Here is a 72,089-nt window from a genome sequence, read left to right as displayed (position 1 = left end):
ATGGACAAGGTAAGCCAGTTGTTACGTTCACTGTACTTGGTACACAAGAGACAGGGTGGATGAACTCCGAGTACAGGAACGTGATGCTGCAGTTTGGGATGAGTTCAGCAGCAACCCCTATGGAAACCCTGACTCCGTTGTCTCCTCCTAGTGGCCGGTTTATGCCTGCGAGACTATGGATTGTTGGGCCCATGGCAGCCGCATTTGACTGGCGGATTAGGTCTAGCCCCACTCCGATGCCCCCCAGTTTTAGTAGGTGACAAGGCATAGACCGAGACAGAGAGAGCAAGGGGAACCCCTAACTAAGACATAAACACAAAGAAAGGGGAAACTACTGAACACTACAACTAAAGTATGTGCGGCGCGGCCGCCAAGAAAAACCGTAACAAAAGCTACGCCGCCCAAACGCCAAACAAGACACAGTCGTATTTCGGCAAGGACAGCAATGGCGGAAACCTCCGCAGAAAACAGCAAAGCAAGAAAGTGGGAATAATACGGTCAAGGCCGTAAGGTGCGGCAGAGCCGCTACTCACGACACTGGTAAAGGTGCACGCAGATAAACAGGAACCCCAAGGCTGCAGATACTGGATCACAGGACTGGAAAGCTGGACAGATTCCAAAGAACAGGCTCCGGACACCAGGAATCTGGACTCAGGATCACAGGATCACAGGACAGGAACACTCCAGGGGCAGGAAGCAGCTCCATAAGAAGCTATCACCGGCCTTGGTCTGGCTCCATTAAAAAGCCCCACAGACCAATCAGGCAGCCCAGCCCCCGGGTCTTGATTGTGCCAGCTGCCACTTGGCGCGCGGTGCACAGCGTACCGGCTGCTTAGCAACCACCGGGACGGCTGTGCAGGGCGGCCGCCTGGCATCCCTGGTTGCCATACAACCAGCCGGGGAGCCAGAGGCGGAAGTGATTTGCCGGTCCCGTTGCCTAGCAATGGCCGGGAGCTGGCGCGTCCCACCACTGACAGTACCCCCCCTTGAGGAGGGGTCAAGAGACCCCTACACCTGGGTTTATGAGGAAATTCCCGAACTTGGGGGCATGCAAATCCTTGTCCTGGACCCAAGATCTTTCCTCTGGGCCATACCCCTTCCAATGGACCAGAAAGCAGAGCTGACCCTGGGAAAACTTGGTATACAAAACCTTCTCTACTAGGAACTCCTGTTGGTCCTGAACATCCACAGGAGGTCTATCCCGGATAATTTTATGAGGAAATTTCCTGGAAAGAACACATGGCTTGAACAGAGAACAATGAAAGGTGTTTGAAATTTTAAGTGACTTCAGCAACTGCAGCCGAAAAGCAACCGGATTGACCTTCTTGATAATAAGAAATGGCCCGATGAATCTAGATCCCAATTTAGCCGAAAGTTGTCGGAGTTTGATGTTACGGGTTGACAACCACACCTTGTCTCCCACCTTAAAGGTGCATGGATGTCGGAACCTATCTGAATTTTTTTTATCTCGGAAGGCAGCTTTCTTAAGAGCAAGGTGTACCTTCTTCCAAATAGTTCTGAGGTGGGAAGTTAAAGCAAAGGAAATAGATGGACAATTGGGAGTAAAGTAACTGGCTCTAGGATGAAAGCCCAGGACCGAAAAGAATGGATCACTTTGGTGGATGAATGACAGGCGTTATTTTAAGCAAACTCGGCTAGGGGAAGATAATCTGACCAATCATTCTGAAGCTTGGCAATGTAAAGATGCAGGTATTGCTTCAACGATTGATTCACATGCTCGGTCTGCCCGTTGGACTGTAAATGGTATCCTGAGGTTAAACTGAGTTTCAGGTTTAATGAGGCGCAAAAGAGCTTCCAGAAATGGGCAATAAACTGCGGTCCCAGGTCCGAGACAATATCCACGGGTAATCCATGGAGCCGGAAAACATGGCGGAGGAACAAGACTGCCAAAACTTGAGCAGACGGTAATCAGGGTAAAGCATTGAAGTGGGCCATCTTGCTAAAACGATCTACGACTACCCAGATGACCTTAAAACCAGAGGAGAGTGGAAGATCCACCACAAAATCTATGGAAATGTGTGACCATGGCCTGACTGGAATAGCTAGAGGCATGAGCTGCCCAATGGGCAGAGACCGGGACACCTTGTGCCTAGCACAATCTTGACAGGAGAGAATAAACTCCCTAACATCCTTGGAAAGAGTAGGCCACCACACCGAGTGGGAGAGTAACTCCAAGGTTTTAGCAACACCAGGATGGCCAGCAACCTTATTGTCGTGAAATTCGGCGAGGACACTGCCTCTCAAGAACTTAGGAACAAAGAGACGACCAACAGATGTATTACTGGGAGCCTGCTGCTGAACCTGAACTAGCTGTGTGTGCAAATCCTGTGTGAGGCCGGCCCGGATAGATGATGCTGGAATAATGGGAGTAGCAGAAGAGTGGTTATTGTGAGCAGGAAGAAAACAGCGTGACAGGGCATCGGCCTTGGTGTTCTTAGAACCGGCCTGTAGGTGATGATAAACTTGAACCACGTAAAGAACAGCGCCCAGCGAGCCTGCCAAGAATTATGCCGTTTAGCTGACTCAATATACTGTAAATTCTTGTGGTCAGTAAATACCGTGATGGTATGTTTTGCTCCCTCAAGCCAGTGCCTCCACTCCTCAAAAGCCCACTTAACCGCCATCAATTCTCTATTACCAACATCATAGTTGGATTCTGCAGAGGAGAGTTTTTTGGACATGAAAGCACAAGGGTGTAGCACCAGTGACTTGGGGTCTTCTTGAGACAGAATGGCTCCCACTCCAACCTCAGAGGCGTCCACCTCGATGATTAAAGGAAAATCAGGGTTGGAAAGTCTAAGGACGGGAGCCGAGACAAAGGCCTGTTTCAGAGCCTGGAAGGCTTGCTCGGCTTGAGGTGACCACTTCGAAGGATCAGCGCCCTTCTTAGTGAATGCCACAATAGGAGCAACCAACTCGGAAAAAGCATGAATGAAACGTCTATAGTAATTGGCAAAACCTAAAAACCTCTGAATTGCCTTCAAATTAGTTGGTTGGGCCCAATTCAGGACTGCCTGGAGTTTTTTAGGTTCCATAAAAAACCCAACAGGAGAAATAATGTATCCTAAAAAGGATACTTCCGTAATATGAAAATCACATTTCTCCAACTTGGCATACAGATGATTCTCCCGCAATTTCTGAAGTACTTGCCGAACATGGAGATAATGCTGTTCCGGGAACTCCGAATATATTAGGATGTCATCTAAATAAACAACTACGAATTTCCCCAGAAAGCCAAGGAGGACATCGTTTATGAGATCCTGAAACAGCGCGGGAGCATTAGACAGGCCGAATGTCTTTACGAGATACTTGTAGTGTCCAGACTTAGTGCTAAAAGCAGTCTTCTACTCATCCCCGGATCTTATCCGGATGAGGTTGTATGCTCCTCTGAGATCAATTATGAAAAAAATGGCTACGGTGCAGAGTTGATCGAAGAGTACAGAAATTAACGGCAACGGATAAGTGTTTTTTATAGAAATCTTATTCAGGGCCCGGTAATCTATGCACGGCCTTAGAGACCCATCTTTTTTTCAACAAAAAAAAAACCTGCACTCAAAGGGGATTTCGAGGGCCTAATAAACCCCTTTTTTTTATACTTTCCTGCACATAGTCATCCATGGCCTTAGTCTCTGGTCCAGAAAGTGCATAGAGTCTCCCTTTTGGTAAAGTAGCACCAGGAATGAGGTCAATGGTGCAGTCATAAGAGCGATGGGGTGGAAGGACATCCGCATTACCCTTAGAAAACACATCTGCGTAGTACAGGTATACATAGTAACATAGTAACTAAGGTTAAAAAAAGACAATTGTCCATCGAGTTCAACCTATTTGTGGTCTCCTATGCAGTCTTATTATAGGACTAGTTATTTTTATGCTAGGACTAGTTATATTAACTATAATGCGTGCCTATGCACCATAACCCTGAATATCTTTATCCAATAGGAATTTATCTAACCCATTCTTAAAGGTGTTGACTGAGTCCGCCATTACTACTCTCTCAGGCAGGGAATTCCAAACACGTATTGTCCTTACTATGAAAAAACCTTTTCGCCTCAATGTACGGAAACTCCTCTCCTCTAACCTAAGCGAGTGACCACGTGTCCTCTGTGCTGATCTTATATAAAACAGGTCTCTTCCAAGCTCTGTGTATTGACCCCTTATATATTTGTAGATGTTGATCATGTCCCCTCTTAGTCTCCTCTTTTCCAATGTAAACATGCCTAGCCTTGCAAGCCTTTCCTTGTATTCCAGCGTCTCCATGCCCTTGATTAGTTTGGTTGCCCGCCTCTGAACCTTTTCTAGCTCCAGCATATCCTTTTTGTAATATGGTGCCCAAAATTGCACACAGTATTCAAGATGTGGCCTCACTAGTGATTTATATAATGGGAGTATAATACTCTCGTCCCTTGCATCAATTCCCCATTTTATGCATGCTAATATCTTATTAGCCTTCTTTGCTGCACTCCTACTTTGGGTACTGCTGCTTAATTGGTAGCTATGTGAACCCCTAAGTACAGTATCCCCTAACATTACCCCATTTAGTATGTAGGTGTTATTTTTGGTCTTGCCCCCACAGTGCATTACCTTACAATTGTCTGTGTTGAATCTCATTCTCCATTTTGCTGCCCATGCTTCCAGTTTAGTTAAGTCATTCTGAAGAGACTCAGCATCCTCCTCCGTATTTATAACCTTACACAATTTGGTATCGTCTGCGAAAATTGACACCATGCTCTCTAGACCTACTGTTAGGTCATTGATGAAAATGTTGAACAAAAGTGGTCCGAGTACAGACTTGTAGCACACCACTTAGTACTTTAATCCAATTTGAAAATGATCCTTTGACCACACACAGCTGCTCCCTATTATCTAACCAATTACTGACCCAAGTGCATATTGTGCTCCCTAGCCCTATTTCTTGTAGCTTATAGATAAGATGCATGTGTGGTACAATGTCGAAAGCTTTGGCAAAGTCTAAAAGATTACATCCACCTCCTTACCCTGATCAAGGTTCGTACCTACTGTTTCATAAAAGCCAAGTAAGTTGGTCTGACATGATCTGTCCTTCACAAATCCATATTGGTTCCTTTTAATTACCTTATTTGCTTCAAGGAACTTTTGAATACTGTCCCTTAGAATACCTTCCAATACTTTCCCCACTATAGATGTAAGACTAACTGGTCTATAATTACCTGGTTCAGCTTTGCTCCCCTTTTTGAATATCGCGCACTACCTCAGCTATAAGCCAGTCTTTGGGAACCATGCCCGATTTAACCGAATCCATGAAGAGCAAAAATAGAGGTCTTGCTAGTTCAGTATGCAGCTCCATAAGAACCCTTGGGTGAATTCCATCGGGACCAGGTGACTTATTAATCTTTAACTTTTTTAATCAGTCACAGACTACCTCCTCACATAAATAAGCATTTAGCAGTGGGACATTATCTTTGTTGAGATTTTGTGTTAGACCCAGCATTTGGTCCTCTCTGGTAAATACCGTTGAAAAAAACTTGTTTAGTTTGTTTGCAATGTCATTATCATTTTTTATTAAGACTCCCCTCTTGTCCTTTAAAGGGCCCATACTCTCCTTCTTTAGTCTCTTGCTGTTGATGTACTTAAAAAAAAAATTGGGATTCGCTTTGCTTTCCTATGCTATAAGTTTTTCAGTTTCTACTTTAGCCGCTCTTATTCCTTTTTTGCATATATTGTTACAGTCCTTATAGTGCTGAAATGACTCCGCATCCACCTCAGAATTGTATTTTTTAAATGCTCGTCTTTTTTTGCCCATTAATTCCTTTATATTTTTGTTAAACCACATTGGTTTGGGATTTTTAATCCTTTTTTTGCCGCTGGTGGGAATAAATTTACGAGTATTATTAATTAGCAGTGATTTTAATACATCCCATTTCTTTGTAGTATTTTTTCCTTAAACAGAATTTCCCATTCAATGTCCCTTAACGCTTCCTTCATCATGTCAAAGTTGGCTTTTCTAAAGTTTAGAGTCCTAGTTGAGCCAGTATAGGACTGCTTATGAAAATTGATATTTAATTGTGACCATATTGTGGTCGCTGTTACCTATGGGCTCTCCTACTTCAATATTTGATACAAATTCTCCATTGTTCGTTAATACCAGGTCTAAGATTGCATTGTACCTAGTTGGTTCCTCGTTTAATTGAACTAAGTAATTATCATTTAGCGTGTTTAAAAACATATTGCCCCTAGCAGTATCACATGAATTGATTTTCCAGTTTATCTCGGGATAGTTAAAGTCTCCCATCACTACTATGTCTCCTACTCCTGCTGCTCTTTCAATTTGATTCAGTAACAAGTTCTCATCAGACACATTAATACCAGGAGGCCTGTAGCATAATCCCAATAATAACTTCTTTATTCCTTTACCCTCGCATGCAATTTCAACCCATAATGTCTCAATAGTATTTACAGTCCCTTCTTGAATATCATCCCATATAAAAGGTTTTAGAAATGGCTTTACGTAAAGACATACCCCTCCACCCCGTCTATTTAGTCTGTCTCTCCTGTACAGCGTGTAACCCTCTAGATTGACTGTCCAATCGTGAGATTCGTCCCACCACGTTTCAGTAATGCCTATAATATCATATTCCTTGCTTGCAGCGAGGATTTCTAGTTCCCCCTTTTTACCTGTAAGGCTTCTAGCATTTACATACATACAATTGAGATATGTATTTCCCCTTATGGTAGGGACATCATAATTCTTATGCAGCAAAGATGACCCGTAATTGTCATTGGTTACTGTTATTCTAAAACCCTTTTTAGTTCCCATGTTACTACCCTTGCCATCTGCTCTAGTCCTCCCCCCTACTCCTCCCCCATTTTGTTCACTATCACCACCCCTGCTATTCTTACTGAATGACTCGTAATTTCTTGCTAAACCCTTTTCAGATGGAATACAGATGGAATACGTTCCGAAACCATGACCACGACCCGTACCGGACGAGATATACACCTCTTTGAGCAGTTGAAACCCCACCGTGAAATTTCCCCAGATTGCCAATCTATGGTAGGATTATGGAGGGCAAGCCTGGAGTGACCTAAGACTAGAGGCACGGCCGGACAATGAGTGAGAAGGAATTCAATCCTCTCGAATGTAACGCACCCACGGTCAACTGTAATGGTGGGGTCTGATGGGTAATTACCCCGTTAGAGAGAGGACCACCATCCAGACCACGCATAGTAATCGGTCTATCAAGCTGGAGCTGCGGAACTCCCAGAGCTTGAGCCCAAGTAAACTCCATAAAGTTCCCAGCAGCTCTGCTATCAATAAATGCTGAAACAAAAGAGCTCTGACCACCTGAAGATATTTCGGAAGGAACTAACAAGGAATCATGTGAGGAGGCTAATTGAAGACCAAAGTGAACCTCCCCACTATTCACTTGGTCAGAGCGTTTCCCTGCTTATTTGGGCAGCTACGTGCAACATGTCCCTTTCCACTACAGTATAAGCAGAGCCCTAAATTCAGCCTTCTGGTTCTCTCCTCAGGGGACAGTCGAGTCAGACCCACTTGCATGGGCTCCTCGACTTCCTCAGGGAGAGCATACACACATGGAGTAGGCCTAAAACTAGCCCCTCTTTCAGTCCTCCGCTCTCGGAGACGGCGATCGATCTTAATAGCAAGCTCCATGAGCTTATCCAAAGTCTCTGGAGCTGGGTACTGAATGAGACTATCCTTGATTACTTCTGATAAGCCAAGGCGAAACTGACTGCGCAGAGCAGGATCATTCCAACCACAGTCATCTGACCAATGGCAAAGCTCAGTACAATATGCCTCAGCGGGATTTTTACCCTGTTTTAATGCACGTAAATGACTCTCTGCAGATGCTTCCCTATCAGGATTGTCATACAACAGGCATAACGACTTAAAAAAAGCATCTACAATGAGTAAGGCTGCGTCATCGGGTTTTAGCCCAAAGGCCCAAGTTTGTGGGTCCCCCTGAAGTAACGACATAACTATGCCCACCCGCTGGGATTCTGTACCTGAGGACCGGGGCCTTAAGTGAAAGTAAAGTTTACAGCTCTCCCCAAAAGTTAAAAAAAATCTTTTCGGTTACCTGAAAAGCGGTCCGGGAGATTCATCTTAGGTTCAGGGGTCACACTCGGGGAAGCTCGTAAAAGGTCCTTCTGAGACCTCACCCGAAGGATAAAGTCCTTCACCATCTGAGTGAGATTCTGAATCTGACTGGCCAATACCTGGCTGGGATTCTGTCCTTGCACTGACGGATTCATGAGGACAGAATTTCAAGGCCACCCTGATTGTTTGTTTTTGGGCCGGTGATAAAGTTACGTTCACTGTACTTGGTACACAAGAGACAGGGTGGATGAATTCCGAATACAGGAACGTGATGCTGTAGTTTGAGTTGAGTTCAGCAGCAACCCCTATGGAAACCCTGACTCCGTTGTCTCCCCCTAGTGGTCGGTCTACGCCTGCAAGACTATGGTTTCTTGGGCCCACAGCAGCTGCGTTTGATGGGCGGATTAGGTCTGCCCGACTCCGATGCCCCCCGGTCTTAGTAGGTGACAAGGCGTAAACCGAGACAGAGAGAGAACAAGGGGAACCCCTAAACTAAGACAGAAACACAAAGAAAGGGGAAACTACTGAACTCTACAACTAAAGTATGTGTGGCGCGGTCGCCAAGAAAAACCGTAACAAAAGCTACACCGCCCAAACGCCAAACACGACACCATCGTATTTAGGCGAAGACAGCAATGGCGGAAACCTACACAGAAAACACCAAAGCAAGAAAGTGGGAATAATACGGTCAAGGCCGTAAGGTGCGGCAGAGCCGCTACTCACGACACCGGTAAAGGTGCACGCAGATGAACAGGAACCCTAAGGCTGCAGATACTGGGTCACAGGACTGGAAAGCTGGACAGATTCCAAAGAACAGGCTCCGGACACCAGGACTCTGGACTCAGGATTACAGGATAGGAACACTCAAGGGGCAGGAAGCAGCTCCACAAGAAGCTATCACCGGCGGGGCTGCCTTGGTCTGGATCCATTAAAAAGCCCCACAGACCAATCAGGCAGCCCAGCCCCCATGTCTTGATTGCGCCAGCTGCCCATGGGCTCGTGGCACACAGCATCCTGGCTGCTTAGCAACCGCCAGGACCGCTGTGTAGGGTGGCCGCCTGGTGTCCCTGTTTGCCATGCATCAAGCTGGGCAGCCAGAGGCGGAAGTGACGCGCCAGCCCCGTTGCCTAGCAACAGCCGGGAGCCAGCGCGTCCTGACGCTGACACCAGTGGCCCCCAGGGCGTTTCTCCCAAGCCTAGCTGAGGAGGCACATGGTCTGACTCACCTAGGGTAAGGAAGGAATGTGCAAATTGGTAAGAGCTTACTGGCATGCACCAGGGTTCTCTTCCCAGGCATGCAGGAAAGCAATTACCTATCTTACTTGCATGAGGAAGAACATTTGGTAAGGCAGCACTGACAGAGCCATCCCATACTCCTCCTGCAGACGGACCTATTCAGGTAATACAAATCAACTTCGTGCATTTAACACCCTGTAGGAATTTAAAATATGTATTGGTGTGCACTGATGTTTTCTCACACTGGGTAGAGGCATTTCCTGCCACCACACATACTGCTGTGTTTACCGCAAAGGCAATTGTGCAGACATTTGTGTGTAGATATGGTATCCTTAGGAGTAGGAGCAAAGTGATAGCTTGAAACTAGACTACTGTGGTCATAACCACTGCCACTAGTGTTATGTAGCATCGGAACCACTCCCAGATCCCCACTTAACAAATCACCCTCTTTGAAAAAAATTTGTTTGTTTTTTTTTGTTTTTTTTGGAAGACAACCTCATGTCATGATCGATCCACACCATGATCAGAAATACACCAATGAGGTGACAGTACAGTACCTTATCGAGATGAGCCAGCATTTGAGAACTTAACAAAAGAACTTGAAACTGTTGATTCCTGATATGCCAACTACTAACTGTCTTGATTGTGAACCAAGAGACTGTGTGATTATTCTTACACTCAGATTGCCTAATAGACGGTGGGAAGGACCGTACCACGTTTTGTTGACAGCATGATTCCAGTGAAAGTAGCCGAGAGAGAGACTTGGGTCCACGATTTCCATCGCAGGAAAGTCGTTAGTCCGCAAGGAACTTGTAAAGGGAGTGAAATCGCCGAAATATCACCCGAGAATCTGTTCCGTGAAGACTGAGAGGCGGCACTGTTGAACACTACCTGAGCGTACTAAAGGATTGCAAAAAGACCAGTCGTAGTAATGGCTTTGCTATAAGCAAGATTTGTTTTGTTCTATCTTATTTCCCGTTGATAAACCTTTTTTTTTCAGGACATTCTATTTTTGTGAGGTTTCATGAGGAGTCGAGTGTGGGACTGGAACTGGTTCTGGAGAAAGGAGTGATGTCTTTATAGGATCCTATGATCAGCCTGTCACTTTGTTTAAAGCCAGAGAAAATCAAAGGCCTAGTAGTTACGGAGTTCGGAGGTAACGTGTTAGGCTATTGTCTGAGGAATACTGTATTTTGTAGTTACTGCGACCCCATAATTGAAGATGAGTGCATCCAGAGATGTCAGTCTAGCAATAAGAAAGCATTTGACAGACATCCCTTGAGTGATTACCACTCACTAGTGGGTAAGGTCTTAAACCAAACGGAATGTTGGATGTGCTCACAGGTACCCCTTAGACAAAATAATGCTGGATTAGTGCCATGTTCTTTAGAGTTAGCTGAGGTACTTGAATGACACAGAAGGGGGGAGGGGGAACGGTGGACAAGGAATATAATATAACTAAACCCCCTAGTCTTAAGATCCACCAGTACCATAGATAAATCCCTGGTATGTTTAAATCTCACCAATTTCAGGAAACCAGGAAATTGGTAGGTAATCAGGCAATGGCTTATTCACACATAGCAGATAAAGAGCTCATTAATATATGTGGAAGAAAGGTTTATGAGTGGCTCTCCCCGAACGCCAAAGGTTTATGTTATCTACAGTAGGAAGGACACTACCTGAAATAATAACCCTTGTTCAATGATGAAACAGACCTAGCATACGATCCAGGAATGGAAACAATGTTCAGGGAGTGATAGGAATATTTACCATGAAAATTTTATATGTCTCTTTCACGATTTGTTTGTGTTTTCTCCCTCTACCCAGCAAAACCTCTATCGAATCCGAACATCAGTGTGCAAAGACATAGGTACATGTATGTACGCAAAGTTCGTTCAAATCAGACATCATAGGCCATAGCACTGTCGCAGCATACTCTATAGGTTGAATGTCGTCCCACACCCAACCTGTGGTCCCGTGACCACCGAGTGCTTATAGAGGATGTCCCATCCTCCTCCCTGTCTTCCCCAACTATGGTCAATGTCTGATTTGCGAAATGAATACATACGAGTGTCTAGGTCACCGATTATTGTTTGAAATATAATTATGGGGGTAATTCCAAGGTGATCGCAGCAGGATTTTTGTTATTTGGGCAAAACCATGTGCACTGCAGGGGAGGCAGATATAACATGTGCAGAAAGAGTTAGATTTGGGTGGGTTATTTTATTTCTGTGCAGGGTAAATACTGGCTGCTTTATTTTTACACTGCAAATTAGATTGCAGATTGAACACACCCCACCCAAATCTAACTCTCTCTACACATGTTATATCTGCCTCCCCTGCAGTGCACATGGTTTTACCCAATTGCTAACAAAAATCCTGCTGCGATCAACTTGGACTTACCCCTATGTGTAGTGTGACAGTTATGACAGTTATTGTCTACTGTCAAAAGGTGGACTGTCGAAGTCAAAAATATTACATACAGACAACATACAATCTCCAGAAAGGTCTCTGTTCATGCGCATACACGCAGCGTGCACAGGATACATGGTAGCATACGCATCCACACAGACAAGCCACAAAGATATATTCAACACATATTTCATACAACACATAAATTACACATAGACAAAACATGACAAGCACCAGACATTATAATGTATTTATATAATAGAGTGTAACATCAGATATATATGTATTATTGGAACGGAACAAGTTAAATATATCATGCTTGTTCCGGAGCTCAGGAGAATGTGTGTATTAATTTGATAGCTATGGGTAGATTGTAGCACATTGCAACGATTAGTTATGACCAAATGTATGAATACAAAGGAATTCCTGAAGACTTGAAACTGGATTCACAGTCATGGCCCTGGGGGCAGACACATGTGTTTGCAACATAGGACAAAAGCACTCACACTGACCTATGATCCATCAAGCTCTTGAGAGGTCTAGCCTCTGGAACAATGGAAGAAGATGAAACCCACTGTTGTATACACCCATTATTTTACTGTATATACATAGGGACCCAGTAGCAGGCAGCTCTCTGATACATTCTCATTCACTCTCTGATACATTCTCATACACTCACACACACACACACACACACACACACACACACACACCCTTATCAGAAGTCTACCTACCTGCCTGATGACTGGCTGCCTGGGACCAGTGAGACTAAGCGTATGTATATTGGCTGTAACTGATTCTTTTGTAACTGTAACTGCTTCTTGTGTAATTGTAACTCTGTAACCATATATATACATGTTATACTTAATGATATACTGTACATATGTTATTTTGTATGCATACCCCTTTTAATATCAATATATATATCTCTGAGAGTTGGACCTCAGCTTACAATGTGTGCGACTGCTTGCTTTCTCTTAAGGGATATAGAGCGGTGACGTTCAGCACACTTTTATCGTTTATGGTAATAAGATGCGCCTTGCGTCCGCAGTATATGTTAACGCTGGCATTGAAATGTTTGTTAGAAATAATTGGAAATTCACACAGCACCTCATGCAAAGAAGTAAAAGAGGTGCAATGAGGTAGCTGTATGACTAAGCTAAGTGACACAAGTGTGCGGCACAAACACCTGGCCCATTTAGGAGTGGCACTGCAGTCCCACTGCACTAATGGCGGATACAGGACGCACGTCTAACACCAACATAGCTGTCAAGACCTCAGTTATCCGCTTTGCAACAGGATGACTGCTGTCGTATTTCATCTCCCTCGCAAAGGACTGTTGGACAGTCATTTGCTTAGTTGAAGTAGTACAAGTGGTCTTCTGACTTCCCCTCTGGGATGACGATCGACTCCCAGCAACAACAACTGCAGCAGCAGCAGTAGGAGGAAGTGGTTCTTGATCTTTCTCTATTTTATCCTACAATGAGGTAGCTGTATGACCAAGCTAAGCGACACAAGTGTGCGGCACAAACAATTGGCCCATCTAGGAGTGGCACTGCAGTCCCACTGCACTAATGGCGGATACAGGATGCATGCCTATTACCAACATAGCTGTCAAGGCCTCAGTTATCTGCTTTGCAATAGGATGACCGCTATCATATTTCATCTTCCTCGCAAAGGACTGTTGGACAGTCATTTGCTTAGTTGAAGTAGTATAAGTGGTCTTCCCACTTCCCCTCCACTCCCAGCAGCAACAACAGCAGCAGCAGCGGCAGTAGGAGGAAGTGGTTCTTGATCTTTCCCTATTTTATCCTCCAAATTTTTTCTGGAGTTATATAACAAAATGCAGCACAGGAGAGCATACCTCTACACCACACAGGGCAAACCCTGTAAAAATTATTTGGATTAAATATTAATAACCCTTTTACTTGGAGTCAATAATAGACAGCACAGGACAGCACCACTGAACTTATATGGCAGCATCACTGGACTGGACTTATACGGCAGTACCACTGGACTGGACTTATACGGCAGTATCACTGGACTTATACGGCAGTATCATTGCAATTATATTGCAGTAACACTGGACTTATACGGCAGTACCACTGGACTTATACGGCCGTACCATTGGACTTATATGGTAGTACCACTGGACTTATATGGCAGTACCACTGGACTAAACTTATATGGCAGTACCACTGGACTTATACGGCAGTATTACTGCAAATATATGGCAGTACCACTGGACTTATTTGGCAGCACCACTGGACTAATATGGCAGTACCATTGGACTTATATGGCAGTACCACTGGACTTATACGGTAGTATCACTGGACTGGACTTATACGGCAGTACCACTGGATTTATATGGCTGTACCACTGGACTTATACGGCAGTATCACTGGACTTATACGGCAGTACCACTGGACATATACGGCAGTACCACTGGACATATACGGCAGTACCACTGGACTTATACGGTAGTACCACTGGACTTATATGGCAGTACCACTGGACTGGATTTATATGGCAGTACCACTGGACATATACGGCAGTACCACTGGACTTATATGGCAGTACCCCTGGACTGGATTTATACGGCAGTACCACTGGATTTATATGGCAGTACCACTGGACATATATAGCAGTATCACTGGACATATATGGCAGAACCACTGGACTTATACGTTAGTACCACTGGACTTATACGGCAGTATCACTGGAATTGTATGGCAGTACCACTGGATTTATACGGCAGTACCACTGGACATATTTGGCAGTATCACTGGACTTATACAGCAATACAGGGACACCACCACTGGACTGATGCAGGACAACACAGCACCACAGCAATGGACTGGACTTATATAGCAGCACTGGACATATGGCAGCAGAGGACACCACCACTGTGATTGGACTGATGCAGCACAAGACACCACCACTGGACTGATGCAGCACAAGATAGCACTGGAATGACACACATAAGACAGAGCAGGTTGCCACACCACTTTCCTGCACAGAAAGACACTGAGGAGACACCACCACTGTGACTGTACTGACGCAGCACAAGACACCACCACTGGACTGATGCAGCACAACACAGCTCCCCTGGACTGGACTTATACAGCAGCGCTGGACATATGGCAGCAGAGGACACCACCACTGTGACTGGACTGATGCAGGACAAGACACCACCACTGGACTGATGCAGCACAACACAGCACCACTGGACTGGACTTATACAGCAGCACTGGACATACGGCAGCAGAGGACACCACCACTGTGATTGGACTGATGCAGCACAAGACACCACCACTGGACTGATGCAGCACAAGATAGCACTGGAATGACACACATAAGACAGAGCAGGTTGCCACACCACTTTCCTGCACAGACAGTCACTGAGGAGACACGTCCTCTCGCTACACTCTCCAGGACTGGAGTGAAAATGGCGGCAATGCACGGCTCCTTATATGGAATCCAAAACACGCGAGAATCCGACAGCAGGATGATGACGTTTTGCCTCGTTCTGGTTTCCGAGTCAGGCGGGAAAACCCGAGCCGGGCTCAGGACGTGATGTTTGGTAGGGTTCGGTTCTCTGAGATCTAGTGATATGATGTGAATTTCGGCTTATACCGTATGGCATATGTGAATTTCGGCTAATACTGTGTGATGTGATGTGAATTTCGGCTCATACCATGTGGCATATGTGAATTTCTGCTCAAACTGTGTGGCATATGTGAATTTCTGCTCATACTGTGTGATATAATGTAAATTTCGGCTCATACTGTGTGATATAATGTAAATTTCGGCTTATACTGTGTGGCGTAATGTGAATTTCGGCTCATACTGTGTTGCATATGTGAATTTCGGCTCATACTGTGTGATATAATGTAAATTTCGGTTCATACTGTGTGGTATATGTGAATTTTGGCTTATACTGTGTGATATAATGTGAATTTCGGCTCATACTGTGTGATATGATGTGAATTTCGGCTCATACTGTGTGGCATACGTGAATTTCGGCTCATACTGTGTGATATGATATGAATTTCGGCTCATACTGTGTGGTATATGTGAATTTCGGCTCATACTGTGTGATATGATGTGAATTTCGGCTCATACTGTGTGATATAATGTGAATTTCGGCTCATACTGTGTAGCATATGTGAATTTTGGCTTATACTACTGTATGTCGGGTGATGCGAATTTTGGCTGATTCCATGTGGCATAATGTGAAAGTTACACCAGTACTAGTTGGTATAAGGGGTCCTACTATTGTGGTGAATAATTTGTATAAGGGACATGCCCCCTTTTGAGTGGCCACAGCCCTTTTTCCGGGTTGTGCGCATATTACAGCCTTTACTTTTCCATACCCCCACTCAAAATTTGCACTTCGACCACTATAAATATATATACAGTATATAATATACATATATACTATACACACACACAAACACAGTTACACCCCCATTCCCTTTATCAAATAGGAAGGGGGGCGCCAGTCCCTTACTTTGCCAGGGGTGCTCAGACCCCTAGATACACCCCTGCACAGGGGTGTGACTAATTGGAGGGTAGTGCTTGAGGAGGAGGCTTAAATGGAGTGTTTGGGGTTGGGGTCAGTGTGAGTGGTGCTGGAACAGCTGGCCATTCACCAGGAAGGTGATCAGTATACACAGTGTATGATAAACCCAGAATGGTAGTTGTCAATACTCAATTCTCACCCACATGGCATGATTAAAGGAGGGGCAACAGGGGCGGTCGCCCCTGGTCCCCCACAAAGGGCTATTTGAAGGAGTGCACCCCCAGTGGCTCAGCTGTTTAGTAACAGCTGCCACCGAGGAGCTCCAGTTTCGTGTAAATGCAGTCTGACAGATTTAACTAATTCGTCTGAACTACAGTTTTTGTCTCACCGTTTTCCAGTGTTTGGGAGCAAATGGTCATTTGCTCATATCCATTACCCAATTTTCATTCTATTCCATACTCCCTACAATGCACCTAGCCCTCGGTTTCTGCCACCCTGATGCTTATTTTAATGTCACGTTGGCTGATGTTGAAATGTTTATATACCATGAACATTGTCTTGTTCTGTAATGTCAGCTACATATCAGAATTATGTGCACCCGGCCAATGTGCAAGCCGGCATGCCGACATATTGGGTTGGATGTAATGACGCCCGAGTTGAGCGGCTGTGCAGGATACCGGCCGAACTTGTAAGTTTTTTTAAAAGGTCAATAACTTACAAATCATGCCTTGTAAGTGATTGCCCCTTTAAAAAAATGTCCGGCCGGCATCCTGCACAGCCGCCAAACTCGGGCATCATTGCATCTGGCCCATCGTATCCGTGGTACACATCAGAACGATGTTATGAAGGATGGAACAATCACTGTTGCATCCTTCAATCAGGGTTGGACTGGCCCACAGAGGTACAAGAGAAACCCCCGATGGGCCCCACTGAATGGGGGCCCATCCAGGTTCCAGACTGTGCATGTGAATTCTACATTATACATATGTTACATTATACTGCATTGGATTATGGTGTATTTGCTACAGAGCATTGTTATTAGTCTGGTACATTATAATGCATGTGCTAGCAGTGTTTACTATATATATTTATCAAGGGGCCCAGCCCATGCACTCTCTAATAGTTAGGCAAACCAATGTTATGGCTGGCCACACCCCCTCTGGGGACTGACCACACCCCTAAACATGGGCCCATACCACTGCATCACCCTGGTGGGCCCTTCATACCCCAGTCCGACACTGCCTTCAATTAACTGCACCGGATAACATGAGATATCTCATTGATGGCTGTGCAGCATGGCTGACCAAAAGATATCGCATGCAACCCTCGGGAATGTGCAATTGGATATACAGCTATACAGTTACACAATGCCTGAAATGCACGATACGTCGTCCCGTTATCAGCCAGATGTGTACCCACCTTAAATCAATGTAGCTCCACCAACTTTATACACCGCTCCACCCCCCAAGGGGTGCCCCGCCTATTTTGGCCAGTGCCGGGCTTCACAAATTCTCATTTCAGCCCTGTGTCAGGTTCTGGGATATTTGTGTATCCGACACTGTCTCAGAACCAGCTGGAGTTAGGTAACTGTACAAATAATATCGGACTGGGAGAGAACTGAAGTGCTGACTGGAACAGGAATGATGACACTGATGATGTTGGAGTATATTGGACTTCCACCAATGGTCTGGACTATCAGACTTGCGCCGATGCTCTGAAATATCGGACTTGGGTTTTGCACCGATAGGCTGGAATATCGGATTTGCATGGATGGTCTGGAATATCAGACTTGCTTCGATGGTCTGGAATATACACTGGGTAAATGCTGACACCAAGTTTAACACTGGAGTAGACTAGGACATGGGAAGTGTCCTCAGGATCACACTAGGATTATACATAGAATTTTGAAAGCGCTTTACAGATGCAGCATGTATTGACTTCACTGACAACTAAGCACAATGAGCAGAGAGACCAGCTGCTGAACACAGATGACTAATCAGGAGTTTTCAGCAGTGAGTAACACATACCGCAGCTAGTATGCTGTACAACAGGAGTGATGGCAGAAGTAAGACACAAAACATGAGAAATTTAGTCAGGATTTTGACACCCTGGTGCTGAGCTCTGTGGGCAACCCTGCACTGCAATATACCCTGCACATACATGACCAGCTGGCCTCCTGTATGCTCCGCTCCATCTGTGCTACTTGTCTGTGCAACTGTGAGTTTGGCTGTACTAAAATGGTGTACCACAGTAAACCCAACTTCCTGGTTAAGTCTACCAGACTAGTTTGTCCACAAGACATCTTTCCGCTGGTGTCTACTACTTACTAACTTTGGACCTTATTCAGTAAGGATTGTAAAATTTGCGATTCACAATCCGGATAACTATCGAACGACTGCTCATGCACAGCATTTGCACTGCGCACACGTGAGCAAAAATAGCGACAGAAATTGCGTACAGAACGTGATCGTAATGCAGCCGCTGTTTGACTGACAGGAAGCCAGTGTTTCTGGGCGGAAACCTGATGTTTTCTGGGTGTGTCTGAAAAAACGCAGGCATGCCCAGGCATTTTTAAGGAGGGCCTCTGACGTCAGCGATGACCACTTCCAACCTCTTGTATCGTAAGAATTGGGGCCAACCTTGCCTGGCACAGATAGGAAAAATCTTCGATGTTACGGGAATTGCTTATGGTTTTGCGATCAGTCCACATATTGTGATGCATTCGCAATTTCTGCAATGGGCGTTTTTTTGCTATTTCTGGGCGGCAACTATTTGAACACCGCAACTGCTTTTTAGCAGACATCGCGATCCTTACTGAATGAGGTCCATTGTACACACAAAATAGTGCACACAGATCAACAAAAATAATCTCTATATATGGTATACAGTATGTGCCTGCACAATGTTGTGTTTCTAGATGCACAAACAATCACAGTAATCTAGTCTATGTTCCTGCAAATGTTATGAACTCTCAGTTATCACTGTCACTCTTCTCCAGAGACCACATTGGTAGCAACATAACCAGAAATCTTATATCTTATCGCAAATGATCATGCACATGTAAGCAAACAGGCCCCAGGTATTCCTTCATCCATATTTATAGTCTGTCCCAGGGAGATGAAGCCACATGCTTCAGAAGAATACAGATTCATAATCGCAGATTAGCAACTAATTTAGTTTATTAAAACTATACAGCGAGCTTTATTCCTGTCTTGAACATGATTTACATATTTTTAAATTAGAATTTCAATAAACACCAATTGATGTATTCATCAAATAAAATATGATATTAAATAAATTATAGTTATTACAGTAAACAAAATGTTGCTGTTTTGCTTTTTCAGATTCCTGATTATAGTGGGCTACACAGTACTACAGGTCTAGTCTCCCATATCTAAAATGCTTGGTACTAGAAGTTTCCGTATTTTGGAATAATTGCATACCATAATGTGATATCTTGGGATGGGACCCAAGTCTAAACACAAAATGCATTTATGTGTCATATACACCTTATATACATAGCCTGAAGGTTATTTTATACAATATCTTCAATAATTGTGCGCATTAAACAAATTGTTTACACTATCTCAGTCATGATCAAATTCTGTATTTTGGAATCTTTTATACCAATCTTGGGTGTTCAGTCGCACTCTGATATACGCACGCCTTAGGTCTCGCACATATATCAGAGAGCGACCGCACACCCAAGAGTGTTATAGCTATTACTTATTAAATGGCATAGTATAATGATAGAAAACTCGCTAACATGATTGGACACATTAGGTCACATGACCATGCATTATTTCCCAATGACCGCACAGTTTTCAGTTTTCAGTGTAATCGCACACCTGCGCTACTTCCAACTGTAACCCTATCAGCTGTAACCACCAGCATCACTCACAGAGACACTACTCACAGATAAGCAGCACATAACTGCCTCACTGACAGCAGCACATCCCTACCTCACTGACAGCAGCCCATCCCTGCCTCACTGACAGCAGCACATGACTGCCTCACTTACAGGCATACACATTTCTGACGGAGAAATTTCAACTAATTTAAAATGTTTATTCGCTAAAAATTATTTAAATGAAACAGCCTACTCTAAACAATCCCCCCTCCCTCATTCTGTATCTGTTTCTCCTTTTAACTCAAAGGCCATTTTCTGAGATACACACTCTTGGGGTGCAGCTATATACAGTATGCTTGCCAGCCAGAATGAGATTGCACACTCACAGAGACACTACTCACAGATAAGCAGTTCATCACTTCCTCACTGACAGCAGCACATCCCTGCCTCACTGACAGCAGCCCATCCCTGCCTCACTAACAGCAGCACATCCCTGCCTCACTGACAGCAGCCCATCCCTGCCTCACTAACAGCAGCCCATCCCTGCCTCACTGACAGCAGCCCACCCCTGCCTCACTGACAGCAGCACATCACTGTCTCACTGACAGCAGCCCATCCCTGCCTCACTGACAGCAGCCCACCCCTGCCTCACTGACAGCAGTCCATCCCTGCCTCACTGACAGCAGTACATCCCTGCCTCACTGACAGCAGCCCATCCCTGCCTCACTGACAGCAGCACATCCCTGTCTCATTGACAGCAGGCCATCCCTGCCTCACTGACAGCAGCACATGTCCCAGAGAAAATTGCACTATACACATTCACATATAATGATACAGGTGCTCGATTCAAAAATAATTACAAAAAAGATCATCCAAAGCCAAGCAACCAGCAAGGGCTCAAGGTTCAGACCAAATCTGTACACAAGCAAAAAGATGTAGCGCTAGTAGGTCATTAATGAGAAAGGTCGGTCATAATATCCACATGATTTAATATTAATAAGAGCAGAGTTCATAGAACATTATAGTGCACAATTGATAAAAATCAGAATAATAAAACCAATTAAAAATGAAAAGAGAGTGCTACTCCCATTTATAGGTATGGAGATCAAAAGAATGCAAAGTTTATTAGACCTGTTCCTTTTGAAGCAGTCCCTGGGGATCCCAAAGGGGCCAAAGCAAATCACAACCGTGAGTGTATACCACCAGTGTCTTTAGAAGGCGTTTAAGCGGATCAGCGTCCGCAAAGAGCAGTCCCTTTACTGTGGTATTGGTCCAATTTTTCCACGGTGTGAAAGGTCCCTCGTGAAATGGATCCAATTGAGATGCAAACAGTCAAGGACTTGGTCCAGGTCTTGATCCTCCAAGTTTTCAAGTAATGGGAGTAGACACACAGCAGTAGGTCTCACCGACGCATTTCGTTGAGCTCACGCAACTTTTTCAAGGTGCTACTGGTCCTGCTGAAGGGGGTTTATATACCCCTTTCAATATGGCTGCTCATTAGCATGTGTAATAGATTAAGACCTTCCCATCTCATTAAATGACCACAAAATGACAGACATAATATTAAATAATAATCCTTCTTCCTATATGTAGTAAAATACACAGTGAATGTTCTAAAACTTATAATTTGTATCAGAAACATATTTTAAAGTTCGGTCACATGACCATTATTTCTCATACATATATAGGGGCTATAGGAAAAAAACGGAATGAACTCCAGCCAGAATTCATCATGATTATTAAAAGGAGGAACAACAAGCACATCCACATTTTATCAACTTCCAAGTTCTCATATATGTAAATGTGTCCCCAATCCCTATCAGTATGGAGAGAATACAGCTGAGTACCTGTATGTAGTAGGTAATACCGCGACGTGTCCGGATGCGCACGATTGGTGACGCGGCAAAGTACACAAAGCATCACCATGTTGCCCCCGGACACGTATTAACATGCTTCCAAATTGTGTGCTCAGTCGCGCATCGGGGGTGACGTGGCCTCAGAGATAACAGCACCGTGTCATCACCCCGCGTGTGTGTCACGCACACACGCGGCTCAAGGCACCCAAACTGTTGTCATGACGACGCGCCTGACTGCGCATTGCCTGGGCAACAGTAGCAACACTGGCTCATAGTTATTAGTAATAGGAATGATAATTACCAGAAAAGAATGATGTTAATCGTACTTAGAATATCGTTGGTAGTAAAGAAAGGTCCCTGAGAGTAATTTAATGGGTATCCATCAATCAAATATGTTAATAATACACTCGTAAAAGTATTTAGCAACCACTTACTATATTCTATCCAAAGAGAGAGGGGGGTCAAAGTTCGACACAATCATGGCTAGAATCTTAAACCTATATAGCTAATTCAAGTTGTATAACTATAACAAGGTATGGAGGACCAATGAGGGAAGGGGGGGGGATGGGGGAAAAGGGGGGGGGGGAAGAAAAGGTGGAAGGAACATGCAGAGAGAGGTATTTTGCAGATGGAGATGAATAAACTATCAGAAAATGGATTACAATACTGAGTTGAGTTCCACAGCTTCATTTAGTCCTAATGGATATATAGTATTCAGTTTAAACATCCAGTATAGTTCTTGTTTATTTACACAGGTTTTTATATCGATCTCCTCCTCTCTTTGTCACCTCAGTATGCTCAATTGCCACCAGACAAAGTGAGCTGGGATCTCCATTTTGATTATCTCTAAAATGTCTAGAAACACTGTGTGTCTGGATTTTGTTTATAATATTACGACGATGTTCTAAAAAACGGACTTTGATACTCCTGGTGGTACGTCCCACATACCTTTGATTGCAACCACATGACAAGAGATATATAATATAATTTGTGTCACAATTTATAAAGCTAGTAAGGGCATATTTCTCCCCTTCTCCAATACGGAGATGTGTTGTTTTCCTGGGTATATATTTATACCTAGTGGCCCCACAAAGATGAAAACCTTTCAGTCACATAGGTAGCCACGTTTCTCTTAAATTCTCTCCCTCCTCTTGTATGGGTATATTCTTCATAAAACTGGGCGCAAGAATGTTTTTAAGAGAGCGTTGTTTTTTTTATATGAATTTCGGTCTATTGGGTATCTGGCCTCTGAGAAGAGTATCTTGATTTAGGATCCCAAAGTTTCTACAGACTATTTTCTTAATCTGCATACTTTCGCTATTAAAATAAGAATGTACTCACCGGTAATTCTATTTCTCGTAGTCCGTAGTGGATGCTGGGTACTCCGTAAGGACCATGGGGTATAGACGGGCTCCGCAGGAGACTGGTCACTCTTAAAAGAAAGATTAGGTACTATATCTGGTGCGCACTGGCTCCTCCCTCTATGCCCCTCCTCCAGACCTCAGTTAGGGAAACTGTGCCCGGAAGAGCTGACATTACTAGGAAAGGATTTGGAATCCAGGGTAAGACTCATACCAGCCACACCACTCACACCATACAACTCGTGATAACTATACCCAGTTAACAGTATGAACAATAACTGAGCCTCTCTCAACAGATGGCTCATACAATAACCCTTTAGTTAAGCAATAACTATATACATGTATTGCAGAGAGTCCGCACTTGGGACGGGCTCCCAGCATCCACTACGGACTACGAGAAATAGAATTACCGGTGAGTAAATTCTTATTTTCTCTGACGTCCTAGTGGATGCTGGGTACTCCGTAAGGACCATGGGGATTATACCAAAGCTCCCAAACGGGCGGGAGAGTGCGGATGACTCTGCAGCACCGAATGAGCAAACTCAAGGTCCTCCTCAGCCAGGGTATCAAACTTGTAGAATTTTGCAAAAGTGTTTGAACCGACCAAGTAGCAGCTCGGCAAAGTTGTAAAGCCGAGACCCCTCGGGCAGCCGCTCAAGAAAAGCCCACCTTCCTCGTGGAATGGGCTTTTACTGATTTAGGATGCGGCAGTCCAGCCGCAGAATGTGCAAGCTGAATCGTGCTAAAGATCCAGCGAGCAATAGTCTGCTTTGAAGCAGGAGCACCCAGCTTGTTGGGTGCATGCAGGATAAATAGCGAGTCAGTTTTTCTGACTCTAGCCGTCCTGGAAACAAAGTTTCAGGGCCCGGACTACGTCCAGCAACTTGGAATCCTCCAAGTCCCTAGTAGCCGCAGGCACCACAATAGGTAGGTTCAAATGAAACGATGATACCACCTTAGGGAGAAATTGGGGACGAGTCCTCCATTCTGCCCTTTCCATATGGAAGATCAGATATGGGCTTTTGCATGACAAAGCCGCCAATTCTGACACACGCCTAGTCCAAGCCAAGGCCAAAAGCATGACCACTTTCCACGTGAGATATTTTAGCTCCACGGTCTTAAGTGGCTCAAACCAGTGGGATTTTAGGAATCCAACACACGTTAAGATCCCAAGGTGCCACTGGAGGCACAAAAGGGCTGAATATGCAGCACCCCTGTAACAACGTCCGAACTTCAGGCAGTGAAGCCAGTTCTTTTTGAGAGAAAAAGGGATAGGGCCGAAATCTTGGCCTTTATGGATCCTAATTTTAGGCCCATAGTCACTCCTGACTGTAGGAAGTGCAGGAATCGACCCCCCTGGAATTCCTCTGTAGGGCCTTCCCGGCCACACACCAAGCAACCTATTTTCACCATATACAGTGAAAAAGTCTTGCTGTCACGTCTTTCCTAGCCTTTATCAGCGTAGGAATAACTGCATCCGGAATGCCCTTTTCCGCTAGGATCCGGCGTTCAACCGCCATGCCGTCCAACGCAGCCGCGGTAAGTCTTGGATCAGACAGGGTCCCTGTCGCAACATGTCCTGACTGAGATGCAGAGGCCATGGGTCCTCTGAGAGCATTTCTTGCAGTTTCGGGTTCCGAGTCCTTCTTGGCCAATCCGGAGCAAAGAATATTGTTCACACTCCTCCGTTTATTACAATTCTCAGCCCTTGGGTCTGAGAGGAAGAGGAGGGAATATATAGACCGACTGGAACACCCACGGTGTTACTAGTGCGACCACAGCTATCGCCTGAGAGTCCCTTGACCCAGCGTAAAACCTTTTTTATCTTTTTATTGAGGTGGGACGCCATGTAGTCCACCTGAGGCAGTTTCCATCAATTTGCAAAACTGCGTGAAGACTTCCTGATGAAGTCACCACTTTCCCGGGTGGAGGTCGTGTCCACTCCCGGAATGAACACTGCTGACAGTGCGCTTACTTGATTCTCCGCCCAGCGAAGAATTCTGGTGGCTTCTACCCTCGCCACCCTGCTCCTTGTGCCGCCCTGGCGGTTTACATGAGCCCCTGCGGTCAGACTGGATCAGAACCGGTTGGTCGCGAAGCAGGAACTCCGCTTGACTTAGGGCGTTGTATATGGCCCTTAGTTCCAGGATATTGATGTGAAGGCAAGTCTGTTGGCTTGACCACAAACCTTGGAATTTTCTTCCCTGTGTAACTGCCCCCCACCCTCGGAGGCTTGCATCCGTGGTCACCAGGACCCAGTCCTGAATGCCGAATCTGCGGCCCTCGAGAAGGTGAGCACTCCGCAGCCACCACAGGAGAGACACCCTGGCCCTGGGGGATAGGGTGATTAACCGATGCATCTGAAGATGTGATCCGGACCACTTGTCCAGTAAATTCCATTGTCCTTGCATGGAACCAGCCGAAGGGGATGGCCTCGTATGATGCCATCATCCTTCCCAGGACTCGAGTGCAGTGATGCACTGACACCTGTTTTGGTTTTCAATAGATTCCTGACCAGTGTCATGAGCTCCTGAGCTCTCTCTATCGGGAGATAAACCCTCTTCTGGTCTGTGTCTAGGATCATGCCTAGGCGAGGCAGATGAGCCTGTAGGAACCAACTGCGACTTCGGAATATATAGAATCCAGTCGTGTTGCCATTTCACTTCCAGAGAAGGTGATACGTTGTCCAGCAACTGCTCTCTTGCTCTCGCTTTTATGAGGAGATCATCCAAGTATGTGATAATAGTGACACCTTGCTTCCGCAGGAGCCCCATCATATCCGCCATTACCTTGGTGAAATTGGTAATGACAATCCCGTACCGCAATTCTGAGGTACGCCTGATGAGGTGGATAAATGGGGACACGAAGGTATGCATTCCTTATGTCCCGATTCATTTCAGGCTTGCAATGACCGCTCTTAACGATTTCATCTTGAACCTGAACCTTTTCAGGTATATGTTCAGGGATTTTAATTCAATATGGGTCTAACCGAACCGTCTGGTTTCGGGATTATAATATGGTCGAATAATAACACCCTCTTGTTGAAGGAGGGGACCCTTGACCACCACCTGTTGAAGATACAATTTACGAATTGCAGTTAACACTGGCTCCCTCTCTTGGGGGGAAGCCCGCCGGGTCCTTGGTGAGGGGGCATCTTCTCACAGTCCAGCCTGTATCCCTGCGATACAATTTCTATTGCCCAGGGATCTAACAGGGAGTGAACCCACTTGTGGCTGAACTTACGAAGGCGTGTCCCCACCGGGCCTAGCTCCGCCTGTGGAGCCCCAGCGACATGCGGTGGATTTTTGTAGAGGCCGGGGAGGACTTCTGTTCCTGGGGACTGTCACGATCCGGGTATCTGGACGCCATTTCTTACCCATCAGATGCCTCCTAAGGCTGGCTCAGCGCTCCAGGACCGGATCCCATCTGTTATCCTAATGTTCACATTCCTGCATCCTCTCCTGTCTCTCTGAGACGCTGTCACAGTAACGCCTTATTACATCTGGCATGGCGTCTCCCGCGGCCTCCGCCGCCGTCCCTGAGCTTCTGCATGCAGAGTGTCAGAGTGGCGATTACGTCAGCCGCGGCCTCCGCTGTGTCCGCGTGGTTGGATGTGCACTTGTCAGCCTGGCGTCTCCTGTCTCCAGTGGCCGGCGCCGCCATTACTGTTTTCATTACCACATGGATTACAAACCAAACTTCCCTCCAAGTGTCTGCATGGGCGCAGCCATCTTGGATTCTGTCAGCTGATCATTTCCTCCAATCTGTTGTCAGTATTGTTAATCTGCATAATTGCCTAGCCAATCCCTTCCTTGCTGCAGGTATAAATACACTGTGCCTGAGCAAGGAAGGCGTCAGTGCTTTGGTTGTCAAACCTAGTTCCTGTTTGTCTCTCTCCTGTGATTGTCTTCCAGGTTCCAGCTCCTGTCTCAAGACTTCCACCATAGAGACCCGCACCAGCATTCCACCTGCGGTGTAGCCTGACTCTCCAATCCATTGTGGATTCATCTGTTTCCAGCTACAACATTACCTGCTTCCAGCTCAGCTTCCAGCAGAGTACAGCTTCCCTTAAAGGGCCGGTGTCCTTTCTACACTTTACCACTCTCCACCGGTATTATTATTTCTCCGCTCTCAAGTTCTACATTTCAGTTCATATTTCATCGCTCCCAAGTTCATTTATTATTTAACTGGTTCCAGCCAGTATCCACTCCGTGCTAACAACAGTCTGGTTCCAGCCAGTATCCACAGCAGCTGTTTTACCTTCAGCAACCCAGCTTTTCCTGGAACACCAGCTGGCACAATCCTGGGTTATCTCCATTGCTACAGTCGGGCCTGGTAAGGACTTTCCATCTAGAAGATCATAAGAACTATCTCACACTACCAGTGCCCTGTGGCTCCTGCCATCCTGTAGTACCCAGGAACTGTATTTATTATTTGCTGACTTTTACGTTTTCTTTTACTGCTGCTGTGTTGCGGAGTTGTCATAATAAACATCATTGACTTTTATCTAAGTTGTCGTGGTCACGCCTTCGGGCAGTTATTATTCATGTTACTTACATGTCCAGGGGTCTGATACAACCTCCCAGGTTCCGGTACATCTCAGCCCCTACAACTGAGGCTGCCTCCCGTCAGCTCAGGCCCTCAGTTGTGACAGTAAGCACTGACCTAATGAATCCAGCCGGAGACCAGGATCAAGCGGCCAGGCCGATGCAAGAACTGGCAGCCCGACTAGAACATCAGGAGGCTGCACAGGGCCACATCATCCGCTGTCTCCAGGATCTCTCTACTCGGCTGGATGGGATTCAGACAACTCTCCGTGGATCAGGCGCATCTGGTGCGTCAACCACAGTGACTCCAGCTATAACCCCACCCACCTTACCCATTTCTGCTCCACGTCTTCATCTTCCAACGCCAGCAAAATTTGACGGATCTCCAAGATTCTGCAGGGGATTTCTCAACCAGTGTGAGATTCAGTTTGAGCTACAACCTGGCAATTTTCCCAGTGACCGTACAAAAATTGCCTACATCATCTCTCTTCTCAGTGGCTCCGCCCTTGACTGGGCATCACCGTTATGGGAGAGGTCCGACACCCTGCTATCTTCTTACACTGCATTCGTGTCAACATTCAGGCGCATCTTCGACGAGCCAGGCCGGGTAACCTCAGCTTCATCCGAGATTCTCAGTTTACGCCAGGGGTCACGTACTGTAGGACAATATCTGATACAGTTCCAGATCCTGGCATCCGAACTGGCATGGAACGACAAGGCCCTGTATGCTGCATTCTGGCATGGCTTATCTGAGCTTATTAAAGATGAGTTAGCTACCAGAGACTTACCTTCTAAGTTAGATGAGCTAATCTCACTCTGCACGAAAGTTGATTTACGTTTCAGAGAGAGAGCAACTGAGCGTGGAAGATCATCTGCTCCAAAATCTTCTGCTCCTCCTCCTCGTCAACTGTCACCATCTAAAGATGAGCCCATGCAAATTGGCCGTTCCCGTTTAACTCCTGCTGAGCGCCGAAGACGTCTCTCTGAGTCTCTTTGTCTTTACTGTGCAGCTCCGTCTCACACCATCAATGCCTGTCCCGAACGTCCGGGAAAACTCCAAACCCTAGCTCGCCCAGGGGAGGGCCGGCTAGGAGTAATGATCTCCTCTCCATCTCCTCATGATTGTAATCTCCCAGTCTCGCTTCAAGTTGCTCAACGTTATCGGAACGTCATTGCTCTCCTTGATTCCGGAGCAGCTGGGAACTTTATTACTGAAGCCTATGTTAAACGGTGGTCCCTACCCACCGAGAGACTTCCTTCCTCCTTTTCCTTAACTGCCGTGGATGGCAGTAAAATTTTTGATACTGTTATTGCTCTAAGGACTCTACCAGTTCGTCTGAGAGTGGGAGTTCTTCATTCCGAACTTATTTCACTTTTAGTGATTCCAAGAGCCACACATCCTGTGGTCCTGGGCCTTCCATGGCTCCGTCTTCACAATCCTACAATTGATTGGACGACTACGCAAATCCTGGCATGGGGTTCCTCCTGTGCAGAGACATGTTTGTTTAAAGTATTGCCTGTCTGTTCTTCCTCCCCCAGGTCGTCTGATGTTCCACCTCCTCCATATCAAGATTTCACGGATGTGTTCAGTAAAGCTTCTGCTGATATCCTTCCTCCTCATAGAGAATGGGACTGCCCGATTGATCTCGTTCCAGGGAAGGTTCCACCTCGAGGCCGAACTTATCCGTTGTCTCTGCCTGAGACGCATTCTATGGAGGAATACATTAAAGAGAACCTAGCAAAGGGGTTCATTCGACCTTCTTCTTCCCCAGCCGGCGCAGGCTTCTTTTTTGTAAAAAAGAAAGATGGTGGTCTGCGGCCGTGCATCGACTACAGAGGATTGAACGACATTACCATCAAGAACCGTTATCCTTTACCCCTGATTACTGAGCTCTTTGACAGAGTTAGCGGAGCTACCATCTTTACAAAGCTGGACTTGCGAGGTGCATACAATCTCATCCGGATCCGTGAGGGTGACGAGTGGAAGACCGCCTTTAACACCCGTGACGGACATTATGAGTACCTCGTCATGCCCTTCGGATTGAGCAATGCTCCAGCTGTCTTCCAGCATTTTGTCAATGAGATTTTCAGAGACATTCTATACCGTCATGTCGTGGTCTATCTAGACGATATCCTCATTTTTGCCAACGATTTAGAGGAACATCGTTTTTGGGTTAAAGAGGTTCTGTCCCGTCTCCGTGTCAATCATCTCTATTGCAAATTAGAAAAATGCGTCTTTGAAGTCAAGTCCATTCCGTTTCTAGGGTACATTGTGTCCGGTTCCGGACTAGAGATGGATCCTGAGAAACTACAAGCAATTCAGAATTGGCCGGTACCCTTAACCCTCAAAGGGGTCCAGAGGTTCTTAGGGTTCGCCAATTATTACCGAAAGTTTATACGAGACTTTTCCACCATTGTGGCGCCTATTACTGCTTTCACCAAGAAGGGTGCTAACCCGTCCAAGTGGTCTGAAGAAGCCATGCAAGCTTTTCATCTTTTAAAACAGAGGTTCATCTCTGCGCCTGTCCTGAAACAGCCTGACATCGACTCTCCTTTCATCCTAGAGGTGGATGCCTCCTCCGTTGGAGTAGGAGCGGTGTTATCTCAGAGGGCTAAAGATGGCCATTTACATCCTTGCAGTTTCTTCTCCCGGAAGTTCTCCCCAGCTGAGCGCAACTATGCCATTGGCGACCAGGAGTTGCTAGCCATCAAGCTCGCTCTAGAAGAGTGGAGGTATCTGTTGGAGGGAGCTTCTCATTTAATCACCATACTTACAGACCACAAGAACCTTTTATACCTGAAGGGCGCACAATGTCTCAACCCTCGTCAGGCCAGATGGGCGCTTTTCTTTTCCAGGTTCGACTTTAAACTCCAGTTCTGTCCGGACTCTCAGAATCGCAAGGCCGATGCCCTTTCCCGCTCATGGGAGCAAGAAAATGAGTCAGAGTCTTCAGACAAGCATCCTATTATAAATCCGTTGGCATTCTCCACGGTAGGGATGGACTCTACGCCCCCATCAGGGAAAAGTTTTGTGAAGCCGATGCTAAGGAAGAAGCTCATGCATTGGGCCCATGCTTCCCGTTTTGCCGGACATACAGGTATCCAAAAAACCCTGGAGTTTATCTCTAGGTCCTATTGGTGGCCAACTCTGAAAAAGGACGTCTTGGAGTTTATTGCATCTTGCCCAAAGTGTGCCCAACATAAAGTATCCCGCCAGTCGCCTGCGGGGCAACTGGTTCCACTATCCGTTCCCCGTCGACCATGGACCCACTTGTCGATGGATTTCATTACAGACTTACCCATGTGCAACAAGTTCAATACCATCTGGGTGGTAGTTGACCGGTTCACCAAGATGGCACACTTCATTCCTCTCACCGGTCTTCCGTCAGCTTCCAAGTTGGCTCAAGTATTCATACAAGAGATCTTCCGACTCCACGGTCTTCCTGAAGAAATTATCTCAGATCGAGGAGTTCAATTCACAGCCAAATTCTGGCGAAGTTTATGTCAAGTCCTCCAAGTCAAGCTAAAGTTTTCCACGGCTTACCATCCTCAGACCAATGGTCAAACCGAGAGGGTGAATCAGGACTTGGAGGCCTTCCTCCGCATCTATGTGTCCTCCTCTCAAGATGACTGGGTTCAATTACTTCCCTGGGCCGAGTTCTGTCATAACAACCAGTATCATTCTTCATCTGCTTCAACACCATTCTTCACTAACTTTGGATTCCACCCTAAAGTTCCTGAGTTACAACCGCTTCCAGCAACTTCTGTTCCCGCAGTGGATATCACCTTGCATCAGTTTGCCAATATCTGGAAGAGCGTACGATCAGCTCTGCTCAAGGCATCGTTCAGGTACAAGAAGTTTGCGGATAAGAAGCGTCGAGCAGTTCCTGCTCTCAAGGTGGGTGATCGGGTATGGTTATCCACGAAGAATTTGAGGTTAAGAGTTCCCAGTATGAAGTTTGCACCTCGCTATATCGGTCCTTTCAAGATTGAACAAGTCATCAATCCTGTTGCTTACAGACTCCAGTTGCCTCCCTTCTTAAAAATACCCAGGACATTCCATGTTTCCCTGTTGAAACCGCTGATCTTGAATCGGTTTCATTCCTCACTTCCTCCAACTCCGAAAGTCCAAACTCAACGAGGCGTTGAGTATGAAGTGGCCAAGATCCTGGACTCACGTCACCGTTACGGTCAACTACAATATCTTATTGACTGGAAGGGTTATGGTCCTGAGGAACGTTCATGGACCAATGCTTCTGATGTCCATGCTCCTGCCTTGGTCCGGAGATTCCATTCCAAGTTTCCTCAAAAGCCAAAGAAGTGTCCTGGGGCCACTCCTAAAGGGGGGGGTGCTGTCACGATCCGGGTATCTGGACGCCATTTCTTACCCATCAGATGCCTCCTAAGGCTGGCTCAGCGCTCCAGGACCGGATCCCATCTGTTATCCTAATGTTCACATTCCTGCATCCTCTCCTGTCTCTCTGAGACGCTGTCACAGTAACGCCTTATTACATCTTTCATGGCGTCTCCCGCGGCCTCCGCCGCCGTCCCTGAGCTTCTGCATGCAGAGTGTCAGAGTGGCGATTACGTCAGCCGCGGCCTCCGCTGTGTCCGCGTGGTTGGATGTGCACTTGTCAGCCTGGCGTCTCCTGTCTCCAGTGGCCGGCGCCGCCATTACTGTTTTCATTACCACATGGATTACAAACCAAACTTCCCTCCAAGTGTCTGCATGGGCGCAGCCATCTTGGATTCTGTCAGCTGATCATTTCCTCCAATCTGTTGTCAGTATTGTTAATCTGCATAATTGCCTAGCCAATCCCTTCCTTGCTGCAGGTATAAATACACTGTGCCTGAGCAAGGAAGGCGTCAGTGCTTTGGTTGTCAAACCTAGTTCCTGTTTGTCTCTCTCCTGTGATTGTCTTCCAGGTTCCAGCTCCTGTCTCAAGACTTCCACCATAGAGACCCGCACCAGCATTCCACCTGCGGTGTAGCCTGACTCTCCAATCCATTGTGGATTCATCTGTTTCCAGCTACAACATTACCTGCTTCCAGCTCAGCTTCCAGCAGAGTACAGCTTCCCTTAAAGGGCCGGTGTCCTTTCTACACTTTACCACTCTCCACCGGTATTATTATTTCTCCGCTCTCAAGTTCTACATTTCAGTTCATATTTCATCGCTCCCAAGTTCATTTATTATTTAACTGGTTCCAGCCAGTATCCACTCCGTGCTAACAACAGTCTGGTTCCAGCCAGTATCCACAGCAGCTGTTTTACCTTCAGCAACCCAGCTTTTCCTGGAACACCAGCTGGCACAATCCTGGGTTATCTCCATTGCTACAGTCGGGCCTGGTAAGGACTTTCCATCTAGAAGATCATAAGAACTATCTCACACTACCAGTGCCCTGTGGCTCCTGCCATCCTGTAGTACCCAGGAACTGTATTTATTATTTGCTGACTTTTACGTTTTCTTTTACTGCTGCTGTGTTGCGGAGTTGTCATAATAAACATCATTGACTTTTATCTAAGTTGTCGTGGTCACGCCTTCGGGCAGTTATTATTCATGTTACTTACATGTCCAGGGGTCTGATACAACCTCCCAGGTTCCGGTACATCTCAGCCCCTACAACTGAGGCTGCCTCCCGTCAGCTCAGGCCCTCAGTTGTGACAGTAAGCACTGACCTAATGAATCCAGCCGGAGACCAGGATCAAGCGGCCAGGCCGATGCAAGAACTGGCAGCCCGACTAGAACATCAGGAGGCTGCACAGGGCCACATCATCCACTGTATCCAGGATCTCTCTACTCGGCTGGATGGGATTCAGACAACTCTCCGTGGATCAGGCGCATCTGGTGCGTCAACCACAGTGACTCCAGCTATAACCCCACCCACCTTACCCATTTCTGCTCCACGTCTTCATCTTCCAACGCCAGCAAAATTTGACGGATCTCCAAGATTCTGCAGGGGATTTCTCAACCAGTGTGAGATTCAGTTTGAGCTACAACCTGGCAATTTTCCCAGTGACCGTACAAAAATTGCCTACATCATCTCTCTTCTCAGTGGCTCCGCCCTTGACTGGGCATCACCGTTATGGGAGAGGTCCGACACCCTGCTATCTTCTTACACTGCATTCGTGTCAACATTCAGGCGCATCTTCGACGAGCCAGGCCGGGTAACCTCAGCTTCATCCGAGATTCTCAGTTTACGCCAGGGGTCACGTACTGTAGGACAATATCTGATACAGTTCCAGATCCTGGCATCCGAACTGGCATGGAATGACAAGGCCCTGTATGCTGCATTCTGGCATGGCTTATCTGAGCTTATTAAAGATGAGTTAGCTACCAGAGACTTACCTTCTAAGTTAGATGAGCTAATCTCACTCTGCACGAAAGTTGATTTACGTTTCAGAGAGAGAGCAACTGAGCGTGGAAGATCATCTGCTCCAAAATCTTCTGCTCCTCCTCCTCGTCAACTGTCACCATCTAAAGATGAGCCCATGCAAATTGTCCGTTCCCGTTTAACTCCTGCTGAGCGCCGAAGACGTCTCTCTGAGTCTCTTTGTCTTTACTGTGCAGCTCCGTCTCACACCATCAATGCCTGTCCCGAACGTCCGGGAAAACTCCAAACCCTAGCTCGCCCAGGGGAGGGCCGGCTAGGAGTAATGATCTCCTCTCCATCTCCTCATGATTGTAATCTCCCAGTCTCGCTTCAAGTTGCTCAACGTTATCGGAACGTCATTGCTCTCCATGATTCCGGAGCAGCTGGGAACTTTATTACTGAAGCCTATGTTAAACGGTGGTCCCTACCCACCGAGAGACTTCCTTCCTCCTTTTCCTTAACTGCCGTGGATGGCAGTAAAATTTTTGATACTGTTATTGCTCTAAGGACTCTACCAGTTCGTCTGAGAGTGGGAGTTCTTCATTCCGAACTTATTTCACTTTTAGTGATTCCAAGAGCCACACATCCTGTGGTCCTGGGCCTTCCATGGCTCCGTCTTCACAATCCTACAATTGATTGGACGACTACGCAAATCCTGGCATGGGGTTCCTCCTGTGCAGAGACATGTTTGTTTAAAGTATTGCCTGTCTGTTCTTCCTCCCCCAGGTCGTCTGATGTTCATTTATTATTTAACTGGTTCCAGCCAGTATCCACTCCGTGCTAACAACAGTCTGGTTCCAGCCAGTATCCACAGCAGCTGTTTTACCTTCAGCAACCCAGCTTTTCCTGGAACACCAGCTGGCACAATCCTGGGTTATCTCCATTGCTACAGTCGGGCCTGGTAAGGACTTTCCATCTAGAAGATCATAAGAACTATCTCACACTACCAGTGCCCTGTGGCTCCTGCCATCCTGTAGTACCCAGGAACTGTATTTATTATTTGCTGACTTTTACGTTTTCTTTTACTGCTGCTGTGTTGCGGAGTTGTCATAATAAACATCATTGACTTTTATCTAAGTTGTCGTGGTCACGCCTTCGGGCAGTTATTATTCATGTTACTTACATGTCCAGGGGTCTGATACAACCTCCCAGGTTCCGGTACATCTCAGCCCCTACAACTGAGGCTGCCTCCCGTCAGCTCAGGCCCTCAGTTGTGACAGGGACTAGCTGTGTTGTACAGCTTCTTTCCTCTGCCCCCGGCTCTGACAAGAAAGGACGCACCTCCGACTTTCTTGTTTCTTTATTCGAAAAGCTGCATTTAATAATGTCGTGCTTTCCTAGGCTGTGCAGGAATATAAGGCAAAATATCAGAATTACCAGCTATAGCTGTGGAGACCAGGCCCGAGAACCTTTCTCCACACAATCCTCAGCCTTCCATATGCCTCTTAAGTCGGCATCATCTGTCCAATGTATATTCTACAGGACACGTCAAGCAGAAATCGACATAGCTTTTGTCTCTAGGACCCAGTATACTCATGTCCCTTTGGGCATGCTTTATAATTATATATCTATCACTTAAGACAGCATCTTAAAATATTTATATGCATACTAGGGTCTCAATCTCTGCTGATAAGGTACCTGTCCACGCTGCCACAGCACTATAAACCCATGCCGACACAATCGCCGGTCTGGGTAGTATACTAGAATGTGCACACTATCTGCAGGATCCCTGAGAATAGCTAGTGCAAACAGGACACCCAAGGAGAAGATTCTCAACACATCCTGGCCCTAGTGGGGAAAGGATCCAGCCTGAGAATTCTCTTGTGGGAAGCTGCCGTCTCTTGTCTGGAGATTCCCGCTCTTTTTCCTCATGAGAGGAGGGAAATTTACCTCAGCATTCTTCCCCTTAACATGTGTACTCTCGTGTCAGGGACAGATGAGTCATCAGTGATATGCAAATCATCTTTTATTCCAATAATCATATATTGAATATCTTTTAGCCCTCTTGGCTGTAACTTTGCATTATCGTAGTCGACAGTGGAGTTAAACTCCGTGTCGATACTTTGTTATTTTGGATAGTGAGCATAGAGAGACTCTGAAGGACTCTGTGACATAGGGACAGACCAGGGTAGATTTCCTTTCTGTTCCCTAACCTTTTGTGCAATAATTTTACCTCAGCACTTACACATATCCAAACAGGTGTCGGCGTTGTTGACGGAGACACCCTCCCACACACTTATCCGCTCTATCACAACCTTAGAGAAGCCTTTTACCTCAGACATGTCGACACACGCGTACCGACACACCACACACACAGGGGATGCTCTATTTGAAGACCGTTCCCCCACCAGGCCCTTTGGAGAGACAGAGAGAGAGTATGCCAGCACACACCACAGCGCTATATAATACAGGGATGTACACTATAGTGAGTGATTTTTCCCCTATAGCAGCTTATATACACAGTTTTGCGCCTAAATTTATGTGCCCCCCCTCTATTTTTTACCCTTTGTGTACCAGGATACTGCAGGGGAGAGCCTGGGGAGCTTCCTTCCAGCTGAGCTGTGAAGAGAAAATGGCGCCGGTGTGCTGAGGAAGAAGGCCCGGCCCCCTCAGCGGCGGGCTTCTGTCCTTTTATGTACTTTAATGGCGGGGGTTAATTCACATATACAGTTTATCAGACTGTATTATGTGCTTTTCGCCAAGTAAGGTAATCTAATTGCTGCCCAGGGCGCCCCCCCAGCGCCCTGCACCCATCAGTGACCGGAGTGTGTGGTGTGCTAAGGGAGCAATGGCGCACAGCTGCAGTGCTGTGCGCTACCTTAATGAAGACCGGAGTCTTCAGCCGCCGATTTTCAACTTCTTTTCGTTCTTCTGGCTCTGCAAGGGGGACGGCGGCGCAGCTCCGGGACCGGATGACCGAGGACTGGGCCTGTGTTCGATCCCTCTGGAGCTAATGGTGTCCAGTAGCCTTAGAAGCCCAAGCTAGCTGCAAGCAGGTAGGTTCGCTTCTCTCCCCTCAGTCCCACGTAGCAGTGAGTCTGTTGCCAGCAAATCTCACTGAAAATAAAAAACCTAACAAATACTTTCTTTTCTAGGAAGCTCAGGAGAGCCCCTAGGGTGCATCCAGCTCTGGCCGGGCACAGATACTAACTAACTGAGGTCTGGAGGAGGGGCATAGAGGGAGGAGCCAGTGCACACCACCAGATATAGTACCTAATCTTTCTTTTAAGAGTGCCCAGTCTCCTGCGGAGCCCGTCTATACCCCATGGTCCTTACGGAGTACCCAGCATCCACTAGGACGTCAGAGAAAAGTGGATATAAAGGCTATATCTTCCTGTTGATTAAAGGGAGTGCTAATATCGCGTCTATTTTTCTTCTCTAATCCAAGCAATTATTTCCTATCAAGGTGTAAAACCTCTTTAATAGTTCTTCTTAATGGTGACTGTGGGTATCCCCCATTTATGAACGCTTCCATCATGGATTCAGCTTGTTCTAGAAATTTTATATTGTCTGTGCAATTGCAAGTGGGCGCTCTGATAGTGCAGATATGAATTTGTGGCAACCTCCTTATTATAATTAGAAGTGTATATTTTCCTGTCCCTTGCTTCAAGAGTTATATCCAGGAAGTTCATTGTGAAAGGGTGATAGGAGTGAGTAAATTGTAAATTAAAGTGATTGGAATTAAGACTAGAAACAAAGTGTTGTGCTGATGATAGATCCCCATCCCAAATAATAAACAAGTCATCAATAAATCGGCCATAGAGGACCAGGTTCGTGCCAAAGCCACTGCCCCACACATGGGTGTCCTCAAACACATCCATGTATAGATTGGCGTAGCTAGGCGCAAACCTAGTCCCCATGGCCGTGCCCATAATCTGTAAATAAAGTGTCCAAAAACAAAAAATAGTTGTGCTGAAGTATAAAAGAAATGGCATCCAACAAGAATACCCCGTGTCTCTCCGCAAGGTCACCATCAGCCCGCACTGTTACTTAATAATTGTGAAAAATGTAATGCCATGTTAGCAAAAAAAGTAAGTATATGACGATAGGCACAAAAGTACACGCGAACAGCAACTTTATACTTAATATCTTGACAGCTGTTTCGTAAGCCTTCCTAAGGGGATAAAGTGTCCAAGTGCAAGGGGGCAAATCGGTATCCGGTCTCTAGGTCGACAAGACTTAGATTGACAGTGTCTAGGTCAACCACTATTGGTCGACAGTAACTAGGTCGACAGGGTCTCAAGGCCAACATGTGCTAGGCCAAAAGGTCGACGTGAGTTTTTCACAATTTATCTCTTTTTTGGAACTTTTTCATACTTTACTATCCACGTGGACTATGATTGGGAACGGTAAACTGTGCCAAGCGCAGCGGTAGCGGAGTGAGGCACCTTGCCCAAAGCATAGTGGGTGTAGCGAGCCATGCAAGGGGACACGGTGCACTAATTGGGGTTCCAGGTCACTGTATGGCGAAAACGACACCACTTTTTTTTTAAACTCGTGTCGACCTTTTGACCTGTCGACCTAGACAATGTCGACCTAGAGACCCTGTTGACCTAGAATCCCTGTCGACCTAGTTACTGTCGACCAATAGTGGTCGACCTAGACGCTGTCAACCTATGTGTGGTCGACCTTGCATACCACACCAGCGCAATTCAGCCCTCTCTAAGCAGCATTCTGTAAAGTGCTGGGTGTTAGAGTACTCACCTATCCATCATCATTTTATTAGTGTGCTAAGCCGCCCAGTCTCCCGCCGCCAAGCCATGTGTGGACACCGATGATGTAACTCCGTGTGCACCGGGATCAGCGCAGGGAAAGTGCAGTTTCTTACAGAATGTCCTTGTGGAACTACAATATTAGATTGCTCAGTTCATTTGCAGGCTGCTATTCACGGAAGAAAAAATGTCACTCTACTTGCACTTTGCTTGTTATCAGCTGTCGTCTTCTCCAATGTATCTGAATCCAACAGTGAAAATATTTATTTGGGAATAATAGAAGGGCTTTTTTACACGTCATAAATGCGAGGTGTGTCCTTCGGGTGCCTTGAGAACCACATTTGAGAACCTCTGCTCTAGTAACAAAAAAGAGGCCCACATTATGTGATTTTAGCTTTTTTTTTTTTTTAATTTTTAAAAACAAATGCAAATCCAAATCCAAAACCAGTCACGTGGGTTTGGCAAATCCAAATTTAAAACCGAATGAAGAATCAGAGCCAAATCCAGCAAAAATGGTCTCTCATTTTGATATGTGTATTACACATGTTTTTTTCTTACACTGTATTTTACTATTGTGTGTGGTTTTATTATGTGACTTCATTTAATTGTGATGTAACAGGTTTGCAGCCAAATAGTTCACACATGGATATTAATAAGTAATATTGTAATTGGCCATTACTTGTATTGCAACCTATTAAAAAGCGTAGGTGCATGGCTTGGCATGGTGACGTTACTGGTCTCTAAGACTCTGTGGAGGAACTTGAATCTTTTCTGGATAAATTCATTATATGTGTTAACCTGTGGTAGAACAACCACCATTGTTGGTACTTATACTATTTATCAGTGCCTGATGTGATTGCTAAAATAAACGTGTTATACTTTTAATGCACTATGTGGCGCCCTCTTCATTTAGTTTTTTAGATATATACAGCAGGGCCGTTTCAAGACAATTTGGCTCCCAGTGTGAACACTAAAAAATATAATACATATAAAAAAAACAAAAGGGGACGTGGCTTCACTGTAATGGGTGTGGCTTTGCTGCAATGGGTGTGACCTGGTAAGAAAAGGCTACTTTTCACTGACATAGTGTCCCTTATACCATATTATGCCCCACATAGCAATGCCCCTTGCACCCTATTAAGCCACCACAATAATGCCCCAACACCATACACCTTATTATGCCTCACATGCTCCTGTCACCATATTATGCCCCCACTGTAATGCCCCTGACACCAAATGATATCCCCACATGCCCCAGCCATCATATTATGCCCCCACTGTAAAACCACAGCATCTGCTCATTGTCAAGGGGTTCTGCTCATTGTCAGGGGATCCCCCGACTCCTACTGCTCTCTGCAGTCCCAGTTTGGACCGCTGTTTGCGCCTGCCCACAGTTCAAAGTATTGAAAATGACCTTCTCAAAATGGCCACCACCTCCTCTAGCATCCTTAAAAACTGTTTTCTATGAGGCACTGCCCATTTTGGGAGGAAAATTTTTAATGATGGAATACTGTAACAGGCAGTTGCCGTGGCCATGGCGCCCCATTTACCTATGTCTGTAGTATAGTTCTGTATATTAGGAGATCCAGGAGGATATGTACCCCTCACTATCCTGCTCAGGATGGGGAAATATTCTCCTTATAGCAGTGCTCGAAGTGGACTGGTATACAACGGTATGGCATACCGGCACTTCTTCGGGCACTGACCCCCGCCAGGCCGCCGCATCGAGCTGACCACAGCACTACTATTTCAAATCTGCCATGGACCTGCATCCAATCATGAGCAGCTGCGCGGACGCACCTGATTGGCTGCCGGTCCACGGCAGATTTGAAATAGTAGTAGTAGTGCCACGGTCATCATAGCAGCCAGTGCCGCACCAAAGGCTGCCGACCACAGCCTCCTCCTCCATTGCACTGGCGCCGCCCTCAGCCTCCTCTGCTGCCCTCAATCCTTCTCTGCACCTCCGCACATCTATGAAGCCCACAGCCTCCTCCGCCCGCACAGCCTCCTCATGCACTGCAGACCACAGCCTCCTCATGCACCACAGATGCTGAATAGGTAATCTTACACTGCTTCCTTTCTCTCTCCTGTATGCCCTTGCTGTCCCTCTCTGTCACTCTCCCTGTCCCTATGTCCCTGCTGTCACTTTCCCTGTCCTTCTGTCACTCTCTCTGTCCCTATGTTCCTGCTGTCACTTTCCCTGTCTCTGTCACTCTCCCTTTCCCTATGTCTCTGCTGTCACTTTCCCTATTTCTCTGTCACTGTCCCTATGTCCCTGCTGTCACTTTCCCTTTCATTCTCCCTGTCCCTATGTCCCTACTGTCACTCTCCCTGAATTTTGTTTCATTCCATGTGGCATAATGTGAATTTCGTCTCATTCTGTGTTATAATGTGAATTTTGGCTCATTCCGTGTGCTTTAATGTGAATTTCGGCTCATACCGTGTGCTATAATGTGAATTTCAGCTCATACCATGTGCTATAATGTGAATTTCGGCTCATTCCTTGTGCTATAATGTGAATTTCGGCTCATTCTGTGTGCTATAATGTGAATTTCGGCTCGTACCGTGTGCTATAATATGAATTTCGGCTCATACCGTGTGCTATAATATAATTTTCGGCTCATTCCATGTGCTATAATGTGAATTTCGGCTCATACCATGTGTAATAATGTGATACTGCCGTATAACTCCAGTGGTACTGGCGTATAAATCCAGTGATACTGCCGTATAAATCCAGTCCAGTGGTACTGCTGTATAATTCCAGTGATACTGCTGTATAATTCCAGTGATACTGCCATATATTTCCAGTGATACTGCCGTATAATTCCAGTGGTACTGGCATAGAAGTCCAGTGGTACTGCCGTATAAATCCAGTCCAGTGGTACTGTTGTATAAGTACAGTGGTACTGCCGTATAAATCCAGTGATACTGCCGTATAAATCCAGTCCAGTGGTACTGCCGTATAATTCCAGTGATACTGCCGTATAATTCCAGTGATAATGACGTATAATTCCAGTGATACTGCCGTATAATTTCAGTGATACTGCTGTATAATTCCAGTGATACTGCCTTATAATTCCAGTGATACTGCCGTATAATTCCAGTGATACTGCCGTATAATTTCAGTGTTACTGCCATATAATTCCAGTGGTACTAGCGTATAAATCCAGTCCAGTGGTACTGCCGTATAAGTCCAGTGATACTGCCGTATAAGTCCAGTCCAGGGGTACTACCGTATAAGTCCAGTGCAGTGGTGCTGTCTTGTGCTACATCAGTCCAGTGGTGGTGTCTTGTGCTGCCATAAATCCAGTGGTGGTGTCCTGTGCTGTATATTATTTACTCCAAATAAAAGGGTTATATACATTAATTATATTATTATCCGAATAATTTTTACAGGGTTTGCACTGTGTGGTGTAGGGGTACGCTCGCCTGTGCTGCATATTATTATAATAGCTCAAAATGATAGGGTTCTTATTATCCAAATTAATTTTACAGGCTTAGCCATGTGTGTGTGTGGTTTAGGGGTATGCTCTCCTGTGCCACCAATATTGTGCGTGTATTACATCTGGGCAAATTCCAGCACATCCCATGTTGTTTGTGCCACACACTTGTGTCGCTTAGCTTAGTCATACAGCTACCTCATTGCACCTCTTTTTCTTCTTTGTATGATGTGCTGTTTGGGGCCTAGTTTTTTTAAGTGCCATCCTGTCTGCCACTGCAGTGCCACTCCTAGATGGGCCAGGTGTTTGTGTCGCACGCTTGTGTCGCTTAGCTAAGTCATCCAGCCACCTTGGTGCAACATTTTGGCCTAAACACAATATTGTGAGGTGTGAGGTGTTCAGAATAGACTGGAAATGAGTGGAAATGAACGTTATTGAGGTTAATAATACCGTAGGATCAAAATTACCCCCACATTCTGTGATTTTAGCTTTTTTATGTTTTTTTTAAATCATCCAGATCCAAAACCAAAACCGAAAGGGTGGTTTTGGCAAAACCAATCCAGATCCAACACACGAGCATGGAACCAGAACCAAAACCAAAACACAAAACACGAAAAGTGCCTGCTGCACATCTCTAAATTACTAAAGCTCTATTTTGATTGATTTTAATAGATTTCAAGTCAATTCACATCCATCTTCCAGGCCTAAATCACACTTTTCCTAAAAGACGATTTTTTTTTAATATTAATTTCTAAATGTTAGTAAACGTGTGTTTAAGCCCTGGAAGCATAACATCGATTAAGATCACTTTTTTATCTACGAGTTTCAAATCGATCAAAATCACCCTTTAGTAAATATACCCCTAGGAGTCTGATACCACTTTTACACTAAATACAGAGCTCCGACCCGGGTTTCCGGACACAGTTCCAATCTAGGTCAGACCCTGTTTCTACTGCACCTTGGACACAGGTTATTCCCGGGTCAACCCCATGAGTGAGGTCATACAACAATCGTCTTAGTAACAAGATGTCCAAATGTGAGCATTTCTACTTCTTTATTAGAATTCAGGTTAGACTAATAACAAAGCTTCTTTTTGACATTTGAACATTATACATTTTAACATTTTATACAGAAACATTTTCATAAAGAATTCATGATAAAACGGAATGCTGAAAAAATAAGATTTTACTTACCGATAAATCTATTTCTCGTAGTCCGTAGTGGATGCTGGGGACTCCGTCAGGACCATGGGGAATAGCGGCTCCGCAGGAGACAGGGCACAAAACTAAAGCTTTAGGATCAGGTGGTGTGTACTGGCTCCTCCCCCTATGACCCTCCTCCAAGCCTCAGTTAGGATACTGTGCCCGGACGAGCGTACACAATAAGGAAGGATATTGAATCCCGGGTAAGACTCATACCAGCCCCACCAATCACACCGTATAACTTGTGATCTAAACCCAGTTAACAGTATGACAAACGTAGGAGCCTCTGAACAGACGGCTCACAACAATAACAACCCGATTTTTTTTGTAACAATAACTATGTACAAGTATTGCAGACAATCCGCACTTGGGATGGGCGCCCAGCATCCACTACGGACTACGAGAAATAGATTTATCGGTAAGTAAAATCTTATTTTCTCTGACGTCCTAAGTGGATGCTGGGGACTCCGTCAGGACCATGGGGATTATACCAAAGCTCCCAAACGGGCGGGAGAGTGCGGATGACTCTGCAGCACCGAGTGAGAGAACTCCAGGTCCTCCTCAGCCAGGGTGTGCCCCTGACCAAGTAGCAGCTCGGCAAAGTTGTAAAGCCGAGACCCCTCGGGCAGTCGCCCAAGATGAGCCCACCTTCCTTGTGGAATGGGCATTTATACATTTTGGCTGTGGCAGTCCTGCCACAGAATGTGCAAGCTGAATTGTACTACACATTCAACTAGCAATCGTCTGCTTAGAAGCAAGAGCACCCAGTTTTTTGGGTGCATACAGGATAACAGCAAGTCAGTTTTCCTGACTCCAGCCGTCCTGGAATCTATATTTTCAGGGCCCTGACAACATCTAGCAACTTGGAGTCCTCCAAGTCTCTAGTAGCCGCAGGTACCACAATAAGCTGGTTCAGATGAAACGCTGACACCACCTTAGGGAGAAACTGGGGACGAGTCCGCAGCTCTGCCCTGTCCGAATGGACAATCAGATATGGGCTTTTGTGAGACAAAGCCGCCAATTCTGACACTCGCCTGGCCGAGGCCAGGGCCAACATCATGGTCACTTTCCATGTGAGATATTTCAAATCCACAGATTTGAGCGGTTTAAACCAACGTGATTTGAGGAATCCCAGGACTACGTTGAGATCCCACAGTGCCACTGGAGGCACAAAAGGGGGTTGTATATGCAGTACTCCCTTGTCAAATTTCTGGACTTCAGGAACTGAAGCCAATTCTTTCTGGAAGAAAATCGACAGGGCCGAAATTTGAACCTTAATGGACCCCAATTTGAGGCCCATAGACACTCCTGTTTGCAGGAAATGCAGGAATCGACCGAGTTGAAATTTCTTCGTGGGGCCTTCCTGGCCTCACACCACGCAACATATTTTCGCCACATGTGGTGATAATGTTGTGCGGTCACCTCCTTCCTGGCTTTGACCAGGGTAGGAATGACCTCTTCCGGAATGCCTTTTTCCCTTAGGATCCGGCGTTCAACCGCCCTGCCGTCAAACGCAGCCGCGGTAAGTCTTGGAACAGACATGGTACTTGCTGAAGCAAGTCCCTTCTTATCGGCAGAGGCCCTGAGTCCTCTGTGAGCATCTCTGTAAGTTCCGGGTACCAAGTCCTTCTTGGCCCATCCGGAGCCACGAGTATAGTTCTTACTCCTCTACGTCTTATAATTCTCAGTACCTTTGGTATGAGAAGCAGAGGAGGGAACACATACACCGACTGGTACACCCATGGTGTTACCAGAACGTCCACAGCTATTGCCTGAGGGTCTCTTGACCTGGCGCAATACCTGTCCAGTTTTTTGTTCAGGCGGGACGCCATCATGTCCACCTTTGGTCTTTCCCAACGGTGCACAATCATGTGGAAAAAAACTTCTCGATGAAGTTCCCACTCTCCCGGGTGGAGGTCGTGCTGAGGAAGTCTGCTTCCCAGTTGTCCACTCCCGGAATGAAAAACTGCTGACAGTGCTATCACATGATTTTCCGCCCAGCGAAGAATCCTTGCAGTTTCTGCCATTGTCCTCCTGCTTCTTGTGCCGCCCTGTCTGTTTACGTGGGCGACTGCCGTGATGTTGTCCCACTGGATCAATACCGGCTGACCTTGAAGCAGAGGTCTTGCTAAGCTTAGAGCATTGTAAATTGCTCTTAGCTCCAGTATATTTATGCGGAGAGAAGTCCCCAGACTTGATCACACTCCCTGGAAATTTTTTTTTTTTTTTTTTCCCCTGTGTGACAGCTCCCCAGCCTTTCAAGCTGGAATCCGTGGTCACCAGGACCCAGTCCTGAATGCATAACTGTGGCCCTTTAGTAGATGAGCACTCTGCAGCCACCACAGAAGAGACACCCTTGTCCTTGGAGACAGGGTTATCCGCTGATGCATCTGAAGATGCGATCCGGACCATTTGTCCAGCAGATCCCACTGAAAAGTTCTTGCGTGAAATCTGCCGAATGGAATCGCTTCGTAAGAAGCCACCATTTTTCCCAGGACCCTTGTGCAATGATGCACTGACACTTTTCCTGGTTTTTTGGAGGTTTCTGACTAGCTCGGATAACTCCCTGGCTTTCTCCTCCGGGAGAAACACCTTTTTCTGGACTGTGTCCAGAATCATCCCTAGGGACAGCAGACGTGTCGTCGGAGACAGCTGCGATTTTGGAATATTTAGAATCCACCCGTGCTGTCGTAGAACTACTTGAGATAGTGCTACTCAGACCTCCAACTGTTCTCTGGACCTTGCCCTTATCAGGAGATCGTCCAAGTAAGGGATAATTAAGACGCCTTTTCTTTGAAGAAGAATCATCATTTCGGCCATTACCTTGGTAAAGACCCGGGGTGCCGTGGACAATCCAAACGGCAGCGTCTGAAACTGATAGTGACAGTTTTGTACCACGAACCTGAGGTACCCTTTGTGAGAAGGGCAAATTTGGACATGGAGGTAAGCATCCTTGATGTCAAGGGACACCATATAGTCCCCTTCTTCCTGGTTCGCTATCACTGCTCTGAGTGACTCCATTTAGAATAGAAGCCAGACCTAGCCGTCTGGCTTCAGTACCACAATATAGTGTGGAATAATACCCCTTTACTTGTTGTAGGAGGGGTACTTTGATTATCACCTGCTGGGAATACAGCTTGTGAATTGTTTCCAATACTGCCTCCCTGTCGGAGGTAGACGTTGGTAAAGCAAACTTCAGGAACCTGCGAGGGGGAGACGTCTCGAATTTCCAATCTGTACCCCTGGGATACTACTTGTAGGATCCAGGGGTCCACTTGCGAGTGAGCCCACTGCGTGCTGAAACTCTTGAGACGACCCCCCACCGCACCTGTTTGTACGGCCCCAGCGTCATGCTGAGGACTTGGCAGAAGCGGTGGAAGGCTTCTGTTCCTGGGAATGGGCTGCCTGCTGCAGTCTTCTTCCCTTACCTCTATCCCTGGGCAGATATTATGGGGACGAAAGGACTGAGGCTGAAAAGACTATGGCCCTCATTCCGAGTTGTTCGCTCGCAAGCTGCTTTTAGCAGCTTTGCACACGCTAAGCCGCCGCCTACTGGGAGTGAATCTTAGCTTATCAAAATTGCGAACGAAAGATTCGCAATATTGCGAAAATACTTCTCTGTGCAGTTTCTGAGTAGCTCGAGACTTACTCTGCCAGTGCGATCAGTTCAGTGCTTGTCGTTCCTGGTTTGACGTCACAAACACACCCAGCGTTCGCCCAGACACTCCTCCGTTTCTCCAGCCACTCCTGCGTTTTTCCCAGAAACTGTAGCGTTTTTTCACACACTCCCATAAAACGGCCAGTTTCCGCCCAGAAACACCCACTTCCTGTCAATCACATTACGATCACCAGAACGAAGAAAAAACCTTGTAATGCCGTGAGTAAAATTCCTAACTGCATAGCAAATTTACTTGGCGCAGTCGCACTGCGGACATTGCGCATGCGCATTAGCGACTAATCGCTCCATTGCGAGAAAAAAATAACGAGCGAACAACTCGGAATGACCCCCAATGTCTTTTTGTGCTGAGATGTGACTTGGGGTAAAAAAGGTGGATTTTCTAGCTGTTGCCGTGGCCACCAGGCCCGATGGACCGACCCCAAATAACTCTTCCCCTTTATACGGCAATACTTCCATGTGCCGTTTGGAATCTGCATCACCTGACCACTGTCGTGTCCATAAACATCGTCTGGCAGATATGGACATCGCACTTACTCTTGATGCCAGAGTTTCACATATATAGAAATGCATCTTTTAAATGCTCTATAGTCAATAAAATACTGTCCCTGTCAAGGGTATCAATATTTCCAGTCAGGGAATCCGACCAAGCCACCCCAGCGCTGCCCATCCAGGCTGAGGCGATCGCTGGTCGCAGTATAACACCAGTATGTGTGTATATACTTTTTAGGATATTTTCCAACCTCCTATCAGTTGGCTCCTTGAGGGCGTCCGTATCTGGAGACGGTAACGCCACTTGTTTTTATAAGCGTGTGAGCGCCTTATCCACCCTAAGGTGTGTTTCCCAACGCGCCATAACTTCTGGCGGGAAAGGGTATACCGCCAATAATTTTCTATCGGGGGAAACCCACGCATCATCACACACTTCATTTAATTTATCTGATTCAGGAAAAACCACATGTAATTTTTTCACACTCCACATAATACCCTTTTTTGTGGTACTTGTAGTATCAGAAATATGTAACATCTCCTTCATTGCCCTTAACAAGTAACGTGTGGCCCTAAAGGAAAATACTTTGTTTCTTCACCGTCGACACTGGAGTCAGTGTCCGTGTCTGTGTCGACCGACTGAGGTAAAAGGACGTTTTAACGCCCCTGACGGTGTTTTAGACGCCTGGACAGGTACTAATTGGTTTGCCGGCCGTCTCATGTCGTCAACCGACCTTGCAGCGTGTTGACATTATCACGTAATTCCTTAAATAAGCCATCCATTCCGGTGTCGACTCCCTAGAGAGTGACATCACCATTACCGGCAATTGCTCCGCCTCCTCACCAACATCGTCCTCATACATGTCGACACACAAGTACCGACACACAGCACACACACAGGGAATGCTCTGATAGAGGACAGGACCCCACTAGCCCTTTGGGGAGACAGAGGGAGAGTTTGCCAGCACACACCAAAAACGCTATATTATACAGGGACAACCTTTATATAAGTGTTTTTCCCTTATAGCATTTTAATATATATATACATATCGCCAAATCAGTGCCCCCCCTCTCTGTTTTAACCCTGTTTCTGTAGTGCAGTGCAGGGGAGAGCCTGGGAGCCTTCCCACCAGCATTTCTGTGAGGGAAAATGGCGCTGTGTGCTGAGGAGAATAGGCCCCGCCCCCTTTTCGGCGGGCTTCTTCTCCCGTTTTTCTGAGACCTGGCAGGGGTTAAATACATCCATATAGCCTCCAGGGGCTATATGTGATGTATTTTTAGCCAGAATAAGGTATTATACATTGCTGCCCAGGGCGCCCCCAGCAACGCCCTGCACCCTCCGTGACCGTTGGTGTGAAGTGTGTGACAACAATGGCGCACAGCTGCAGTGCTGTGCGCTACCTTCATGTAGACTGAAAAGCCTTCTGCCGCCGGTTTCTGGACCTTCAATCTTCAGCATCTGCAAGGGGGGTCGGCGGCGCGGCTCCGGGACGAACCCCAGGGTGAGACCTGTGTTCCGACTCCCTCTGGAGCTAATGGTGTCCAGTAGCCTAAGAAGCCAATCCATCCTGCACGCAGGTGAGTTGAACTTCTCTCCCCTAAGTCCCTCGATGCAGTGAGCCTGTTGCCAGCAGGACTCACTGAAAATAAGAAACCTAAAAACTTTTTCTAAGCAGCTCCTTAAGAGAGCCACCTAGATTGCACCCTGCTTGGACGGGCACAAAAACCTAACTGAGGCTTGGAGGAGGGTCATAGGGGGAGGAGCCAGTACACACCACCTGATCCTAAAGCTTTAGTTTTGTGCCCTGTCTCCTGCGGAGCCGCTATTCCCCATGGTCCTGACGGAGTCCCCAGCATCCACTTAGGACGTCAGAGAAATATATATTTGATGGATTGCTAACAGAAACTTCATGCATAATCTTTACTAAGATACAGTGTGTGGTTAGAATGACAGACAGAAACATGCACACTGAATAACTTTCAGTAAATCTATACCGAGTAAAACCGAATCTGCTCATCACTAATAAAAAGTTAATCTTTTGGTTCTCTGATCTAAGGATGAGTCGATTGTAGACAGAATAATGCTCAGACAATATCTACAGGAAGCCAGTCGATCAGAGGCAAGTGTACAGCTGAACATTGTGCGTTTAACTAACTGGCAGCAACATTAAAGGCTGGTGTTAATTTTAACCTAAGTCCATCTTAATTAAGGGCCTATAAAGAGGCTTTGAAACCCGAGCCGTAAGAATTGACCTTGGTCTTTGAATGGTTAGTGGGTTGCAGAACTGGACAATTGTCACAGATCTGCTATTCCGGCGCTAATTCTAGAAATCAAAAAATTATGTATATATATATAAATATATCAAACTATTTTTTAAAAAAGGATAAAGAGATATGTGAATAGGCAGCTGAGTAAAAGCAACTTGCTAGGTCGCTTAAGATTATGTAGAACAAACAAAGAAAAAGTATACTCTGCGCCAAAAAACTATATAATACCAGTGTGCAGTCTGTCATGTATAATGATTGACTCAGTACAACTTCAATTATAAATAACCATTTTTATATTTTGGTTTGTTTAAAAGTTAGCAGCATAAGACACATACATATATAAACTTTGTAGCAATATTGTTCTCCAAATAAATAATATAAACAATAAACAATATATTATATTCTAAAAATAACTTATTGGCTCTGTTTGGTAAAGATTATATTATTAGGCACTGGCGTCCCAGTGTCAGAAAACCTGATAGTAATGAAAAAGTCCCGCAAATAGGATAATGCAGTCTCTCTGTGGATAATATATATTTTAGTTGTAATGGGTAATTATCAATGTGCTGGTTCCTGGATTGTATAGATACAGGGTCCGTTTTAAAGTAAATTGCACGTATAGAGATTGATCAAATGATATTACCGTTCCATTAGCAGAGCAGCTTCACTGATTGATGATCTTATCAGATGATTGCTCTGGTTGTTTCCATACCACGGGTAATTGACCCCACTGCGGAGGACATAGGCAGACACCCGGTAAAGATGAATAGAAAGTCGGGCCAACTTAAAGCCGCTGCGGACAGCTGTGTGCGGCACCCGCTGACACTCGCCGGCTTCTGTGATGTTAAAGGCTGACGAGACGTGATGCAGAACACTGCCGGCTTTGAGCTCCGGACCGCCGCCTCTCGGATAGCAATCTGCGGCTGGCAGTCGGCTGGAGCACCCGGTGCACAACGTGCAGATGACCGCTGTGGCTGTGTGCAGCAGTAGGTCCGTTCCACAAACAGCTGAGACCAAACAGAGACCAATGTGGAGTGGGCGTCAACTAGAGATGAGCGGGTTCGGTTTCTTTGAATCCGAACCCGCACGAACTTCACTTTTTTTTCCACGGGTCCGAGCGACTCGGATCTTCCCGCCTTGCTCGGTTAACCCGAGCGCGCCGAACGTCATCATGACGCTGTCGGATTCTCGCGAGGCTCGGATTCTATCGCGAGACTCGGATTCTATATAAGGAGCCGCGCGTCGCCGCCATTTTCACTCGTGCATTGAGATTGATAGGGAGAGGACGTGTCTGGCGTCCTCTCCATTAGAATAGAGATAGATAGATTAGATAGAGAGAGATTGTGCAGAGTCGCAGACAGAGTTAGTTTACCACAGTCAGTGACCAGTGCAGTTGCTAGTTAACTTTTATTTAATATAATATATCCGTTCACTTCTCTCTGCTATATCCGTTCTCTGCCTGAAAAAAAAAACGATACACAGCACAGTCAGTCACACAGTGTGACTCAGTCTGTGTGCACTCAGCTCAGCCCAGTGTGCTGCACAGTCATCAATGTATAAATTAAAAGCTTATAATTAATTGTGGGGGAGACTGGGGAGCACTGCAGGTTGTTAGCAGGAGCCAGGAGTACAATTATATTAATTAACAGTGCACACTTTTGCTGCAGGAGTGGTGACCAGTGCCTGACCACCAGTATAGTATTGTTGTATACTACTAATATCTCTTTAAATATCAACCAGTCTATATTAGCAGCAGACACAGTACAGTGCGGTAGTTCACGGCTGTGGCTACCTCTGTGTCGGCACACGGCAGGCAGTCCGTCCGACCAGAATTGTATTATTTATTATTATATACCTACCACCTAACCGTGGTTTTTTTTTCATTCTTTATACCGTCATAGTGTCATCCTAATTGTTACGAGTATACTACTATCTCTTTATCAACCAGTGTACAGTGCGGTAGTTCACGGCTGTGGCTACCTCTGTGTCGGCACACGGCAGGCAGTCCGTCCGACCAGAATTGTATTATTTATTATTATATACCTACCACCTAACCGTGGTTTTTTTTTTCATTCTTTATACCGTCATAGTGTCATCCTAATTGTTACGAGTATACTACTATCTCTTTATCAACCAGTGTACAGTGCGGTAGTTCACGGCTGTGGCTACCTCTGTGTCGGCACACGGCAGGCAGTCCGTCCGACCAGAATTGTATTATTTATTATTATATACCTACCACCTAACCGTGGTTTTTTTTTCATTCTTTATACCGTCATAGTGTCATCCTAATTGTTACGAGTATACTACTATCTCTTTATCAACCAGTGTACAGTGCGGTAGTTCACGGCTGTGGCTACCTCTGTGTCGGCACACGGCAGGCAGTCCGTCCGACCAGAATTGTATTATTTATTATTATATACCTACCACCTAACCGTGGTTTTTTTTTCATTCTTTATACCGTCATAGTGTCATCCTAATTGTTACGAGTATACTACTATCTCTTTATCAACCAGTGTACAGTGCGGTAGTTCACGGCTGTGGCTACCTCTGTGTCGGCACACGGCAGGCAGTCCGTCCGACCAGAATTGTATTATTTATTATTATATACCTACCACCTAACCGTGGTTTTTTTTTCATTCTTTATACCGTCATAGTGTCATCCTAATTGTTACGAGTATACTACTATCTCTTTATCAACCAGTGTACAGTGCGGTAGTTCACGGCTGTGGCTACCTCTGTGTCGGCAGTCGGCAGGCAGTCCGTCCATCCATAATTGTATTATTATTATAATATATACCACCTAACCGTGGTTTTTTTTTCATTCTTTATACCGTCATAGTGTCATACTAGTTGTTACGAGTATACTACTATCTCTTTATCAACCAGTGTACAGTGCGGTAGTTCACGGCTGTGGCTACCTCTGTGTCGGCAGTCGGCAGGCAGTCCGTCCATCCATAATTGTATTATTATTATAATATATACCACCTAACTGTGGTTTTTTTTTCATTCTTTATACCGTCGTCATAGTGTCATACTAGTTGTTACGAGTATACTACTATCTCTTTATCAACCAGTGTACAGTGCGGTAGTTCACGGCTGTGGCTACCTCTGTGTCGGCAGTCGGCAGGCAGTCCGTCCATCCATAATTGTATTATTATTATAATATATACCACCTAACCGTGGTTTTTTTTTCATTCTTTATACCGTCGTCATAGTGTCATACTAGTTGTTACGAGTATACTACTATCTCTTTATCAACCAGTGTACAGTGCGGTAGTTCACGGCTGTGGCTACCTCTGTGTCGGCAGTCGGCAGGCAGTCCGTCCATCCATAATTGTATTATTATTATAATATATACCACCTAACCGTGGTTTTTTTTTCATTCTTTATACCGTCGTCATAGTGTCATACTAGTTGTTACGAGTATACTACTATCTCTTTATCAACCAGTGTACAGTGCGGTAGTTCACGGCTGTGGCTACCTCTGTGTCGGCAGTCGGCAGGCAGTCCGTCCATCCATAATTGTATTATTATTATAATATATACCACCTAACCGTGGTTTTTTTATACCACCTAACCGTGGCAGTCCGTCCATAATTGTATACTAGTATCCAATCCATCCATCTCCATTGTTTACCTGAGGTGCCTTTTAGTTCTGCCTATAAAATATGGAGAACAAAAAAGTTGAGGTTCCAAAATTAGGGAAAGATCAAGATCCACTTCCACCTCGTGCTGAAGCTGCTGCCACTAGTCATGGCCGAGACGATGAAATGCCAGCAACGTCGTCTGCCAAGGCCGATGCCCAATGTCATAGTACAGAGCATGTCAAATCCAAAACACCAAATATCAGAAAAAAAAGGACTCCAAAACCTAAAATAAAATTGTCGGAGGAGAAGCGTAAACTTGCCAATATGCCATTTACCACACGGAGTGGCAAGGAACGGCTGAGGCCCTGGCCTATGTTCATGGCTAGTGGTTCAGCTTCACATGAGGATGGAAGCACTCAGCCTCTCGCTAGAAAACTGAAAAGACTCAAGCTGGCAAAAGCACCGCAAAGAACTGTGCGTTCTTTGAAATCCCAAATCCACAAGGAGAGTCCAATTGTGTCGTTTGCGATGCCTGACCTTCCCAACACTGGACGTGAAGAGCATGCGCCTTCCACTATTTGCATGCCCCCTGCAAGTGCTGGAAGGAGCACCCGCAGTCCAGTTCCTGATAGTCAGATTGAAGATGTCAGTGTTGAAGTACACCAGGATGAGGAGGATATGGGTGTTGCTGGCGCTGGGGAGGAAATTGACCAGGAGGATTCTGATGGTGAGGTGGTTTGTTTAAGTCAGGCACCCGGGGAGACACCTGTTGTCCGTGGGAGGAATATGGCCGTTGACATGCCAGGTGAAAATACCAAAAAAATCAGCTCTTCGGTGTGGAGGTATTTCACCAGAAATGCGGACAACAGGTGTCAAGCCGTGTGTTCCCTTTGTCAAGCTGTAATAAGTAGGGGTAAGGACGTTAACCACCTCGGAACATCCTCCCTTATACGTCACCTGCAGCGCATTCATAATAAGTCAGTGACAAGTTCAAAAACTTTGGGTGACAGCGGAAGCAGTCCACTGACCAGTAAATCCCTTCCTCTTGTAACCAAGCTCACGCAAACCACCCCACCAACTCCCTCAGTGTCAATTTCCTCCTTCCCCAGGAATGCCAATAGTCCTGCAGGCCATGTCACTGGCAAGTCTGACGAGTCCTCTCCTGCCTGGGATTCCTCCGATGCATCCTTGCGTGTAACGCCTACTGCTGCTGTTGCCGCTGGGAGTCGATGGTCATCCCAGAGGGGAAGTCGTAAGCCCACTTGTACTACTTCCAGTAAGCAATTGACTGTTCAACAGTCCTTTGCGAGGAAGATGAAATATCACAGCAGTCATCCTACTGCAAAGCGGATAACTGAGTCCTTGACAACTATGTTGGTGTTAGACGTGCGTCCGGTATCCGCCGTTAGTTCACAGGGAACTAGACAATTTATTGAGGCAGTGTGCCCCCGTTACCAAATACCATCTAGGTTCCACTTCTCTAGGCAGGCGATACCGAGAATGTACACGGACGTCAGAAAAAGACTCACCAGTCTCCTAAAAAATGCAGTTGTACCCAATGTCCACTTAACCACGGACATGTGGACAAGTGTAGCAGGGCAGGGTCAGGACTATATGACTGTGACAGCCCACTGGGTAGATGTATGGACTCCCGCCGCAAGAACAGCAGCGGCGGCACCAGTAGCAGCATCTCGCAAACGCCAACTCTTTCCTAGGCAGGCTACGCTTTGTATCACCGCTTTCCAGAATACGCACACAGCTGAAAACCTCTTACGGCAACTGAGGAAGATCATCGCGGAATGGCTTACCCCAATTGGACTCTCCTGTGGATTTGTGGCATCGGACAACGCCAGCAATATTGTGTGTGCATTAAATATGGGCAAATTCCAGCACGTCCCATGTTTTGCACATACCTTGAATTTGGTGGTGCAGAATTTTTTAAAAAACGACAGGGGCGTGCAAGAGATGCTGTCGGTGGCCAGAAAAATTGCGGGACACTTTCGGCGTACAGGCACCACGTACAGAAGACTGGAGCACCACCAAAAACTACTGAACCTGCCCTGCCATCATCTGAAGCAAGAAGTGGTAACGAGGTGGAATTCAACCCTCTATATGCTTCAGAGGTTGGAGGAGCAGCAAAAGGCCATTCAAGCCTATACAATTGAGCACGATATAGGAGATGGAATGCACCTGTCTCAAGTGCAGTGGAGAATGATTTCAACGTTGTGCAAGGTTCTGATGCCCTTTGAACTTGCCACACGTGAAGTCAGTTCAGACACTGCCAGCCTGAGTCAGGTCATTCCCCTCATCAGGCTTTTGCAGAAGAAGCTGGAGGCATTGAAGAAGGAGCTAACACGGAGCGATTCCGCTAGGCATGTGGGACTTGTGGATGCAGCCCTTAATTCGCTTAACAAGGATTCACGGGTGGTCAATCTGTTGAAATCAGAGCACTACATTTTGGCCACCGTGCTCGATCCTAGATTTAAAGCCTACCTTGGATCTCTCTTTCCGGCAGACACAGGTCTGCTGGGGTTGAAAGACCTGCTGGTGACAAAATTGTCAAGTCAAGCGGAACGCGACCTGTCAACATCTCCTCCTTCACATTCTCCCGCAACTGGGGGTGCGAGGAAAAGGCTCAGAATTCCGAGCCCACCCGCTGGCGGTGATGCAGGGCAGTCTGGAGCGACTGCTGATGCTGACATCTGGTCCGGACTGAAGGACCTGACAACGATTACGGACATGTCGTCTACTGTCACTGCATATGATTCTCTCAACATTGATAGAATGGTGGAGGATTATATGAGTGACCGCATCCAAGTAGGCACGTCACACAGTCCGTACTTATACTGGCAGGAAAAAGAGGCAATTTGGAGGCCCTTGCACAAACTGGCTTTATTCTACCTAAGTTGCCCTCCCACAAGTGTGTACTCCGAAAGAGTGTTTAGTGCCGCCGCTCACCTTGTCAGCAATCGGCGTACGAGGTTACATCCAGAAAATGTGGAGAAGATGATGTTCATTAAAATGAATTATAATCAATTCCTCCGCGGAGACATTGACCAGCAGCAATTGCCTCCACAAAGTACACAGGGAGCTGAGATGGTGGATTCCAGTGGGGACGAATTGATAATCTGTGAGGAGGGGGATGTACACGGTGATATATCGGAGGGTGAAGATGAGGTGGACATCTTGCCTCTGTAGAGCCAGTTTGTGCAAGGAGAGATTAATTGCTTCTTTTTTGGGGGGGGTCCAAACCAACCCGTCATATCAGTCACAGTCGTGTGGCAGACCCTGTCACTGAAATGATGGGTTGGTTAAAGTGTGCATGTCCTGTTTTGTTTATACAACATAAGGGTGGGTGGGAGGGCCCAAGGATAATTCCATCTTGCACCTCTTTTTTCTTTTCTTTTTCTTTGCATCATGTGCTGATTGGGGAGGGTTTTTTGGAAGGGACATCCTGCGTGACACTGCAGTGCCACTCCTAGATGGGCCCGGTGTTTGTGTCGGCCACTAGGGTCGCTAATCTTACTCACACAGCTACCTCATTGCGCCTCTTTCTTTCTTTGCGTCATGTGCTGTTTGGGGAGGGTTTTTTGGAAGGGACATCCTGCGTGACACTGCAGTGCCACTCCTAGATGTGCCCGGTGTTTGTGTCGGCCACTAGGGTCGCTAATCTTACTCACACAGTCAGCTACCTCATTGCGCCTCTTTTTTTCTTTGCGTCATGTGCTGTTTGGGGAGGGTTTTTTGGAAGGGCCATCCTGCGTGACACTGCAGTGCCACTCCTAGATGGGCCCGGTGTTTGTGTCGGCCACTAGGGTCGCTTATCTTACTCACACAGCGACCTCGGTGCAAATTTTAGGACTAAAAATAATATTGTGAGGTGTGATGTGTTCAGAATAGGCTGAAAATGAGTGTAAATTATGTTTTTTGAGGTTAATAATACTTTGGGATCAAAATTACCCCCAAATTCTATGATTTAAGCTGTTTTTTAGGGTTTTTTTAAAAAAACACCCGAATCCAAAACACACCCGAATCCGACAAAAAAAATTCGGTGAGGTTTTGCCAAAACGCGGTCGAACCCAAAACACGGCCGCGGAACCGAACCCAAAACCAAAACACAAAACCCGAAAAATTTCCGGCGCTCATCTCTAGCGTCAACGCGTTTCGTCTCCTAGGCAACCGGAGACTTCCTCAAGACGAATATCTCCCCTCTCACTGAGCTTGAATTTATACTAATCTAATGACTTTATTTATAACGGCTGTGCCAATTCAATGAATGCTGTCTATAATTTGATGCAATTAAAGCCAGTTAGTGCAAACGTACATTAACATAGCCAATTGTAAAGAGCAAATATGTGTAAAACTGCACAAGGATTTATGAATATTAATACAATAGTACTGAGTCAATCCACCGAGTATTTCTTATACTGTATTATTTAGCTACCAATTAATTGTATTTAATTCACATATTTATTCAATCAAAACAGGTATAATACCCATCCTGTGATCTCACACTATCTAATTGCATAGAAATGAATGAAAGTTTGAAAAAATGAAGGAAGTTTAATTAAAGAGAGACATATTTTAAAGAGTTTAACTTCCATACAAATACTATAATAGTATACATTCAATTATATAGAATAAATTATGATACATCTCACATAAATATGAAGAAAGAAAGAAAAGGAGTAGAACCATTATTTAAATAAGAATATTAATGATAGAAAACACTAAAGTAAAATGAAATAAAATGAAATAAAAATAAATATAAATAAAAATAAAAATAAATGGTCTTTGAATGTCACATACATGCTTTAAAAACATTTGCATTTTTTTTATATTGTACACTTGCTGCGATGGTGACATCATGGCTTCAAGCAAATTAAGTGTAGCACCATTTTATCTACCAGCCAAAATCATATTTCCTCATCTCTGAAACATACACACATGCATAGACTTACCATACTATCCCTTTAATCTGGGACACTATTGAATTATACAGGTTCTGTGGCTGGCTGACTTCAAGCCTGCATTTCATCTGGTTTTAAGCAGCCACAGAACCTGTGTAATTCATGAGCAGAGGCGGATTGGCCATAGGGTTCACAGGGAAGATTCCCGGTGGGCGACGCACCCGCGGGGCCTGTTTTGTTTGAGGACATGTGGTCCTATTTATAGACATAATGAATAAGATGCCAAATAATTTGCATATATGAAAATGACTTTGCCACTTAGCCTGTGATTGCAGATGATCTAGTGCATGCTCTGTCTGCCTGTTTGGCTGACATATAAGATTGAGTGAATAGTGATTGGGATACGGTTGTTGTAATAAGCAAGAAAATATATCTTTCTAAAGAATGATATAGTTTCCTAAATTCTGAAGGTGTATCATATAATGTGCTCATAACATTTAATTTTATTTCTTTCTAACTTCCCCCTTGATGCTGGACATGCCCACTATCTGGAAAGTCTTGGGGGGAGGGTGCTGCTGCCATGGCCCATGGCTAGACCTTACACCTCGGGTGCTGCCCATGTGGGGCCACTAGTACAAATTTTTCCAGGGCCGCTTTTTGTTCCCAATCTGCCCCTGACCGGAACTGACCTCAGGAACCCTCCCTGCAAACACTTTGTTCCGCCTGCGTTTTTCCAAACGCTCTTAGAAAATGGTCAGTTGACACCCACAAACGCCCTCTTCCTGTCAGTCTCCTTGCGACCGGCCGTGCGGTCAGAAATTTAGCACCATCCCGTCGCTGTCTGGCGATTCCCATTGCTGCTGTCCATCGCGCTTGCGCATTGCGGTGCATATGCATGCGCAGTTCACATCTGATCTCAGGCTGTGAGAACACGCAGCCTAGCGATCAGGTCTGAATCGGCCCCTAAATATCATGTTTAGGAAGTAATATTATTTAATCTTTATTCTACAGTCTCTGTTTTACATTTAACCAATTAGTGTAAACTTAGAGATGTGCCCACAGTGTAACTATTGTGCTGAGCCCAGGGATACCAAATATTATCTATGTACAAACAGTATAATGAGATGTGTGTGTATGCACGCACATGGCCATAGGAACAGGCGGTGTACCTAGTTGCAGCTTGGCGTACTAAGGCTCACCCATGCTGCACGTGTTCCCATATCACCAGTAAAACAAGCATGGCTACAGCTGCATGATTGTGTGATACCCAAAACATGTGGGTATCACTGAGTGGCGGTGACGTGGTTTCACAGGGGGGGTGTTATAACATGTTGACATTCATCAGTAGGACCATTACACAATAGGTAGCACCTATCCCTGCCTATAGAGTGTAAGCGTGCGAGCAGGGCCCTCCTACCTCTATCACTGTTATCACCAAGTTTTGTTCTATCACTGTTGTTTCCAAATGTAAAGCGCAATGGAATATGCTGCGTTATATAAGAGACTGTTAATAAATAAATCACGTCTAACCAGATAATGTGTCAACATGATGAACTGTCAACAAAACATCCATGGTGGTTTAGTGGCTTCTTACCTTCTCCCGGTGGCAGCGCCTACTTCCAGGTCCCGGCAATGCCGTGACAGCCACATGGACCTGTGATGCCACTGCAATCCAGTGAGTATTTCTCCCCCATCCCTTACCCTAAACCACCCCCAAACCGCCCCTTCCCCCCCCCGTTGTGTTACCCTAACCCCCCCCCCCGCCCCCGCAGCCAAGCATTATCCTAGCCCACAGCCTAAACCTATCACTCCCGCGCCTAGACCTAGCTGTCGGCATCCTGAAGCTGCTGACATAAAGATGGAGCCAGTCGGGCGTGCCTAGTCACAGACAGAGCAGAGATAACGGAGGCACCATCTGTATCACATGGTGACATTTCAGATGACGACATTGTGGACCTGTCAACAGTTTGAGATTGCCAACCGCATGCCTGTCGACAGTTTGTACCATGTCAACATTTTGTTGTTGACATTGTTGTGTTACTGTTGACATTCGACCGGATACTGGTTTAATGGTGCCAGGAAAGTGTGGTGGGGATACCAGGGGTACATGGGCCTGGAGCTGAAAGCTATCAGGGGCCTATTGTGGGGAGCAGTGGGTGTGTGGCTAGTGATATGTGGGCATGGCAGTCGGTTGGGCAGTGGTAAGTATCGCTGCTACTTCTGAAGTAATGTCAGGGATCGCGGGGACTGCTACTTTTCGGAGCATCTGTCTCCGCAACGGAGCAATGCTGAATTGTGGCCACCGATGATGAATACGTCAGAACAAGCAGGACGTCATACAGCTCTCCCGGGATTATCACCCGGGCGGGTTTATTTCTGTTTTATTCATTTTTATTTCTGTAGTTGATATTTTAACACGCGGTTTAATTAGAAATGACACATCATTACAAGGGCTGCATTAGGTCCTTCATCAGGTGTCCCCAGGTAGTGTCTCATCACTGCAGAACTGCTGAGCACGCCAGCTAACATTAAATCACTGACTTTAGTGACCTCATAGTGAGATTCATGACCGAATCAACCACCCCCCACCCCGGGATGCAATTAAAATGCTGGCTGTCGGGATCCCGGAAGTCGCAATCCGGCACTGGAATCCCGACACCGCCAGAATGCCGACGCTGGAATCCCAACACTGCAATCCCGACAGGATCAGGAGACCAACGCCGGAATTCTGACAGCCGACATCCCGAATGTAGGAATGTAGGTATAGCGAGCTTGTTAGGGTTAGGGCCGGGAGGGGTGCGGTGTATAGGGGGCTTACTGTTAACCGCAACCCGCGGGGGGTTAGGTTGTGGGAGGGTGGGGGGGGGGAGGTTAGGGTTAGGCTATGTGGTTAGGTACCACCACGAAGAGGATATGTTTAGGCTCTAAGGGGGAGGGTTAGTGTTAGTCTGCGGAGCAGGTGGGTTATGTTTAGGTACCACCCGAGGGGGTTAGGCTTTAGGGGGCGGGGAAGGAGGTTAGGGTTAGGCTGCGAGAAGGGGGAGCTACAGTTAGGCACCACCCGGGAGGGTAAGCCTTTGGGTGGGTGGGTGGGTGGGTAAGGAGGTTAGGGTTAGGCTGCGGGAAGGGGGGCAAGGGGTAGGCACCACTGGGCGGAGGATAGGTTTAAGCACTAAGGGGTAGTTTAGGCTGCAGGGCAGGGGGGTTAGGTTTAGCCACCACCGGGGGGGAGGTTAAGGTTAGACAGAGCTGGATTAAGGCATCGGGGGGCCCAGGGTTCTTAAAACAGGGGGGCCCTAAAGTCTAAAATTAAAAAAAATGTGTATATATATATATATATATATATATATATGATACACAATGTACCATTTGAACTAGGGGCGTATCGGGTAGTTTGGATAAATTAGCTACTTTACATATACACACATATATATATATATATATATATATATACACACACACACACTCACGAAGCCTAACCCTAACACTCCCACAGCAGCCTAACCTTAACACTCCCACCGCAGCCTAACCCTAACACTCCCACCACAGCCTAAGCCTAACCCTAACACTACCACTGCAGCCTAACCCTAACACTCCCACCGCAGCCTAACCCTAACACTTCCCATCCCGTATGTTATCTCTCCGTGGGCCTGGCAAACACTCATTCGGGATTCCAGTGGTCAGGGATCCGAGCAGTGTCGTAATTCTGGTGTCTGTATTTCGAGTGCTGGGATCCCGACTGCAGGAACCCCACCTTGCGCATATATATATATATATATATATATATATATATATATACACAGCTATTAAGTAAAGGATTAAGCTTTATCCCAACACATGCACATGCAGCTTTTCAATGGAGGATTGATAATTACAAGTTTCAGAGAAAACTGAGATTTAAAGAATATTTCAGTAAACAGACCAATAGTCAAGAGATCAATTCTAGTATCCCCTTGAAACTACGTAAATTAGGTGCCCCATCTACTTTTGATCCACAGTCATTTGACCCAGCTATAAAAGTATTTTCGAGAATGTTAGAACATGCAACAGAGGAGGTTAATCCCCAGGTTAAATTTAACCTCACAAGGGAAGAAAATCTGGCCCTCAAGTCCCTAAAAGCTCGACATGATATCATCATCAGAGGGGCAGATAAAGGGGGAGCTATAGTGGTGATGGACCTTGAACAATATAAAGAGGAATGTACTCGCTTATTATCTGATCACACCACATATAGACAACTAGAGAAGGACCCCACCGACAGATTCAAACAAGAACTGTCGATATTATTGGAAGATGCTGCACAACAAGGCTGGATAGATTTGGAAACCAAGACATTATTGATGCGGACTGCGCCTAAGATTCCAGTATTTTACATAATCCCCAAGATACATAAAGACACACAGAGACCCCCTGGCAGACCCATTATTTCTGCCAGGGGTTCTCTGTGTGAACCGGCAGCAGTCTTCATTGATGCACATTTACAGCCGTGTATTACGAATACTTTTACGCACCTTAAGGACACGTTGACACTTTTACGCACTCTAGCCACTTTACCCACCATACCTGTTGATACAGTTCTGGCCAGCATCGATGTGGTAGGGCTATATACATGCATACCACATTAGGCTGGCATTGATGCAGTACATAAGTTGATTACAGGGAATGACACATATACAGGTCCCAATGTTAATTTCATCATAGCATTATTGAGATTCATATTGACGCACAACTATTTTATTTATGATGGCAGATTTTTTATTCAAACCTCAGGTTGTGCCATGGGATCATGTGCTGCCCCTGTGTATGCAAATGCATACATGTATATGGTGGAACAAGTGCTATTTTTCTCTAATGTCAATGTCAGCAGACAAATTTTGCACAATCATCGTTATATAGACGACATTTTGGTTTTGTGGGCTGACACGGAGGGTGCACTGGATGATCTGATTAAAGTTCACAATGCATCCTCATGTCCAGCCAAATTATCTCTTACTATGAGTAAAAAGGAAGTAAACTTTCTAGATGTGAACATTTCATGCATAGATCAGAAATTGTGCACTAAGCTGTTTTCTAAGCCAACTGACAGGAACACGATACTTAAGTATGATAGTTTTCACCCTAAAGCCACTGTCAGGGGGCTGCCCTACTCGCAATTCATCCGAGTATGTAGAATCAATAATGACGAAGCAGAGAGGGACAAACAGCTGGATGTTCGGATGAAGAAATTTGCAGAAAGAGGTTATCCACGGAAGGATTTACTAATAGCTAGACAGAAGGCCATGGGAATGGATAGATCAGTGTTGCTACAGGAGAAAGATAGAGGTGTTGGATCAAGGCAAAGGGACAGTCTCCCATGGGTTAACCAATTTGATACAAAAAGTAGTTACACTACGAAAAGGGCCAAAGCATTATGGCCTATAATTACGAATGATCCCCATTTATCTGTATTGAAGAACACTAAACTTATGCCGAGCTACACGAGAGGCCCCAATTTAAAAGACCTTTTGGTTAAAACAGACATAACAGGGCTTGAACCCCCAAAACACATTTTTTGACGAGACCAGGAGGATGCTACAAATGTACAGGTTGCATGACCTGCAGCTATATGATTGCTGGCAGCAGGTTCACGCACCCTCATACGGGGAAAACCAGATTAGGCATCCGGTGACGTGTACCTCTAAATATGTCATCTATTTACTCACCTGCCCCTGCGGGCTCCATTATGTGGGGAAAACAAAAAGGCAGTTCAAAGAAAGAATGGCCCAACATAGAGGAGCAATAAGAGCAGCTATCAACGAAGGGAGGAGTGACCAGACAGTAGCACGCCACTTTCTTAGGGCCAAACATTCCATGGCAAACCTAAGATACAGAATAATAGATCAGATCCCCCCCAATTTGAGAGGAGGGGATAGAAATAGGCAGTTGCTACAACTGGAATGCAAATGGATAGACCGTTTGAATATGGTCAGCCCACATGGGCTGAATGAAGCCCTTAACCTGAGTTGTTTTTTATAAGTGTGAGTTCTGACTAGGCAAAAATAGGATGATGCATGTCTCATAGATTCAACTTGACTCGTTTAGTTTAATGTTTATATACATAGATTCCATATAGATGAGAGATATGGTCTAACGAGGTATGACCTAGATTAGATTGAGAGAATATAGTCTTAATAAGTCTGACAGATTTGTATATGATGATGATTTCACACATGAATATTCACTGTATAAGAGCATTAAGGAGATTAACAAGATTGGTTTTTAATGCAGCACTTTTTAAAAAAAAAATTAGGATGTAATATTTTAATTATAGTCACTAGATGGCGACTGAAACGTTTGGAGCCATCTATTCATATCTGATTATGGTATGATCTTAAATTTAATATATCCACATATGTGTTTTAGTGAAATATGGATTGGATCATTGGTAACTGATACTTGCACTGTAATATTATTTGTATTGTTTTGATGATGTATAAGATGTATGATCAGGCCAGATAGAGACAGCGGAGACAGCTGGGTGATCACCATGACAACGGGGACAGACCCAGGGGGAGGTGCCCGGCGTGCGTCACTTCCGGGGCGGAGCTATGCTAGGGACCGGAAGGGGAATGTGCGCGCCGTTAGTGCTGGCTGGGAACTGGGATCCGCGCATAGGGTGAGACAGCAGCGTCGGCTGGATCACCATGACAACCTGACTGGCCCTGGTGTGTGTACCCCCGGCTGACGCCACTTCCGGGACGACGTCACACTCGGGACCGGAAGTGAGACGCAGACGCCGGGAACACGCGCTGGGAGGCTGGAGACCTGTAAGTATGTATTTAAGCACTGTAGTTTGTACACTGTTTGATGTGCGTGTGTCCTGATGACGGGGGGGGCAGTTCCCCGAAACGTGAAACGTTGAATTAAATCACCGCATTTGTTTCATCCATTTGGAAGTCCAGGAGTGCCTCTTTGCATTGTGATTGGTATCTAGAGATCTGAGTGACCCACAGGAGAGCACCATGGCCAGGTATTTACAAGCTATCCAGGGAGTGCCGGCTGCTGGAATATGTTTTATATATATATATGTAATACCCCGGTATAACAAGTGTGTAAACTATGTGGAACAGGTCAGGGATACCTTGATGGACTATTCCTCCTTCAGCAGCAGCTCTTCTCTATTCCTGGCAGAGAGGCAAGGTTTCCCCAGACACAAAGAAAGGCAGGCAGGGCTTTGTATGAAAGAATAAATGGTTTACCACATAACTCAGAAAAGGAACTGATTACAGCAGGGAAGGGAAAGATTTGATTCAAGCAACTTAAACACAGACACCATGGCCCTCATTCCGAGTTGATCGGTCGCAAGGCGAATTTAGCAGAGTTACACACGCTAAGCCGCCGCCTACTGGGAGTGAATCTTAGCTTCTTAAAATTGCGACCGATGTATTCGCAATATTGCGATTACTAACTACTTAGCAGTTTCAGAGTAGCTTCAGACTTACTCTGCCTGTGCGATCAGTTCAGTGCTTGTCGTTCCTGTTTGACGTCACAAACACACCCAGCGTTCGCCCAGGCACTCCCACCGTTTCTCCGGCCACTCCTGCGTTTTTTCCGGAAACGGTAGCGTTTTCAGCCACACGCCCCTGAAACGCCGTGTTTCCGCCCAGTAACACCCATTTCCTGTCAATCACATTACGATCGCCGGAGCGATGAAAAAGCCGTGAGTAAAATTACTTTCTACATAGCAAAGTTACTTGGCGCAGTCGCAGTGCGAACATTGCGCATGCGTACTAAGCGGATTTTCATTGCGATGCAATGAAAAATACCGAGCGAACAACTCGGAATGAGGGCCCATATACACTTTAAGTCATTACACAAATGGTAATATAACTAAATCTGAGATTAATACTATGTTGCTTAGTAATAGAAATCAACTTATGCAGGCAATATTTAAGTCCCAGATAACATTGGTGTCACTGCAGGGAGTCTCTATGTGCACGTTGGGGCCCGGTTATGTTGTTACATAGTTATATGCAGCTATTGTCTCCTTTAGCTGTGAACAAAATATTGTAGCTCTGTGTAGTAAAGATGATTGTTTAAAACAAACTGGAGCTGCTTCCCATGTAAATCGCTGCATAGGTATAGTAAATATAGGATAATGTCCTTTGCAGTGGAGTAGGTATCACTATAAATATAAATATGGATTTATCTCACCCAATCAATACAGGTTGCTGAGGCAGTTTCCCCTCAGATGTAGGCCAGTCAGCATTGGTATAAAGGGTTTATCTCTCCTGTCTCTGACACTTGCTGTGCACTCTCTTGGCTGAGAGTGTCATGGCGTTCTTCCTTGTTAATTGCTGCACTTCCACTGCTGTATTATGCACTTCTGCTTACTCTCTCATGCAATTTTCAGCTTATTTGTCTCCCCTCTCTCAGCTGCTCATCTCTGCGTAATGGCGTCGCCAGCTCTTTCCTCACCATGGCTCCAACTGACTCTTCTCAAACTGCTGTTCAATTTTCTTTTATAAATAAACTTTATTTAAAATGGCAAAGGCAACTACACTGTTGTCAAAAATGTCCTTGTTGTTATGGGATATCACATATATATATATATATATATATATATATAGTACAGAATAAACAGCAGCACTCAGGGTCTTCTGTGTCCAAAAAAACTGTATTGAACAACCAATGTTTCGAGGCTTGCAGACCCTTTCCCCCCTTCCTTATTCGCACCTTGAAAAAGGGTCTGCGAGCCTCGAAACGTCAGTTGTATGTGACTTGTTCAATACAGTTTATTTTGGACACAGAAGACCCTGAGTGCCGATGTTTATTCTGTGCTATACCTCCGCCACACGGAGGGCACCTGGGCATTGTTTACAGATCAAAGGGAGTGCCGGACTACCTACATGTAAATAAAAAAAATAATTATAAATATATATATATATATTTATGTAAAACAATCCACAATCCGGCACTCCCTCGTAAGCCACAGAAATAACCTGCCAGGGTGCCCTCTTAGGGACTTCCTGGGACTTCCAGGTGACGGTAAGTAAATGTTTTATTATTTCACCAATACCATATCACTATTAATATATTACATAAAATCCACAGGAATTGTACAAATTATTAACAGATAAAGAACAATTCATTACAAAGAATTACCTCAGTACATTTACCCTAAGTTAATCATTACAAAATGAATGGCATGCATATAAAAATATAGAAGAAATTCATATATGAACCGGTTCAAATAAAAATATTATAACCAACCCCAATTAATAGTGTGTCTATTTCAAAGTTTCAATTTCATGACTTTCCCTAACACTGTGAGTGGTATCTCATAGAGGGTATGTCAATTAGTCCGGTAGTAGATACGTTGGTGCACTGTTGGGGCCCTTGAAGTAGCGGTATATATATTCCAATAAAGTCTATATACTCGATGCAATAAACGGAGGAATAATTATATTAAATTGTTGCTCTCTCCGGAATTAGTTACTGGGGTTTCATAGTCGTAGAAGTTTTCCTTCAGCAATAGCCTTTTCTTGTTTAGATTACCTGAAGGATAATCTATCTAGCTCAGGTAAGGCTCCCCCAAATCTAGAGTCAATATAAAGGTGAGTGGAGCTATCCACGGAGGGGTGAGGCTGTACACTATGACATTTATCTCTATCCCTGAGGGAGTAATTGGGGGATATATATATATAATTCTTACAGACTTTGCTTACCCAGATGGGTGCTATCGTCTATAGTCATTTAATTAATCCGCTCACTTATCTCCTCAATCGGCTTAATTATTCTCCATATACTCTTTATCCTGCCAGTACATAGGGATAATATAGGAGTAGTAGTCCCTCCCCCGTGTGAAGGGAGGAATTAACAACTAGGAGGGATCTCCATGGGGGTGGACCCAAAGTGCGTCACTTCTTCCCTCTATACTGTGTCCGGGAACTCAATGCTGGGTAAATATGCAGTTGAGATTTTGTCCCTGAATCCTGTCCGACCCTGAGGTATTGTTATGACAATTCTCCTTACCCTCTAATCCTTCTTTATAGAGGATTTGTTACTTCGGTGGAGAGGGTTATATTACTATGTGAATCGGAGGAGGTACTGCATACACCAGAGGCCCTTCCTTCTGTCACTCACCCCTACGGATATCAGCCCCGCAAGCAGCTTTCAGAAGCGATCTCCCTTCTCAGCAGTGGGTTTCCCCTTCAATGAGGATTCCCCTTCTCCTGTCTTTGCTGCCCTCCACTCCGCCTCCTTCGTATCGTGATCTCCCGGGGTGCCGGCTGTATAACACTGCGTTGCGGCCGCTACGATCCTGTGGGGGACGATTCTTCTTTTTTTTTTTTTTCCGACCTCCTCTCTCCTCTCCGTCTCTCTCCCGCCTCTCTCTTCTCACGAGCTCCCTAACCGTCCCTGCCGTTCTCGTGCTCCTACTCGAAGCTTCTCCCCGAGTCACGCTCTCCTGCACCACAGTATGAGATACCACGAGCCACTCTGTACTTATAATAGTGACATACTGAGTTATATATATATATTGTGCTATTATTATAACAAACTACGATTATTATAATAACGTCTAACACAGTACATGGATCAATATTCAGATGTATATATATATATATATATACACATATATATATATATATATATATATATCTATACATACATACATATATATATATAAAGGGCTACACTCTCCCCCTGGTGATTCGTATGACTGGACTTATGACATCACCATCCCATATAGCCTATCTGTTCAAAATAGGGCCAGGGTAACACAGGAGTGGAGTGTACTACCAACGGCACTTCCGTTGGAATCCCTAATTGGTCATAGGTGAGTACCCGAGGGGGCTTCCGCATTCTTTGGGGCCTAGGTAAAGGAATATAACCCGTTTCTGATTCAGGGCTGTTTTCCCCCATAGTTTCCTCCTCTACAGATACATCGATATCTCTTTCTTCATGTAGTTCCTCAAGCTTTCCGCTATCTTCCATTCTCCAATCATTACCATACATGTGAGAGGCATTATTCCAAATGTTCCTGGGGTGGGTATCCTCCTCGGTGCATTCCCTCTGCACCAATGGCTCTTCCTCTTTATAATACCTTCCACTATAATATTCCTCTTCTTCTTCAGTTTCCTCTACTGAATTGTCGAGTTTCTTGGGTTCATCACCCCTAGACCTAGTTCCCGGTGGGGCCTTGACCATTTCGGAATCATAATCGCCACTTCTCCATCGAGTATCTTGGGGTATAGGTAATAAATGCTGACGGTGGTAAGTTACCTGAGGACCTCTTCCATCTTCTGGTACTAACTGATAAACGGGAAGGTCTGGAAGTTGTCGGATGATAATATATGGATAGGGTCGCCACCGATTAGTAAGTTTTCGACTTCTTGGCACCCCAAATATTCGAAGCAACACTCTATCTCCCGGGAGCAATCGCTGCTCTCTTACATGGCGATCATAGTGGGTCTTGTTCTTTTCTCCTGAGCGTTTAGAAGCGGCCTGAGCTAACTGATATGCATTATTTAGCTGCTGTTGAAGGTGCTTTACATATTGACTATGTGATGATGCCGTGGCCTGTGACTGGGTCCCTAAACAAACATCAATGGGTAGTCTGGCTTCTCTTCCAAACATTAAGAAATACGGTGTATACCCTGTAGATCCATTCTTAGTGCAGTTATATGCATGCACTAGAGAGGATATATGTTGCTTCCACTGGTATTTCTGGGTGGGACTTAAGGTTCCTAACATATTTAACAAAGTCCGATTGAACCTTTCCGGTTGCGGATCCCCTTGGGGGTGGTAGGGAGTCGTTCTGGATTTTCTAATCCCACAACACAGGCAGAGTTCCCTAATAAGTTGACTCTCAAAGTCTCTTCCTTGGTCCGAGTGGATTCTTGCTGGTAACCCGTAATGTTGAAAAAACTGTTCCCAAAGGGTTTTAGCCACAGTCACTGCTTTCTGATTTGGGGTCACGTAAGCCTGTGCATACCTAGTGAAATGGTCCGTAATTACTAAGATGTTTCCCTCCTTCCCTCCAGGCTCTTCCAATCTTAAAAAGTCAATGCACACCAATTCCATGGGCCCCGAGCTTTGTATATTTACTAATGGAGCGGCTCTGGTGGGAAGGGTTTTCCGCAGTATGCATCTCCCACAGGTCTTGCAGTAATGTTCAATGTCCTTGTTCATAAACGGCCAGAAGAAACGGTCAGCAATCAACCCCTGAGTTTTGTCGTACCCCAAATGGCCATGCTTATCATGTAATTCTGACAATACCAGCTGGGTATATTTGCTAGGTAATATTAGTTGTAACCTTTTGATGCCATCGGGTCTTATGCATCTCCTATAAACTAATCCATCTTGTAAGAGTAGACGCTTCCATTGACGCCTCAATATTCTTGATTTCACTGTAATATGCTCCTCTTGGTCATGAAAAGGGAGCCCCTCTAACATACGTACTATCGGGGAAATATCTGGATCAGCTTTCTGTTCACTGGCCATCTGGGAAGCACTGATCATTTCCATTCCCTCTACAGATTCTAAGTTCAGCCTACAATACTGAGATGGTATAGATTGCTCAGAAGCTCCGGTCATTGTAATGGCTGCTACCATGGCCTTCCTGGTAATACTAATCTGATGACAGAGCACATTTACGTCAGAAGCCGGAACTTCTACCCATTCCTGTATATCATCATTAGCTGGTTGATGAGGCATTCGGGATAGAGCATCTGCATCTTGATTACTGCTCCCTGGTCGGTATTTTATAGTGAAATTATAATTACTTAAAGAGGCCAACCACCGGTGTCCTGTCGCATCAAGTTTGGCAGTAGTCTGGACATATGTTAATGGGTTGTTATCGGTTTGTATTAAAAACCTAGCGCCATACAAATAGTCATGAAACTTCTCAGTTATTACCCACTTAAGGGCGAGGAATTCCAATTTATGCACTGGATAGTTCTTCTCACTTTGGGATAGTCCCCGACTAACATACGCCACGGGCCGAAGTTGCTGATCTTGCTGCTGATATAAAACACCTCCCAAACCGTCCAATGAAGCATCTATGTGAACTTCATAAGGAAGCTCCGGGTTTGCATAAGCTAATACAGGAGAGTGAGTTAATTGATCTTTTAATTTTTCAAAAGCTACTTCACAGGCTTGTGTCCATCGATTTCCAAAAGGTTCTGTACATTTAAAATAATCTCGATCTGAGGTATTATGCTTATGAAGGTAGTACTTCCCCTTCCTTGGGGGATATCCCCGAGTAAGATCTGTGAGAGATCAAGCAATCTGAGAATATTTAGGAACGAACTTGCGATAATACCCGCAAAATCCCAAAAATGATCGTAATTCCTTGAGATTATTGGGTCGTGGCCACATCTGTACGGTGTTTACTTTATCGGGGTCAGTGGCTATTCCCTGTCGACTTACTATATGCCCTAAATATTTAACAGAGGAACGACAGAATTGGCACTTGTCCACCGATAGTTTGAGTCCACGAGATAGTAAGCGATCTAATACTTTCATCAATCTCTCGTTGTG

This window comes from Pseudophryne corroboree, chromosome 2 (genome assembly GCF_028390025.1).
Source record: "Pseudophryne corroboree isolate aPseCor3 chromosome 2, aPseCor3.hap2, whole genome shotgun sequence".
Taxonomy (NCBI): domain Eukaryota; kingdom Metazoa; phylum Chordata; class Amphibia; order Anura; family Myobatrachidae; genus Pseudophryne; species Pseudophryne corroboree.
This window is presented reverse-complemented; position numbering follows the sequence as displayed.